Source organism: Danio rerio, chromosome 2, assembly GCF_049306965.1.
Source record: "Danio rerio strain Tuebingen ecotype United States chromosome 2, GRCz12tu, whole genome shotgun sequence".
NCBI classification, from domain to species: domain Eukaryota; kingdom Metazoa; phylum Chordata; class Actinopteri; order Cypriniformes; family Danionidae; genus Danio; species Danio rerio.
The window spans coordinates 11,978,419-12,050,507 of NC_133177.1; the positions used below are offsets into that span (position 1 = coordinate 11,978,419).

Consider the following 72,089-nt stretch of genomic DNA (forward strand, 5'->3'; position numbering starts at 1 on the left):
CATTAAACAGATCACAATGATTTGTATTTGTTTAATGTGTCAGCAGGTTTATTTGACCTGTCTTGCTTTGCATATTGTATTATATTTAAAAAAAACATGCATCTAATTTATAATTTATGAGATGTCGAAAGTGATTGATGATGAATTTCCAGTATCTGGCTGAGTTAAAAGTACACACACGTTTCAAAAGGCACATTTAACAGTTTGTCCTCCACATTTATTTTAGGCACCTTTTGTGTTCTTTATACAAACGCAACATCAATTAAAACGCTTAATTGAAATTAGCATTAAATACGTCCGCGTTCTCCATTAATCCATACAAAGATCAGTATTTACATAAAACATGCAGTGGTGCCGTCAGATCTTTTCTGGGTCAATTGTTCATTAGTAAACCCATGACAACATTTGTGAGTTCACAAATAACATCTGAATTAGAAATGTTTATTATATACAGTTAAAGTCAGAATTATTAGCCCCCCCCCCCCCCCTTTTAATTTTTTTTCTTTATAAAATATTTCATAAATGATGTTTAACAAAGCAAGGGAATTTTTACAGTATGTCTGATAATATTTTTTTCTTCTGGAGAAAGTCTTATTTGTTTTATTTCGGCTAGAATAAAAGCGTTTTTTAATTTTTTTAAACACCATTTTAAGGACAAAATTATTAGCCCCTTTAAGCATTTTTTTCCCGATAGTCTACAGAACAAACCATCATTACAATATCTTGCCTAATTACCCTAACCTGCCCAGTTAACCTAATTTAGCCTTTAAATGTCACTTTAAGCTGTATAGAAGTGTCATCAGTGTTATTTACTGTCATCATGGCAAAGATACTAATAATAATAAATCAGTTATTATAAATAAGTTAATAAAACTATTATGTTTAGAAATGTGTTGAAGAAATCTTCTCTCCATTGAACAGAAATTAGGAAAAAAATAAACAGGAGGTCTAATAATTCAGGGGGGCTAATAATTCTGACTTCAACTGTACATGCATGCTGATTGCTTTTACATGCTTTTAGTATACGTCAAATATAAATATAGTTTTTTTTTAATTGTAGATGTAATATTAATTTGATACAATTTTATTTGAAGATCTGAACTTAGGAAGTTGTCAGTATGATAAACTTGTTTGTTTCCTGTTGGTTTTAAGTACACTGTATACAAATTTTAGCATATAATACTCATTCGTTCATTTTCCTTAGGCTTAGCCCCATATTTATCAGGGTTCACCACAGTGGAATGAAGCACAAATTTTTCCAGAATTTCTTTTTTCACAGTGGATGCCCTTCCAGCTGCAACCCAGTTCTGGGAAACACCCATACTGTCGCACATTCACACACATCGGTTATGGCCAGTTTATTTTATTCAGTTCACCTGTACCACATATCTTCCCTGCAGCCACAGCACATCAACATGACATCATATTAACATTGTACCCCAATGTCAGGGTGACGTTGGATTTTATTGAAAATGAAAATCAGGTTCACTTCAGAACCCAATGTCCAATGTTGAAACTAAAATCAACCAAATTATCAATGTAATCATGTTACACTTTAACGTTGTGTGGATGTTACCATGATGACATCTATCAGACGTTGGATTTTAGTCATGTTGCATCACACCTTAAAATAAACCAAATATCAACGTAATTTGATGTCATTTTTGGACGTCAAATTAACGTTGTACTTAGATGCTGGATAGACGTTGAATTTTGGTCACCTGATGTCATGTTCTAATTCTAGTTTGGACTGTGGGTAAAACTGGATAACTGGAGCACGCGAAGGAAACCCACATGAGCACAGGGAGAACTTGCAAAGTCCATACAGAAATGCCAAATGACCTAGCCGAGACTCGAACCAGCGACCTTCTTGCTATAAGGCGGCAGTGCTAAACACTAAGCCACCGTGCTGCCCAAATAAACATTATTTACAACATAATTATTACTGTTAATTCATATCCTCAGCAAACAGTCCTGAACATGATTACTTTAAAATAGCTTGGAGTTCAAACTGTTGCATAATGTTAGGGATGATTTTAATATTTGTTGTTTCTTCCACTAATTATTTTGCTTCATGTAACCTCACATATCAACATGCACCACATGTTGCCTGTGTATGTTTCTCTTAGAGTGTTGGGAGCCATCCACTTACATTTCATGAATCACAGAACAATTAAAGGGCAACTATGATGAAAATCCTCTTTTGTAAGCTGTTTGTACAGGACTGTGTGTAGGTATAGTGTTTCCACAGTCATATTGGAGTGATAGAAACACAATAAGTCTCTTTTTAAAAATTTCCTGATGTTAAAATAGGATCCAGATCCCTCCCATTTTGAGGCTGACTCCAACTTAATGTAGGAATGCGGTTTCCTCGCCCACTTACATTTCTCAGTAGTAATGCGAATGAGGGCCATTCTTCAACTACGGGCACTTTTAGCCTTGTGAAGTTGAGTCAAGTTTTAACAATAAGTTTAAAAAATTTGATTAGTTTAAAGAGCTGTAAGAGGACAAACTTTTTCTCCATCGTGAACTGAACAAATGTCAATTCCACCACATCTCAATATACAGCTTATTTCAAAATGAAATAAATTTATGGCAGTCAAACATTGTCTAAGATCATTTTTGTATCTAGTTTAACCAATCTTTCCACAATATTTATAATAATTATACATTTGTCAATTAAATAAATTTGTTGTATGCTGAATTGCACACCTGTCACAATCTAAAATGTTATATTAATTTGGTTAAGAGCTTAGAAAATAAATAAACTGAATTTGTATATTAAATAGAACATGAACTTAAACATTGTGAATACACTTTTAAGGTGTGATAAACTTTTTAAATATTTTGGTCCCACTTTATATTAAGTGGCCTTAACTAATATGTACTTTCACAGGAATTAATAGTTTGTTACAATGTACTTATTGTGTAAATACATGTATTTATTGTGTACTTATGCTTGATTAAATACATGTATGTAATTACATCTGTAATTAACTTTTGTGATTACATTTGTAAATACACTGCTGACCATTCCCTACACCTTAACCCACCCTTAAACCTACCCATACCACCAAACCTGTCCATAACCCAACCTCTATCCCAACTCAAAAGCACCGCAAGTGTTCTCAAATACATTATAAACACAGTAAGTACATTGTATTTATTTTTTGATGTAAGTACATAGTAGTTAAGGACACTTAATATAAAGTGGGACCAATATTTTTTTTTAAATGTGTGTGATGATGGAAATGACAGTGGTGGAAATGACATTTCAACAGTTTATTGTGAAAAAATTTAAAATAGCTTCACCAATTAGCTTTGAATTGATGCTAGCCTTTCATGTATACAAAACACTCTTATTTACCTTTATTTGTTTGGTTTTTAAAAACATCTTTGAAGGTACAACAAGTTTGGAAATGACGTAGAATAAATGTTTTTTTAAGCAATATTTACCTTGATTTTTCTTCATGTGTTGTTGATAAAACTTTAAATTCCCTCCATCTTGAACATGTTCTCAGATGGCACTATTCATTTTTATAGAAACCACCTATAAATAATCTTTCACATAAAACTTTTTAAAGTGACATTACAGTGTTGTGGTGGAAGTGACACTGATACTGTGCGCGGCTATATTTTGTATAAAAAATAATATTGATAATAGTCTCACATTAATAACTATAAAATATTTAAATTATTTCACAAGTGCTTAAATAAAATACATTAATAGATAATAATTAATAATCTTTTAAAATGTTATTTTCATTGTTGAAGTTTAAAACTCTGGGTGCGACAAGGTGAAAACATCGATTTTGACACTTAAAAGAATAAAAAAAATGTAACATTTTCTAAAGTAGGTTTTATTGTTAGTTTGACAGAATGAAAAATTTGAACAAAATTATATAAATTTTTGGATATACGATCAAAGGACATAAAAGTGCCTGTAGTTGAAGAATTACCCCTAAACATATCAACAAAACAGGATGTGCACAAAGCAATTGGGATTAAAAGATCTGTATAGCTCACTGTGACCATCAACCTTCATCAAATTTGATCATGAATTAGTTTTACAAGTTTAAAATGTTTATAAAATTACAGCGATTTTACCATCTTTATCACCACAGCTGCATGTCTTTACTGTTGTAAAAGAAGACTATTTAATCCCGGTTTGCGGACATTAAATAAGGGTTTATTTTGTATATAATAACATAACGGATATCCATACAGTAGTGGATGTTAACGTATCCTGTCACGTTTGCCGTGCAAAAGCGGTGCTAAGTTAAATGTGCGTGCTGTGCATGTATCTGCTGTGTGTGTGTGTGTGTGTGTGTGTGTGTGTGTGTGTGTGTGTGTGTGTGTGTGTGTGAACTTTGTAATCACTTTGCAGAAAGGTTTGAACTAACTCCACAAAAATACATCAAATAATAATCATTGGAAAAGTTCTTGCAGTAGTATTTGTCACAATCATTATGTCAGATCTGCTTCCTTCATGTCTGTCACTGTGCTATTTATCTGACTCAGCAGCCAGAGATTGAGGCACACTCTGACAGGCACTTGGGAATGGTGGTCAGGGAGAATTAGCATTAAAGGCACAAGCCACAAAAACAGCTACATAGTGTTTAAAGCAGAAAATTCCAACATTCTGAAAGGTATAATGAAAAAATCTGATGACTGTTTTAAACTGAAACTTTACAGACACATTCTGGAAACAGAAAATAGTTGTTTTAAATCTTTAAAAATAGGTGCCATTTAATGTGTTAGTAAACAATTAAACACATTGTTAGTATTTTTTTGTATCATTTAGTTAGTATCATTTAGTTATTGTTTGTTATTATTATAGCTGTAGTGTGTTATTTCATATTACATTATGTTAAGTAAGTTAAATGAACCAACATATTGATAGTTAAATTGTTAAAATTGTTAAAATTGTTCCATATATATTAATTTTTTATGCAATGTAATAAATGCTGGGTTCCACAAAAATAGATTGGACAACATAAAGGAATTAGGTTAACTTATCCGTTTTTTTTTTTTTTTTTTTTTTTACAAGTGTAAGTGGATTTAATGCATTTAACTAGTACATTTTCATTCAGCATATAGGTCCAATCCCAATTCTACCCCTTCCCCTTCCCAATTTCTTTTTAGCTTGATGGTGTAGGGCTGGAAAGTGGAAAGTAGAAGCGCTAGATACCCCTTCGAACAGAGATTTTTCAGGACTCGAAACCAAAGGGTAAGAAAATTTCCCAGAATAAACCAGCCACAATGGCAGCATGGCTGCACACGGAAGTCAGAAGACACACAAATTAGTATTTTTTTGTCATTATTATGAATTTTTACGACAAACAAACACATGTTTTAATATATTCATAAGTGTTTGTATTTTACCATCATGCTTTAAAAAAACGGCAAAATAAAAAACTATAAATTTCTATAATCCCTAATAGTAAATTTTGTATAGCAGTCCCACAACATTCTGACACTTGATGACACGAACTCAGAAAAGTCTAGTGGCTGAGAATGAGTTTTTTTCAGTGTCCGCTATAATGTTAGTTGTTTTTGGTGTGTTTTCATATAATTATGGTCACTGTGTAAATGCACAGTTCTTATTGCCACATTATATCATTATGATAACATAATATATGCCTTCAGTGATTTCCTGATGATAAAGACCAAAAAGTAACACAACTGGAATCACTACAGCAGTCATGATCATCTGATTCCATATGAAGCAAGAGCTCACGATGGCATATGATGACGTGTGCAGGTGTTGTAATGGTGTCCCATTTTTGGGGCGGTAAATTTTGAAGCCCTTCCCCTTCACACTCTCTTTGAAGGGGAAAGGGAAGAGGTACAAAAATACAATTGGGGTTGGGGAATAGAGTCTAAAAACAGTGGGTGTAATTTTGTCAAGTACGGTGCAATCGGATTAACATCTATGTTGATCCTGAAAGACCATTTTTGTTCAAAAATGTAATCCCAACCTATTTCCCTACCCCTAATCCTAACATAACTGTAAATTATTCCTAAAATCAAAGGGAAATAAGGTAAATAACAAGCATGTAGAAGTATATAACCCTAAACAGAAGTCTAAACCTAGCATATACTGTAATCGTTCTCTAAATTCTGAATGCTGTTCTAGAATCAACATAGATGTTGATTCAGGAACATGTCTCACTTAGTGAAATCATACTAACCGTCTAAAAACATAATTTCACGTTGGACATAGGTGCATAATGTCCATAATAAATATGATTTTTAATAATAAGTACTGAATATACATTACATAAATATCTTCAACAGAGTCGCTGTTCATATTTTAAACTGTAAATGACAAGTTATGCGTCTTCCAAAACAGCTTTCTGACATTGAAGCTTTATGGACATTGAGGCTGAAGAATCTTCATGTCGAGTTTTCCGTTATATAAAGTTCACGACCCGAGAATGATAAATAATATGCATATATAAATGCAGGACAGAAAGAAAACAATAAAGAAAGCCTGACCACATGACTTATTTTCTTAGATGTCAAAAAAAGATCCGCATTTCTTTGTCTTTGACTCATTTTGGATTCCAACATTGTAAACAACATACTGACACGCGTCTCCATTTTTCCATTTTCTTCAGTGACAACAATTTCTTCACCTCATTCTTAAACACACCTCCGTGACCTTTTCCCTTTCTGTGAAAACATTTACTGACAGCATGGCTTTGATGAAACGCTGGCTGGTAATTTGAAAGCGGCCGTCCAATTTTCGTGCGGTCTCTGGAGCGCCGGTGGTGCGGCCCGTGGTGCGACTCAAAGCTGCGACTATTCCAGCAGGGACCCTAGGTGTCACAAAATACATTACCAGCCTTGTTTACCCTGGGAGAGAACACAATTGCTATAATTATTATCATTTTCATCAAAGCCATGAAAGCTGATGCGGTGTTAGTGTAATGTTGTCAAATTACAGGGGACACACTGAGAAGGGCCTATTAAAATGGCTCATTGGAGAGGGATGACGGATGGCCTACTTTTCACTCCATCATTTCTTTCACTTTATGTATGTCTACTTTATAGCACGGAGGCTGATAAATACATGGGTGTACTTACCCCATCAAATTGAGTAGATGATGAAAGCAGCGTATTAAATAATAAACATTTAGTTGTGGTCCTTGGAAATCTGAATGATCGAGCCACGTTTGAAGTGTGCTGAGACTTTTCAGTGTTTGTCACGAATCTGAATGGCAGTGTTTGTTCCACACACAGACTGTCACACCACAATCCATTCAGAAGCGCTCAGCCCTATGCCCTAATCTCTTCAAAAAGGGTTTACCCTCCAGATACAGCTTCGAAGGGTTTAGGATATAAGATTGAGTCCTTCTAAATGGAGTGCAGTGTGGCACACTAAACAGTTTCCCAGCACAAAGCATCTTGGTGGCCAACGGCTGTATTAGTCACCTTAAAATTAGATACATACCTCAGTTTTGGGGTCATGCTTCAATTCATGTTCGGTACAACAGGATTAAGCAACAAATTCCCCAGAGGTAGCGTTTTTTCTGTTTACTCTGAACAGACAGAAATGTTTTGTCACAATCAGCTACGGAACTGAATTTTGTGATACGAAATATAAAATAAATAAAAATAACAAAAATAAAAACAACAGAAAAACAATAATTGTGATTAAATGAAAGAATTACTGTACTTCAAAATTGACATTTCTTTTAATGTAAATCTTGGCACGGGTGGTCCGTCCATCTGTTGTTGGCTTTGGTGTGCATAAAATGGGACAGCATCTTATACTTTCAAAGTTTTTCTATGTAAAAATGTGCTTGATGGACGTATGTGACCATTAAATGTCTTCCGCAGCAGCTTGAATATGAGCAGTGGCGCCTGCAGCTGTACAGCAGGACGCACTGTGCGTACCTACCATGAGAGGGCGGGAATTAATACAGCTTTTTATTTATTTATTTGTGACATAATATAAATTGATTATTAAACAGTATACACTACAGCTGCCTGCTTTTCCACTATCGTGCCAAATCGTTCTAAGTACACTTCGGTCCGGTTACGGTTGTTTCTCCACTGAGCCTGGAACGGCGCTTCACGATTACAATCCGTTCTCGGCCTGGAATTCTCCACACAAAGACAACCATGCCAACCTGCTGTGCCAACAGATTCTGTTCTGTGTGTTGACTTTGACGTCGCGGCTCGGTAGCCAAGCTTCCACAGCTGCTTCAGCTACTTCGCCTGACTGAATATGAGTGTATTGCACGCGCTGTATTTGGTAGCACAAAAACTCGCTCTGATCCGGGAGAACTTTACCAACAGCTACATGCGCTGCTGAAAGACTTTTTTTCCTGCTGCGTATCGAATAAAGGCACGCTTAACATCATCGATATCAACAATCCTATCCTATATCCATGAAACACGAACTTGCAGACTCTTTGAACAACGAGGAAATAACTGCACTTCGGTCAAACCATTCAGTTAAATATAAGTTGGACATTTATGGGGCTGTGTAACATGTTTTTGTGTGGTTTTTTTTTTGTTTTTTTTCTGTGATCTTTAATATATACTGGGAATATAATTAATAATAATAATATAAAATATTTTCTAAAATGTCCACCAGGAATTTGTCTACAGCTTAATTATGAAGACAACAAAATATAAAAAATAACAACAATAAAATGCTAGATAACAAGAGCAGAATTTTGCGAAATTAGAAAAAAAAAATTGTTTTTAATTCACTTGATGCATTCGTTATTTAATGTTTGAATACTGAAATAACAGCCTTCGGAAGGGGGCGGTGCGGTGCTTGATTTGTGCGTACCTTGGAATAAAATCCTGCAGGCGCCCCTGAATATGAGCGCTATGTTTTTAGATGCAGTGTCAAGATATAAGATTTTTAAAGAGCTCCATTTATGCATTAAAAAAGTATTTTTTTGGTTTCTCCAACAACAGGCTAATATGCATGCAAAGACAAAAAAAATATTTTTATTGTCTTACAATATGCATTTATTTTGACCTAATTATCCCTACGATTCCCAAATAATTCGTTCAGCGATTCATTTGTTCCCAAACCCCTCCTTAGTGCGAAGCTAATCTGAGCTGATTAGTTCAGTGATGCAGTCTGTTTTAATTGGTCGACTGCATTCAGCGAGAGACAGAAAGAAATGCCCACCATGGCCAGAAGTGGGTAGAGTATCCAAAATCTATACTCAAGTAAAAGTACAAGGACTTGCAGAAATTTTTCTCAAGAAAAAGTAACAAGGGTAAAAAAGTACCTGATGAAAAAAATACTCAAGTACATAGTTACTAGTTACTTTTGATATATATATATATATATATATATATATATATATATATATATATATATATATATTTGTAGCATACAGTCCAAAGATAAAATTACTTGATTTTATCACAGAGTATTTCGCGTGGGTTTTACGACTCCTGGCTCCAAGAAGTCTGGATTTTCATGACAGCTTAAGTTATCCAGGGAGACTGGAGAGATAAGCCTGGAACTTCAAAGACATTCCTTTCTTACATGCACACACACACCTCCCCACACCCACAAGGACACTAGTCCAAAGAGAAATTGACTGAGAAATCAGGGACCAGCACAAAACTAAAGTGTTATGTTTTGTAAACTTTGTATCTCATTTCTGACTTTTCTTACCTGTGTAACCTCTCTTATAACCTGTATGCCTGCTCCCTTTAGGCCTTTTTAAAGCATAAATAATATGAGGATGTGAAAAATCATGTTGATGTACTTTTAAACCCCTCATGTTTGGTACCGATGGGTTTCTGCTGACATTTTACAACACATGATGCATAGAGCAAGACCATAACTCGCATTTGCTTTATTCTTTAAATCCCTGTATTAAATGCCTGTCCGCATGCTTTGGGTGGACACTCAAATTTGCATACGAGCAGCCTCGAGACAAAGGAAGGATTCGCACTCAAACCTTCCCCTGAAATCATTGGTCAGAATGCTGAATGGGTTGTCATGTGACCCGCAGGTATAACCAGACTTCTCCCCAAACATCCCGCAGAGAGCAGTCCGAACAAAGAACATCACCAAAAGATGGCCCTTTTGGAGGCCCTTTTGGTGGCCCTTTTGGAGGGCCATGCGGCTCTTCTACTCCGCATGGACTTTTCCCGCCACGCTTTCTTATTTTCCAACAAAGTAAACTCAGTTTAAAGTTTGCGGTCGCGTTCCTCAGAACTGTATTACAAACTCAACGCATCAAGAAGGACATCAAAGGAGTTTCATCAGGACGGAAGCATAAAGAGAGAGACCTCAGACATTAAGTCCAGGTATTTTTAGTTATGCGATTAAGCTGTGCCCCTTTTATCAAAAAGGTGTTTTTTATAATCTTGGTGATCTTTAATGGTTTGTGTGGAACTGAAAGTTTTGTCACTCTTTTATCTGAAATCTCTATTTCCTCGCTTTACTATTTCTCTTTGGTGTTACACAGTCTATAGACCCGATATCTCCAAGTGTTTTACATTTGTTCTATGTTTAAAGGGTCACGAAACACCAAAACACATTTTTTGAGCTGTTGACAGTTGTATATGTGTCCCACACTGCTAAAAACACTATTAGGACACCTATATTTCACTAAAAAGTGTAAATTGGTTGTTTTTGCGTTATTTCAAGCAAATTTGTACTTCCTGTTTGAAACGAATTTTTGAAGCTGCGTCACGGCCATGACATAATAGCGTTGTATTCCAGCGTGCAGACTGGGCGTCTGTACCAGAGTGAGTCTTATTACGTCTTACAGTGTGTTGCATTAATGCATGAGTAAGGCTTGGGTCAAACCAATCACTGCGCTCTATTGTGCAACTTCATTAATATTCATTATTGTCACCGTGTTTACACCACAAAGACGCCACGTTGTGTTGGCAAAACAAGCGTGAAGTGTTGCTTTTATAGTTTGCTGCTGTTAAGTTTCGTTTTCATTTTCTCTCTGTGAGAGCTCAGACTCACGTGTGGATTAACAGTGTACGCGACGCGCGACAACAATAACTTACGTGTCTAAGGAGGATTATTGTTTACCTGAGAGCTGTTCTCATCTGCAAACGCTGAAATCTGGATTTGCTTGTAGTATTCTCTTCATAAAGACGCGGCTCTAGTTGCTGGTGATTGTTCTGTCTCTACAGATTTGGTAAGTGAGCGACCAGTGCTCTTTGTTTATTCAGTTTGTTCGTATCGATCTAAGTTAACTATTGCACTGAGTGCAGAAATGTTAGCACCGCATTTTGTGACCGGAATAACACACGCGGCTTTCTGACACTACCTCCCGAGTGCATCTAAGTTTCCGGGAAATGCAGAGTTTTTTTTTTCTCTCATTCGCCGTGCGGTATCAAACATTGCATGAAAAATACATGCTTGCAGCAGTTCCTCGAATCAAATATCTCGTTTGTCGCGAGAGGCATGAATGAATTCCCTGAATGAAAGAGCCAAACTGCAATTAAAGTCCAACATTTAATAATTTGGCAAATAATTCGACTACAGATGTCCATGTAGGTTAAACACCATCACTTTCTCCTGTCTGTGTGGGTGTGTATTTTGACTCTGAAACTCGCGCGTGCACAAATAGACACTCCCACACCATCCCACTTTAGTTCCTCCGACACTCCCCCCTAAACAGAGCTGGACACGCCCACTTTTCTGACTTTTTCCAAAGTAGAGGTGTGAAAACACCCTGCTAAAACGAGGGGGTTTCATGGCCCTTTAATGTATGTTTGTGCGTTTGTTCGTTATCTGTCTGACTAGTCTATAAATCCTATTATAATCAAATGAATTGTATTGTTTGCCTCACGAGAAAATGTCACTGAAATACAGATTCCCCTGCCTAGCTATTATAAGTTGTTTAAAACTTATGAATGATTAATCTACTTCACAAGAAGTAGCAATTAAATTCCCTTTTTCTAAATGAATAGATCATTGCCGTGGCCGCTCGGCTTGTGTTTGTTTGGTCAAGTTAACAATAAATTGATCCAGAATACTAATGATTAATAATAATTCGTTATTATTGATAGTTAATATTCATAATCTGAGAGTCCGCTCGGTCGAGCGAGCATGATCAGATACTATCATATGTTTGTTTGACTAGATTGACTGAAGCTTAAGCCGGAATATTAATAATTAAGAATAAACCGTTATTGTTGATTATTAATATTTATAAAATGAGCTAATTTCTGTTACAATATTTATCATAGACTGTAAAATATATGGACGTAGTATCCGTGACGTCACTCTTTGGTTTCTGAATAGCGCAAAAGAAGCCACAAGTAGGCGCGGCCAACCATCGCCATTTTGTTTGTGTGTCATTGCACTCATGGAATACCAAACAAAGGCAAAGAGGCGGAGATTGAGCGGAGCTACAGACATCTGCTGGCATTTTGCTTGGACCTGGCTTAGACACACTTTACTTTGGGAAAACGCTTAATACTTTATCACCTGCAATTCGTTTGTGTACTGACCACATGTGATTGGCTGTACACTATATCAATAAAGTTTTTAGTCTTTTAAAAACACTGCTGTAATACATTGAGCCACTAAGTATTGTTCTAATGATTTATTCCTACAGAAGGAAAACGCAAATTACTTCCAAACACTTCAGATATAGTCTGTGTTAATAAATGGAAGACTATTGATGACATCTAGCATAACTTCAGATGACTGATCTACAGTCCACATCTAATCAATCTTTCAGATTCTGGAGTGCATTACAGCTCTAAAGAACATTATAAATGATAAATGATCTTAAATAAAACAAATGCATTTATAGAGATGGTATATAAGTATATAACTTCACTCGCATGGTAAACAGCATCCCCTATCATCTGATAACTGTAGGAATTAATCCCAAAAGAAAACTGACTGTGTAAAGCCACATAAAATAAAACAAAAATATGATGAATATGCCGAAATCAGTGGTTAATCTGCCGAAGTGTCGTGACGGCGACAGTTAGACCTAGCTGTCAATCAAGTGGCCACGCCCTTAATTATGCAAACTTAATATAACCTAATATAAAGGAATCTGATGAGTTATAAAAAAAATCACCCCCCTCACAGTTGTCATGAAGGGTAATATTAGATTGATGAACCAAAATCGTTCTTTGTACCAGGCTGTAAACACCTTTTTTTCTGCTAAAGTTGGCCATTCTAACAGTGGGCTCTTTTATGGAGCCAGGACTAGCGGATTTTCGATGAATTGCAGTTTTAGTTACTTCCGTATTGGCCTCCAGAGGGAGAGCGGGAGGTTGCCGCTTGATGTATATATATATATATATATATATATATATATATATATATATATATATATATATATATATATATATATATATATATATATATATAGTTGTCAAAATTATTCATCCTCCTGTGATTTTTTTTCTTTTGCAAATATTTTCTAAATTATGTTTAACAGATTCAGCAATTTTTCACAATATTTCCTATGATATTTTGTCTTCTGGAGAAAGTCTTATTTGTTTTATTTCGACTAAAATAAAAGCAGTTTTTATTCCTTTTAAACTAATTTTATGGTCAATATTACTAACTCTCTTAAAGCAACATTTTTTGATTGTCTACAGAACAAACCATCAATAATGACTTGCCTAATTACCCTAACTTAAACATAATTAACCTAGTTAATTATTTAAATGTCACTTTAAGCTGACTGCTAGTATCTTGAAAGATATACATAAAACATTATGTACTGTCATCATGGCAAGCATAAATGAAATTATTGAAGTTATTAAGTTATTGAAACTATTATGTTGACAAATGTGTTGAAAAATCTTTCTTTTATTTTATGATTTTATGTAAAAAATGTTTAAATGTTATATTTTTTAATGATTAACAGCATGAATGACTAATATGTACTGGGATAATCAGTTATTCCATTAAGCAGCTACTTGGTTATCCCATAGCAGGCCTGTAGCAAGCCTGGTATAAGGGGTGGTTCTTTTTTTCAAATTGTGGATCTTCTTGCGGTTTTTCACCTCATTTACAATGTAGGAGATTAAAATACTGTATTTTAGTGACATTTTAAGCACTATTTTAGCTGGATTAGCTTGAAAAGTCATCATAATGACACATTTAATGTACCAAAATATTTCCTAAAGATTTAGAATAATGAAAAATGAATAAATACTTATTTTTAAAATACAAATTTATTACATCATAAATTATTCGAAAAAAATAATAATCTGTTAAAGTTTTAAATTAAAAACTCTAGCCTATTGTAGCCTGTAGCCTACAAACTGGCCAGAACATTCAACTGTCCTCAGTCAGAATTTAGCTATTTGAATAATGAAAAAATGTAAATATAATAATAATAAAAGAGCTTCACAATTTTTCTAGCCTCTCTTGTAAAAAAAAGTACATTTGATTTGATTGAAAATTCATGGATAACAAAAATTGCCAAATTAATTTTAATATAGGATTTTGCTCGGTCTTAAAGCCTTTTCCAATGGATTAATTTCATTATTTATGGCGTAGCAGTCAAAATAAGACAAATGAGTTCATGATGGAACAAATTGTGGACCTTTGTCATTGAGGGGTGAAATTTTTCAGGTTGGAGCTGGATTTCTTGTATATGATGCAATGTCAGTTCAATGTACAGCATGCATGGCATTATCAATATATTCTTGGAGTAAATCTTGGAAGTGAAAACAGACTGAACTTGAGGCTGGGTGACCTGGTTCGATAAACACACTGCACAGACAGCATGACTGTCCTTCTCAGAAATGCAGATGGCCATGGCATGACCGCAGTATAAACTTGCAGGTCTTTCTCAACTTCAGCCATCATACCAACACAGGCGCGCACGCCATAACTGAAAGCGAGAGACTCTATGACTCTATAACAACCTCTCGCGACACAACCTCTCCAATGCAGTGTCTCGCAATATTTCTAAACAAAACATATTGCTCATATTTATTATCATTTGACAGTAACAGAGGAACACCGTAAAATGTAGGAAAGTAAGATGTGATTTTTATTGATTTTTCTCTAATAATTTATTTGAGTAAAAGTACACATATTTAAATGTACTCAAAAAGTACACTTAAACTCAAGTAAATTTAACAAAGTAAATGTAATTCGTTACTACCCACCCCTGACCATGGCTTATCAACATTGTCGAATGAGTCAGAGTGCAGAGCCCAATGCAGGAGTGCATTAAAGCAATGTAGTTAAACAGCAGCATATTTCTCTATTCTTAACCAAAAGTGAAAACAACGACACACATTCAGTATTAATCCACACAGCGGCAAAAGTTGTACTATTTTGAAATGTGACCACCGCACTTGTGTAGGAACAACTGATAGTGGCCATAGCAATGACAAAGTGAACAAGTAAACACATACAAACACATTTAAATCAATAAAGAAAGCAAAACGCATTGTGTTTTTAAAGTGTCTTTAGACGTGATATGAGAAAATAAAGAGTTAACCAGATAGAGCACAAGCCACGTGGAGTGATTACAAGTAACAAAACACAATTAGATACATAATTCCATTGTAAAGAAAACAAGCAAGCGCTCTTTCACCTTTTCTCTTGCACGCATGCATTTAAATGTGCATGTTTCATGCACAAACACACCATTTAAACGTAAAAAAACTCGCGACAACTGTTACTGGCTGCTGTGTCTTTAATACAGTGTAAAGATTATAATGCGTTATTGCACTTATTAAATTAAATTATTAAATTAGTCACTAATTAATCAATTAATTAATTGAGTGATTGATTGATTGATTATTGATCGATTGATCGATTGATTGATTGATTGATTGATTGATTGATTGATTGATAAGTGCACTTATTGCACTTATTAAATTAAAACTACTTTATTATTTTATGCAACAGACTTACAATTAAAAGGGAAACATACTGTAAGGGTGATCTTAAGCAAAAAGACCCCTAGCCTACAAGGTGTTTTATGGAATAGCCCATTTTAAACTGACCAGCTAAAGGTTTTTCTTTCTATTATTTGTAAATTGTTTGGCGCATATACTCGTGTGCGATCGGAAAACTAGTGTAATGGTGGCATGCCATCTTTACCAGACTCGGGCAAAGTCCGCCTCTCCTTTCACCCCACCCTAAAGCCTCACCTAGCCCTCTTTAGCCCAAGGTGATCAGCGGGCCGAAAAAGGCCGGCTGCTGTTCTGATGAAAGCCCCACTTTGGCCTGATCAGGCCCCGGAAGTGACAGTGGAAATGTGACCGGCCCTAGCCCTGGCTCACCATGGCATGCTAGCATAAGGCGCGATAGTGGAAACTCGGCTATTGAAAGACCAAGAGGTCTTGACAAATGAGTTGAGAGTGAGCCAATTGTTCATTTAACTGATTTAATAAAAAAAGTGATTATTTTAGGAACAGAGCCGGCATCAGCCGAACACTGAAGAGGGGGCATCTGAATTACAGATAGGGCATGATCACATGAATGCATATAGTACTCCCAGCTAGAAATATGGTTTCTTAACTTTTAATGTAACAAAGACTAACCATATTCCGTACACAACGATGATCCGTACAGATTACCTTTTAATGCTAATCTCTGAATAAATACCAACGGGTCGTAGGCAAGCTTTATATCTGTGTAATCTTTATTTCTCACTCTTTCAACCCCAAGCACAACAGAGACCTTCCTACTATATGTTTTCGAGTTAATTCAGTAATTTTGCTACGTCCACCTAATGCGCTTGCAAACAGACAGTGGGCAGGCTTAAAGTGCGAGTATCGCCTGGGAGGTGAGACATTTAAAGCCACGACAATATGCTTTTGAATTTAATTTATGCATCACACAGTTTTACAGTCTTTATGAAGTGAATATTATGTTATCACAATTTGTTAAATAAATTATCTTTTGTTGAATAAATGCTTTGAAATGGGGATATTTAAACGTCAGCAGTGGGTGATGACCGCATGGCGCAACTCTCTGCCAGAGAGAGCCTGAGAGACAGGTTTTAAACGCTTGTTTGGATCCTCTTTGTGCAGTGATGATGTTTATATTCATAAAAGGTCAGTCAAGTTAGCGTTAATGTGCATGAATTTAATGTTTTAATATTTTAAATTGTCATGCTGCAATAAAATAAACATGATACAAAAATGAAATGATTGTGAAGCTATTTCATTTCAAACTTTCATGTAAGAGTTATTAAATATATCATTAACTTCAAGTTAAACACAATAATGGTAAATTCTGACATAAGATTTTAATAGGGATTTAAACAATGCCCATTTTTACCAGTGAATTAAAGTTATGCGCCCTGTACGGAACACTATTTTAGTCGTGTACGGAACACCGTTAAAACCACACATGTGAAGGCGGTACTTTTCCCATCTTTCCTCTAAAACTACTGGTCCAAAATACATCAATCTAGATTTGGATTGTGCAATAGGTAATCCCCCAGAGAATGAACACACAAGAATGCTTATCTGGCTTTCAATAACGAAGGAGTGGCCGTTTAAGTGCGCTGAATAGCGTAAAGTGTACAGAACATGTTTAGTCCTCGTTACCATGTCATGAATATCTCCCAGAGACGACAACAAAACTTGCAGTTAGTGCAACACACAAATTACAGAGCTCTGAATGATTTAAAAACAAATAAGAAAGAAAATAACTTCTTTATCTAACATTAGATATTAGAAAACTCAAAATTACAGGCTTATAATTAGATCACTGAATGTGAACACCATTTCAGAACATTCACTGTTAATGCGAGCATGTTACCACAACAACCACACCAAAGGCAATTTATATTTTATAACCCACAAGTTCATTTTACAGAATAACAACCTCATGACACTGATAATTGTCTAATCATCAGACCTATTTCAACAGGAGCAAAATATTTAATCACACCTTTAGTACAATAGCAATATTTTAGATGAGTTAAATCTTCTCTGCAGTGCAGTTCTAGGAAGGCGATACCCATTCACTCACTTTCTTTCAGATTTTGAAAGGGGTCACCACAGTGGAATGAACCACCAATTACTCGGGCATATGTTTTACTGGCAAATGTTAAAAAAAGGTATTGGTTCCTTCCAAAAAAAAACTGATTCATTTAGAAATAAAACACTAAATTTGTCAAGCCCAATTTTCCATGTATGTGTTGTTTTCATCATGTGACCTTTTCCATGTGCTCCTTTGTTCCAGTTCCCGCCATGTGTTATGTTAATCATTTCCACCTGTGTCTCACCCCTGTGTCTAATCATTGTCATCATCCACTGTGCATTTATAGTCCTGTCCTTTGTTTCAGTCATTGTCTGGTATTCTCTCTACGTTGATGTCTGTTGTCACTCCATGTTCTTCCTGTGTTCATCTTTGTAAGTGTTGTACAAAAATATACGAGTTTTGATAATCCTGAGATCCTGTGCCTTCTTCAAGTGAACACAGGTGTTACAATATAGTGTTGCATGTTTTGGCTTTAGCTTTAAAACTATTTTTTCAATCAGGCCAAATTAAGTGCCAAAACGGTGTCTAATATAAAAAAAAATTACTCTGAAGCAACACTGACTATAAGGATGTTCAAGTAACATAATTTTCATCTAAAACTGAAATAAAATTAATCTAAAAATCCTTTGGTTACACTTATTTTTTCACCAAGTTCAGCTCAGGGGTCCGTTCTTCGTACGTGGATTACTCAGTTAGCTGGATTTGGATATTGACGATTTGACATGATCCAGGATCGTTTCGTTCTTCAAAGCTGATCCGAGAGTTGTTGTCATAGCAACAGTTCTGCTAGGTCAAACCTGATCGGGAGCAGGTTCAATTCATATAAACAGGATTAGATTGGCTTAGTTCAAGCAAAGATAATACATAAAGTATGTTCCGAATTCTGATATTTTCTTACAGTAGTAGTTATATAAAGTTAGGGAAATGGTACATATTTTTTAACTATATATATATAAAGTTATAATCATTAATAAAATAAATTAAGTTATACATTTTAATAAAAGTATGCAATCTGCACCCTCGAAATAAAAGTAGGCTACAAAGATTGCCACCTGGTGGTGCAAAGAGAAAGCTTATTGATATGAACTTTTTAGATCGCTTTAGTACAAATTGTGTATAATAGAAATGCACAATATGTGACTTTTTTAAAGCAATCATTTCAGCAGTCATAAACATGTTTTGATAGTTAATATGCCGGTGATTTGATGCTTCACAAAAGTTGCAGACGCCTTTACCAATATGAAAACACTTTTGTAAACAACCAGTTATTCTTTACACCGATTACAAAATGGCTACTATAATAAAGAAAATCTTTTCTAAATGTGGAACTAAATACACTGATTTGCTTCGAAATACATGAATAATACACTTGACACATGAAAGTGTAAAGCCTGCAGCTCACAACAAATGTGGAAGGTTATTGCGTGTCATATTAAACAAGCCGTTTACTGCTAATTTGACGTAATTTTGCTCACATGGATAATTGAATATTAATCAGATGATGTCATTACGCTGCTGTGCCGTCATCCAATCGTTGCATTGCTGATCATGATTTCGAGGATCGATACATCTGTCCTTTACAACACACGCAGCGATCTCAGATCAGTTTATCCAGACATTCTAATCTGATCCGCGAACTCGTTTGAAGAACCAAATTAGCGAGAGATCAGTTATCAAGATTAAAAGATCCGGGATCTGCCAAATAATCTTAGATCATTTAAGCAAGGTACGAAGAACGGACCCCAGATCTCCAGACTATAGTCAAAAACATGGATTTCATGTTTTGAGGTTAAGTGGTTTTTGTTTACCACAGACTTGACCTGTGTCTATTTTCATACCACATCATTTTGATAACATTGGCACCTATTAAATAATTATACTAGTTAAAATAGAAGTTTAATCATGTAATTTTTTTTAGGAATAGAAAGATCACACATGTACATCATAAACTGTAAAAGATGTTAATTCGAACAAGTTAATGCAAACCAATAATTATACAGACACCTTATATTGTCACAGCCAGGCCAGGTTTTCCCCACTCAGTGATTCACCTCGTTCTCTGCAATCAGCGAAATCCCCGCCATCTGAATTTTAATAAGCACACCTGCACGTCATTCCCCACTCATCACTCCATAAATACCTGCATGCTCCCTCAATCAGGACCTGGCCTTATCAAATTGAGAAGGATACACAGGCAGTCAATTCCAGTTTGTCAGACTGAAGCTGCGGTCACACTGGACTTTTTTTCCCCATAGGCTTCCATTCCAAAAAAGCTAAGTCTATTTTCATGTCTGTCACACAATCATGTTCCTTCACAGATTTCAAAACAGTTGGCTTCATTTGCAGAAGACTAGGACTAAGGAGATCATTAGTGTTTAGCAGTGGTGTAAAGTAACAAATTACAAACACTCAAATTACTGTTATTAAGTAGTTTTTCTCAGGAGCTGTAATTTACTTTTTTTAACAGGGTAATTTATGTGCCATATCAGTACTTTTACTCCACTACTGTCCTTCAACCTGCAGTCACTACTTTATTTCTTTCTTGTGTATGAAGATTGGCTAAAATAGAGAAATCAGTCCTGCAATTCCCGGCCAATCAAACCACACATAGAAAGTACCTTTCGAAAGCATTAGAAATGTCCAAGAAGATGTCCAAAGTCTTTACACGCAATGACCCTGAAACTTTTTAAAGACTGCATATCACTAATGAAAAAATGAAGGATGTCGACTGTGTGATGACTAAAATCACCAAACAGCTTTAAACAATTACTAAATGGAACGAAGGAAGGAACAGCCGAATGAAAGAAGCACCCAACAAGGATTAAAAGGAAGGACCAAACAAGAAATAGAAGGAAGAGCTGAATCAAGGAAGGACCCAACAAAGATTATAAGGAAGGGCTGAATTAAGGAAGAACTGAACAAGGGATGGAAGGAAGGGCGGAATAAAGGAAGGACTAAACAAGGAATAGAAGGAAGGGCCTAATGAAAGAAGGACCGAACAAAGAACGACTGAACAAGGATTAGAAGGAAGGTCTGAACAAGGAATAGAAGGAAGGGCCCAATGAAGAAAACACCGAACAAGGATTAGAAGGAAGGACCGAACAAGGAATTGTAGGAGGAGCCGAATGAAGGCAGGACTGAACACTGGCTGTTTCTTAATATGCGTTCTTCAGCAGTCTTGCGTCCTTGTGTTCTCGTGCAACGTCATCATCAGCTGCCTAAGTTCAGTTCCAATACTCAAGACGACAAGTACGGAGGACGCGTGAAACTACACAGCAAAATATGGGGACCCAAAACAACTCTATGGGTGTTAATTTCAACACTTTGAAAGTGTCTCATGGGGTCCACTCAAAACAGAGTTAAATCAACACTTTCAAAAGGGTTGGCACATTGACACCGAAGTAAGGGTTAATTTTAACTCTGGGCAGAGTTAAAAATTTAACTATATTTAACACCGCCTGGTAGTAATTTTTTTACTACAATATATTGTTATTTTATTCAACTCTCTTGAGTGTAAATATGGTAAAAAGGTCAAATAGACTGTAAATTACAAAAGAAAAAACATTTTATTTGAAAACATTCACCACTTCAACAATTCATTCAGTTTTTAAAATGCAACAATGTCAAATATGCTTTAAATGTTTTATTAGTACAGACAGAATCAACAAAATATGTATGACCAGTGCTCAAAAAGGCTGTTTCAGTCCTTTGGTCCAAACTTGATGTTTCATCAGAGCAATTTGAAAGTTCAATATAGCGTCACTCATAGTTTTCTTCTGAACGCATAGTTTTAACTTCTGAAATTACATTTTAAACAACTTGGCGTGCAAATCTTTCACTTCTGGTGTTTCCTTGGTCCTCCATATCAAACACAGCAGTTTAAATGAAGGTATAAGTGCTGTAAACTTGTGTGAAAACAAACTGGAGCTAGGAAATCTCATCAAGCATGTCCTGTGAATGAAGTGCTTCCCAGCCACAGGATGACCTTTTTATCCATGACGATGTAGCAGCTGCTGATCGATCGTCTGGTGGTTCCTGATGCACGGATATAATGTGATGCTCATCTAAGAACTCTTTAAGACTCCAGCATGACTAAGAAAAATGTTTGAAAACAAATTGCAATCAAATTCTATGATATATTTAAAAGAACATTTAAAGTAAATAAAACATTCAAGAAATCTAAACTCACCTTTTGAAAATCTTCATGATGATCCACAACTTGACTCTCCCAGCTGGTTGAGGTGACAGGATATGGAAAAGTAGAAAAAAACACATACATCACTGTTGGATCTCCAAAAACAATTAGGTTAACCACTATGACTAGAACTGGAAAAACAGGCAGCTGTCTGTCCAGAATCCTGAATTTAACACAACACTTGGAGCAAAATTTAGAGGATCTTAAAATCTTTTATATCATTTAGTGATGCTGACTTCCCCAAAATATTGGCCACAGTGTAAAAAATATTCATAAACTTACAGTTTTCTGTAAGCGTGTGTGTGCGTGTGTGTGTGTGTGTGCGCGTGCATGTTTCTTTACCAGATTCAACTTGCTAGGCCCTTTCAGGTCCAGTATTGACGCCACCTTTACTGGAGTCTAGCAGATGTTTCAGGTCCAAATATAATCTAAAATATTAGGATAAGCAGAAGAGGAAAAGTGCAAAGCAAAAAGCAAAACATTATTTAAGTAACAGTTCACCCACAATACAAAACTTATCACCTTCATGTCATTTGTTATTCTCTAATGCTCTAATACCCTCTCAGCTTATTGTGAAACAAATACAGAACTTTATCAAACATACCTTCATTATTATCACCACATATGACCAAGAAGGTGTGCTTGGTCATTTCACCAACTCTGGAAATACACCATCCGTCTCTAATCAGCCACCGTCACAGGGTCTTGTGTTATTGTATAGAGAACTGTGGCTGTTAAAAAACAACAACACATTAGTATCTAACACATATGCATAACCTTCAGATAAAAGAAGAGATGAACATCACAAAGTATGCCTCACACTTTTTCAGATATCTTTTGATTCAGATGTTGATTATTGATAATAAATCTACAAATCAAACCTGTATCATCATTAGGCTGCTCAAATATGAATCAGTTGATTAATTTTACAGACAGGTGGCTGTTTACAAAGCACTAAATTGTCTTTAATAAAAAGGAAATGTTGTGTACAGTACATGCTAAGTTTAGCCTATAGTTTTAAGCACAATATCATGCGGGAGAAAAAGCTTGACTAAGATGTTCCTGACTACAGAAATAGCCTAACTTACTAACGTCAGACATCCCGAGTTGGGAAAAGTAATTTTCGGGGGATACAGAGTTGATTTGCGGGAGGTAGCGGGAGAAATGAGTACCTAAAGAACAATGGGATGAGTTGCGCGCGACGTACCTAAAGAGCGGTGGGGGTGACTTGCGCGCGACGTACCTGAAGAGCTGGGAGGGATGCGGTGGAGAGGGGTGTGCAAAGTGTTTAATGACCGGGCGGGAGACGCGCGATTTCCGGGAGATTATCATTCATTTGCGGGCATCTACTTGGGCATCTGGGAGTCTCTGTGCATTTGCGGGATAACGTTAATGTTAGTCCCACAACTTCCGGGAGACTTCTGTAACCTTAAAAGTCTGAGAAAGTGCAAACGCGGTCATTTAAAGACATTAATGTTTACATTCCGACTTTAATGGTTGTCAACGCTTAATATAATTCAAGCGTACGTTATCACGCGAGTCTATCAACTAACGGTATATGGACGGCCACGAATGAACCAGTTTAAAAGGGCCGCGGTGTTTAAAACAACCAAATTAACGTACACGAATAACAAACAATCATATGTTTTAGTCAGGAAGCCTTTTACAAGTAAGCATTTACTCACCAGATATGTTTTAGAAACTCTCCAGAGCTTATGGAAACCGTCCTGTGTTGCCGTTAGCATCCGGACAGAGTAGGCTAAGGTTAGGCTGCTCCGGTGATTCCCTCGCTAGTTTGCTTCGAATTAAAGGAGAAGTGTCGATTTTATTTTACAGATGGGTAACAACGCACAAAATGGCATTAAGCGTGACAGAAATGTGTTGAACATGTACATTTGATGTTTATGCACTATGTATGCGTGAGCATATATAAAAACATTCTTGAAAAGAAGTGAATAGTAACAGTTAAGCTAGACACACAAACGACCATGAATGAACCGCAGAAGATTAAAATTGTCACTCCATTCTAACAAGTTATTAACTTAACAATATGTTTACAACCGTATTTCCTTAGAGAAAGTCAGTAAAATACCAACATTTAGGTAGTTTGACTCACCAGTTGCTGTTCTAAACCTCAGATGGAAAATGGCGTCTGGAAAATTCTTCAGTGACTGGGGCTGCATGAATTCCCGGATGTTGGAAATAACACCACCAAGTGTAGAAAAGATAACTCCTTGATTTCGCACTGAATAAAATCAATTCTAACTCTTATTATATTCATTTATCAAAATCTAACTCTTTAACGTCAACACTTTACTCTGAAATGCTTCAACACCGAGAATTTAACTCAGATGAATTTGCTGTGTACCCGGATGTGATCTTGATATCGAGGACGCACTGATGCAGACTTGAGCACCGAACTCGCTCTGGAAGTCCCAGAAGTCATTGCGACTGGAGGTGGGAAGCGCAGCCTTTTATTTAGATGTATTATTAAAGTTCAGAGATATCACTTATTTACCTCAGGAGTTTCCCTAAATGAAACGGTGAAAATAAACATTAACATGAATATCTTAATAAAGGAATAAACACATTAAGGGTGTTTGTTTGCTGAAAATCGTATTAAAATTTGTTTTATTTATATTGTGCAGAGTATATTTATAATGTTTTTATGCAAAGTATATATTTTGAAAAGGGGGACAACAATAAATGAGTGCTGTAATGTTGAAATAATTTCCATTTAAAACGTGTGAAGGTCATGTGACCATCAGGAAGAATGCAGCATCCCATTTCTCAAAGGACGCGTTCTCTGCCCTCGCGGTCTCCTGAGTTCGTTCTTCCGAGGACACCTGGCAAGACCAGTCTCCACAAGAACGCAAGTCTGTTCTCTGCGTTCTTGGAATTGAGAAACGGCCAAGGTTTAGAAGGAAGAGCTGAATGAAGGAAAGACCAAACAAGGGAGAATGGAAGGAAGGGCCGAATGAAGGAAGGACTAAACAAGGATTGGAAGAAAGGACCGAAGGAAGGAAGGATCGAACTAATGAAGGAAGGACCAAATAAATGAAGAAGAATTCAAGGAAGGACTGAACAAACTAAGGAAGGAACGAATGACTGAATGAACAAAAGACCTAATGAAGAATGGAACAAAAATATTAACGAACAAATGAATAAATGAGCAAATGAATGAAGGGAGGAACAAAGAAAGGAACAATTTAATGAAGGAAGGAACAAACAATCAAATGAACAAAAGAAAAGACTGAATGAACAAACAATGGAAGGAAGGTTGAAAGGAACGAACGAATAAGATCACTAAACGGACTAAAGTGAAAGAAAAATTAATGAATGCTGATGTAATAATACTTATATAAAAGTAAACATGTATTCATTATTCATTCATTTTCCTTCTGCTAAGTCTCTTATTTACCAGGGGTCACCACAGCGCAACAAACCGGCAAAACACACACACACACACACACACATCCACTATGGTCAATTTAGCATGTAAAAAATGTTACCTAGATCTAACTTATAAAAAGTGAGGCAAGTGGCTGCATCGGGACGTTTTAGGTTGATTCAACTTCCAGCCTTTTTTAAGTATTTTAAACACTAAAACATTGCTTAAAACAAATGCAATAAAATTAAGTTACGCCAAGTAATATTTCTAAAATTACTCAAATCAGATAAACTTACTTTTTTTGTTAAGCTTAACTTACTTATACATTGCTATATGTTGACTGTACTTATTTTAATTAAGTATTAAGAACTTTATGATCTAAATAAAATTAACCATGCATATGTCATTTAAAATTAATTCAATTGACTTCTGGCTGTAACCTCAGAAAATTAATCTTTATTTCTATATTGTAAGCACAATATACACTAGCAAAAACAGATAAACAGACTTTCCTGTCAATAACAATTAAATAAGAATGGGAAGATGGATTAAAGACCATAACATGTATTCAATGTCAATCTGTGTTCCTTTTAATAGTGACTACAAAACAGGCCATTAATGTGGCTACACATACACAATACATAAATAAAAACATTAATAATACCAGATCCTATTGAGAAATCATCTAAGGCAACTCAGTGAGGAGATTTGCATATTTTGATGAAGATTTAGGATGCATAATGTCCAGTTCCTCACAACTCTATTGGTGGAGACAAAAAAGAAACAGGAGTTTAGGTGGTTGATACCAAACAACATCAAATAGCTAAATACTAAATAGGAAATAACTACAAGTGAAGTTACAAAAATGCAGTGAGAATGATGCATGGATGACACACCTTAGTTTATCAGTTAAAAAATTACCCTAGTTAAACTTCTATTTAAAAAATAAAAAAGGTTATACAGGTTTTTGTGTACTTACATTATTCCAGGTGTTTTTAGTTATCAAATTTTAAAGAAGACTGTGATTTTACTCAGTGTAACAGTGTATGTCATTGTGGTTTCTTGTCAATCAAAGAATTATTAAAATTTAAGTATTACATTTTTTGTTTATTTTGGCAACTTATAAAGCATAAGAATGTGTATGTAATTTAGATATTAAAACTGTTTGAAAATGGCTATATGAAAATTATAGAATACAAATTCTATAATTTCATTGTCATCTTCATTTTGCACCAAACTTTGCACATGTCATAATACAAATTTTATTAAATAAATAAATACATTGCCATTTTACATATTAAATTAAGGTTTACATTAAATTTTTGCTAAAGCTACATTTAATTGACTTTTTCTTCAAATTTAATGTGACTGGCAAATGACAGTTCAGTGATTCACTGTTATCAGTTTGCTTTAGTGAAAGACTGACAGATAATAAGAAACTGCATTAGGATATTTTTTACTGTTTGTACTGTTGCACACATAAAAAAAAAAATCTTCAGTTATCAAATGTAATTCTATGGAGCCCACTATTGTTTGCAATTTTACCAATGTTTTACTTACCTGCAAATAATTATAGCTGTAATTGTATCTAATGTTTTTCTTACCTGGATGTGAAGTTTGAAGATCCACAGGTAACAAAATCACTTTGGTATCTAAAAACCAAGAACATGCATTTTAGAATGAGGTGCATACAATTTAAATGGTTCTGTAAACATCAGTAGTAAATGTAAAATTAAGTTAAAATAAATTGTAAATCTGTAATTTATTCACTATGCAGCATTAAAAAAAACTTATGGACTAAATCTCTAAAACACAAACTTTAAGTTATACTTTCTCTTACGTTAAACACAAACTACTAAACTTTTCCATACGTTTCTGCATTTAATATCCATCTTTAATGTGCTGCTATAACTTAGGTGAGCTAACTTTAGCTAAGTTAGCGCTAACAAACTGAACCCCCACACCCCGACCGCCCACCAGTGACCTTGTTAATCGGTTCTGTAAAGTTAGTTATACCTACTAAGTGTTTTAAAACTACTTTCACTATTTTTTCTCAATAATATCACTTTTAATCGTTAGCATAAACTAGCATAAACTAGCGTTTAATCGCTAGCCAACTTAGCTTTCCATGTGAGAGCAGTCTAACTGTTAACATACCTGAGGCTACAGTACAATTTACAAAGTTAAAACCTCACCTGCCTAGCGAAGTCAGCAGTTTTGCATGACTTTACAATTATCATTCGGCTACATTTGCAACTTACCATGTTAATCAGATCCGCTGCTGGGAGCAGTTAATGTCGACCATTGCAGAAGCTGCGTCTACCTGCTAATTCCCGGGCAATGAAAAAGGAGTCACGCCAAACTATTAAAATCACGTTTTATGAACACCTGCCCACATTGACAGCTGCTCTAATAAATTGTCTGTGTCAACTAGGGTTGTAACAATATACCGGTATGACGGTCTACCACGATTTGAACGTGCACGATTATCATACCATGAACAATTGCATATCAACGGTTTTAACCCTTAAAGACCGAGACAGCCGCCCGCGGCTAAAAATAAGTATTGCTCTTAAATGTTTTTTTAATAACTTTTGATCCGCTGATCCGATTCATACAATTCAAAGATTGGCATAAAGAAGAGAATCTCAGCTTTCCAGTGCTGTATCACATAACATTCGCGGCTCCGGAGGCTCCGGAATCAGTGCGGTTACGTCATCAAACTTTGACAACGCTGATTTGACAAAGAAACGCTCGTCACTGTGTCTCCGGACAAACCAGACACTATACATTGATGCATTGTCCCTCCTCCATGCCCAGATTGGTTCAAACTCGCTATATCACAACCAATAAGCATAGGTTTTGCTTTTGTTTGTAGACCAACAATGAGCTTTTTGAACAACACGGAATGAGAGATAGGCATACATTTATGCGCGGCTAAATAAAATGCAAAAAAAAAGTTTTGCATGAAATAATTCTCATATTAAGAACTTTTGCATGCACAGCAGCGCAGAAACATGACAAAACAGTGACACAGCAAAGACGAACTGCTGCTCTTGCTGTTTTCAAAAGACACAAATGAAGGTGCAGCTGTTTGTCTGCATTGCATACAACCAAATCCAAATCCATATCCACAGACAACCATATCCATGCTGGCACATAAAACCTAAGGATGTTCCATATTGAATCTAGTTTCGTTATGTAACTATTTATAGTATAGTAAATATTTATATCTATTTTTTTACTGAGGATTTGCACCATGTTTATTTGGACTTTATTTGGACTTTGACACATTATTTATTATTTTCTTATTTTTATTTGTTCATTGTAAGTGGTGTTGTTTATAGTAACTGAAAATATATTATTTGGAAAAAGTCAAATTTGCTTCACTGTTCTATTATTTTGTAACATTTGTAACATACCGTATACCGCAAAACCGTCAAACCGTGGTATTGTTTTAGACGATTATCATACCGTAAAAAATTCATACCGTTACAACCCTAGTGTCAACTCACTTTTATAACATTTATTCTACACAATAACCACGTACAAAAATCTACTCAAATAAATTGCATTAGTTTCATTCAAAATATACAGTTTTTTAAAAACTGATATATTTTAAGTAAATAGGAAGCAAATTTTATTTTTTTGGTATAAAACAAATAAAATTAACTAGATTGCAATTATTTAAAGTAGACAGAACCAACTTTGTGAGTGTAGCACTTTTTACAGTGTATCCAATTCATTTATACCACACGTTTTTGGACTGTAGGGAAAACCTGAGCACCCGAAGGAAACCCCAGTAAACATGATGAGAACATGCAAACTTCACACAGAAATGGCAACTAGCCCAGCCGGGACTCAAACCAGTAACCTTCTTGCTGTGAGGTGACAATGCTAACCACTCAGCCACTGTGGCACACCTCATAAAATATCATCCCATAATTTTTCCCCCCTTAATTCTGCTGTACAAGTTTCTGCTATACAATCACCTAGGTATCTATCTTAAATTTCTTTAACATCAAAACAAACCATGCATGACATTTCAGATACAAATTGAATTAAATCATAAAACCTTTAAATGCCTGCAAGACACCTTGATCAACACTGACATTTCAGAAGGCGGACTGACCAAATGCTTATTAATTATTGCTTTTTAAAAACAAGCTGAACAGGAACCGGCTATTAACACTGTTTATGTAATACTGTTATATTTTAGGACCACTGAGTCATCAGGTTACACCTGGTGTATCATTTTTGAAACCAAAAATATAATTATTTGACTGACTTTGCTCCAAGAGAAAAGAGTTTGAACGAGCATTATCTTGAAAAATGTGTAATAAAGGGAAATGTCAAATAGAATCATTTGCATATTCTCCTATTAGGAATGATTGCTCTGAATATCGTCTGTGAGAATGGCTCTATTCATGTTAAAATGTGTAATTGCAAGGCTTGCTAGATGACTAAACCCTTTCTCTCCATTTTCCCCCTTTCTAAATGAATATGTATGAGGAGTGCTGTAAAATCTCTTCTTGGCTCCCTCACTGAAGAGGTGTCATTGCAGAGCTTCGGATGATGAAGGATAGACAAATGACAGTCTTTAAATTACCTATCAGTTTTCAACTGGAGACAAATCTTTGGAGTCAAATTTTCCACTTCAGCTTCTTTGATATCAAAAAGCAATTAATTTCCTCATAACATTTGCACTTAGAATGTTAAGCTGTTTTTTGCTGTCTGATATTGCTTACTGAAGTTACATAAATTCTTGTATCTGTCCAGCATTTATGCAAAGGTGATTTAATAAACTAAGGTGTATGATACATTTCCATGACAGCCATGAACCTAAAATTGGAAACTTTTTTTCAGAATTTTATCATCTACAGAAAAGTTACATTGTTTTAAAAATATACCCAGTAGCCACTGCCATATAGATTGTATGGCTTGTTTCATATACAAACACGTATCTGTATCTGAAAAGGTGTGAAACAAATGGCCTACAGGAACTTAAAAGTTGTGACCCCACTAAACCATTAGGGTAATCGTGGTGGGGGGGTGGGGGGGGGATGGTCATTGCTGAGAAACTGCACTATAGATTGTCTTGCTTATGTCTCAGCTTATTTAATTTATGTATTAGAGTCATCAAATACATTGGCGAGCCACCCACGAATGGTTTAGCCAAATACAAATACAAAATACAAATACTTTGGAATAAAAACACATACATTTTGCCAATATATATCATATTACAATCTTGGAAATGTAAAAAGATTCAGCAACTCGATTATAAAATGTTGATGGACAGGTTGGCTGAGGTCATTTGTACAAATCACTGACTGCCAGACAGACACGAACATTTTGAAAAGCCCCAGTTCTTGCCTCTCATATATACTTATGATTATTATCACTTTTTAGATTGCACTTGTGAGATGTGAGTCGGCTCTGTTGAATGGCTGTTGAATAAAGGTTATAATGTATTGTCTACTATGGCAGCTTTGAAGTTGCATTCTTGAGAATAATGAGACATGACTCACCTTTTCTGCTCCTCTCCGCTTTAGTGTGTCAATGCAGGAGACATGAAGAAACACCTATTCATGCTGGAGGGAGGAATCGGTTGATGTGGGTTAATAAGGTACATGCACATAAGCCCACACTTTTGAAACTTTAAACGTCAAGATAAAACAAAGAATATACGAAGTAACTCGGATGAACACTTTGTAACTGTTCTCTAAATGAATTAACCCCTTCAGACCTGAACCAGTTTCCAAGTTTAAAAAAAAATTTAAGTACATATTTTTTGTTCTTATAAGGCTTCAATAAATGCAACATAGGCTAATTCTGAAAACGTACTCCTATGTAAAGTTTCACAAACTATTTTTGAGAGGAGCATGTGATATTATTAATTATGGCTGGTCCCTCATCCGCAATCATTAACAAGCCAAACGGATCATTCCAAACTCAACATAAATATCTAGTCCACCCCATGTCCCTCCTCCTCTTTTTAGATTAATCCAGGATTGGGCAACATGGTGGCTGAGTGGCTAGCATTGTTGCCTCACAGATAGAAGGTCACTGGTTCGAGTTCCGACTGGGCCAGTTGGCATTTCTGTGAGTTTACATGTTCTCCGCATGCTCACATTGGGTTCCCTCGGGTACTCTGCTTTCCTCTCACAGTCCAAAGACATGTGACTTAAGTGAATTAAATAAACCAACAGGAACAGTATATGACTACTTTAGTACTGAGCTTTTATCCTGTGGGTATGCGCTGGTGTGGTTGGTGGTCTATTCCTCTAGGGCTGTCCCTGATAATCAAGGAATAGGCCGAATGAATTCGAGAAGCTTTGAGAACAACTGTACCTGATCTCTTATTCCCTTACATCAGGGGTGTCCACACTCAGGCCCCGTTTACACTAGTGCATTTTAGTTTTAAAACAACGTTTTAGAATGAAAACAATTCGTGTCCACACTAGCGTTTCACCCAGCGTTTCTGAACAGCTCTCCGTCTATACCAACCACTGAAAATGCACATCACGAGACCACAAACACATACTGGCGTGCGCTGCAGCCTATCTAGCCAGATGAGAGCTGATCTAATCTCACTATATTTGCTAAACGTAATTCTTTTGAATTTATTACTTGTTCTCAGGTAACATGTTTTGGCTGAGCGCAAAGATGAGTTAATAATTAATGCAACCAGCCTCCACCGCTGAGACTGCAGCTCTGCACAAGACTTTTGGCCAGCAGAGAAATTAAAATGGTCATGCCAAACTGAGTCTGGTTTCTCTCAGGGTTTTTTTTTTTTTCTTCATTCTCCTATCGGTGAAGTTTTTTTCCCTCCCCGCTGTCGCCATTGGCTTGCATGGTTCAGGATCGGTAGAGCTACGCATCGATGAATTTGCTCTTCAGTGTTTGGACTCTCGGTAATGATTTTAAACCACACTGAACTGAGCTAAACTGAACTGAACTTAAACACTAAAAACTGAACTACTTTGATCCAGTTACTATGACCATTTATGTGAAGCTGCTTTGACACAATTGAGATTGTAAAAGGGCTATTGACCTTATTCTAAAATGCGGAAGTGCGCCTGTTTTCGCGATTGTCTTAGAACTTCCGTTTCAGTCGCCTATGGGAGAAATGACAAGGAATAATAAACGGCAAAAAACGGTCAAACTACTTGCTCTACAAACAAATGTTTGCATGATTATACAGACCAAGTAGAATAATATAACAAGGAAATATCAGTTTGCAACATCAAACAGCGAAACGAGCCGTTTTTAATGTCTAAAAATGAATTGAAGTGAATGAGACCGGAAGTCTCGTGCCAAAAAGATTCCAATGGCAGCGCCCACTCGTCTGCGGAGAATAAGGTCAATACAAATAAAGCTGAATTGAATTGAATACATTCTGTATATTGATTGATTGCTTGCCTTTATTTCCTATAATATATAAACTTATTGTACGTTATGCTTTTATAATGGCCATTATTGATTTTTAAAACTGATATTCAGCAAAAGAGAGGGTATGTTTCCTATTTTCAATGAAAATGAAAGGAGGCAGTAATGTTATAGGCTCCAATTGGTTATAAATATGCACACAGTGAAGATGAGGCTCATATGCAGCACGGTGTCCAGGAGAGTTTAGCTCCAACCCTAATCAAACACATCCGTTCCAACTTATCAAGCAGGACACCAGCCCTCCAGGACCGAGTTTGGACACCCATGCCTTACATGCTTATTGACCGGGCAGGAGCCTTGGGCTCAATTATTTCCAAGCACTGGGTTCTCTTCCGGGACAGCATGTCAAACCAAATATCTAAGTGAACTCTTGAAATACATTTCTGGAGATAACAAATCATATAGAGGTATGTATGGCTGCATTTCGTTTTAAAATGAACGCTATGGGTCAGTATGATTATTCGTTGGACTTGTGGCATGGACCAGAGTTGACTGCGATGATGGAGTTCGAATCCGACAAAGAGCAATTTCAGAAAGCAGGTAAAACAAAAACAAAAAAATAAGATAGACAAGTAAATAACAGGGTGAGAATGTGGTAAAATCTAAAAACGTAGTAGAAATCAAAGTGCTTTTGAAAACATCGGTTGGGTTTAAGGGAGGAGGAGAGTGGGTCAGTCAATCAGTTGAAAGTGGCCTCTGGAGGATTTACGCGAGAAGAGTAAGCGCAATTGGCACTTGCGTGAGAAATGTGAGATTTCAAAAAGGGAACATAGTACGGCCTCTGGTTGATTCACAAAAAAACTGCAAATAATTTACCTCCTGGGATGTATTTGGCACTATTCAGAAATGTATATTGGGGTACGTATTTAGAATGAGCCTAGGTTGTGTACTGCAAAAATAATATACCATTCATTCATTCATTTTCTTTTCGGCTTAGTCCCTTGAACCGCCAACTTATCCAGCACGTTTTTACTCATTTTTAAATTTAGGGAAGTGGGTGGGCACTGGTCATTCGTTGCTTTTTAAAACATTGTGGGTTGGGTTTAGTGAAAGGGGAAGGTGGGGAGTCAGTCAGTCAGTCGACAGCAGCCTCTGGTGGATTTACACGAGAAGAGCAGGTGTGAATGGCACTCAAGAGAGAAATTTAAGATCTCAAAAAGCACACAGTGGCCCCTGGTAGATTACCTGTTGGGACGTATTTCGTGCTCTCCAGAAAATGTATATAGGGGTACATTTTCAGAATTTTCAGAATGCAAACTCCTCACAGAAATGCCATCTGAGCCGAGGTTTAAACCAGCGACCCAGTGACCTTCTTGCTGTGAGGCGACAGCACTACCTACTGCGCCACTACGTCGCCCACAATATACTAATATTAATAAGAAATAAAAATTCATAAATTGTTAGTCTATACTTGAAGTTTCTTCTGAATGTTACTAACTTAAAAAATTACAATGTTTAACTTCAATTTTGAGGTTTTTGTTTTATAGACTGCACATTATTAGAATCCAGTGTCTCTTATAATGAGCAGACTTATGCATTGCATTGTATTGCACTTCTCCCTTTATTCTATACAATCTATTAATTAGTCAAACATCAATAAGTGCAACATAGGCTCATTCTGAATACCTACCCCTATATAAATTATGTACTAAATAAATGATGTATTTTAAATAAAATGAACATTATGGAGTGGTATGACGCTGTTCTTTTTTGCGGTAGCAGCTGAACGATTATCTCCATATGGGCAGCTTTTCTGCTATTACCAGTTTGTCCAGTGGCTCGCATCATATGTTGACCTGAAATGCAGAGAGGAGTTGACTGCGACAACTGGGTTCGAGTACAGCGAAGAACAGTTCCAGAAAGCAGGTAAAGCAAAAAGCCAAAAAAATTAAAATAATCAAGTAAATAATAGGGTGAGAATGTTTTAAAGAGCCCATATTATGGGTTTTTGAAAATTCCCCTCCATGTAGTGTGTAACACAGCTCTAAGTGAAGCGAAGTATCCAGCTAAGGCTTAAATCTGTAAGAATACAGTGTTTAAAACGGTTGATTCATCTATAAAAGAGTCGACTCATAGTGCTTCAAACGAGTCGCCTTGATACCGACTCATTAGGTGTTTCGCCATGACGTACGAACGAAACCAAGTTATTCACGTGCACGCGCAAACCCGGGAGATTTCAAACCTGAGGCCCCGCCCTCTGACGCAGAAACCCAGACACACACCCACAAACACACGCACACCCACAAACACACGCACACAAACATGCCGGTCGATTGAAGTCACACTGCAGATGGACATTATATTGAGTCTCTACCCAAAGATGAAACCTCAGCATTATAACCAAGCAGTTGGAAACTTCTGGAAGCTACATGCTACAAAGAATACTTCATCTGAGTTTGTTAAAGGAAGGATCAGTAATGAGTAACTGATGGACGTCAGGATGGGTTTCTTCCATTTCTCAAGTGTAAGTACGTGCGGTTAAAGTTGTTGCCTCGTTTACTCTTGCTTGCAAATGTATTTAGTTGTGATTTGTTACTTGTAACCGCGTGTACTGTATCAGGTTAACTGGATATTTTATCTTATCGCGTGCAAAGTCACGTTAAAAACGCGACGCGTGCTGTTTGTTTATGGAGCTCCGTGCTAGAGTTCTGCTCCCGCGATTTATTCGGAAATTTATTCCCGCGCCGCAGAAATCTGGCGCGGGGACAGCCGCGGGAATAAATTTCCGAATAAATCGCGGGAGCGGTCGGTAACGGGTTTAATTTGGGACGGGAGCGGGCTGTCTAGCAATATCACGGATATTGCTATGCGAATTAGAAAGAGAGAGTCTGCGTGGTGCTTGTGTGTGTGTTAGTGCGCACGCGCGCGTATGAGAGAGAGAGAGAGAGAGAGAGAGCGAACGAACGAACGACAGCTTGGCTGTCTGGACTGTATACTGGGTGATTTTTGGTTGTGTTCTCCGCTCTAGCGGGACCGGGCGCGGCGGGCAGAAAACGGAGCGGGTTCTCAGGCTAAAACCTGGCGGGTGCGGGCGGAAGCGGGAGCGTTGTCATCCGGAGGTGTGTGTGTGTTTTTGTGTGTGTGTGGTATGGCGAGTACACGACTGTCTCCTTCGTTCGGTTATCCGTGGCACTATCCACTCGCCATAGTGTGGCAGCTAAAATCCACGTCTATACTATCGAGCGTGTATGAACTGTGATTACTTTTTAAATTGCTGATTAGCTATTGGCCATTTCCCTCTCTGACTGAAGGCAGTCGACCAATCGCGACAGACTGTCATCGGTCCAATCAGCGCAGATTAGCTCCGCGCTAAGGAGGGGTTTGGGAACAAATGAATCACTGGACGATTCATGCAGGAGTCGCTGGGATAATTAGGTAAAAATAAATGCAGATTATAAGACCATGAAAGTGTTTTTTGACCTTGCATGCATATTAGACTGTTGTTGGAGACCCTTACAACCAGGATATGACCCTATTTCATGTATAATATGGGCTCTTTAAAATCTGAAATCAAGGTAAAAATCAATCTTTTCTTTTTCTGGATTGCTTTTCAAAACACTGCCATTTGAATTTAGGGTAGTGGGTGGGCACTGGTCATTTGGTCGGTTGGGTTTAGGGAAAGGGAAAGGTGGGGAGTCAGTCAATCAGTAGACAGCAGCCTCTGGTGGATTTGCGCGAGAAGAGCAGGTGTGAATGACACTCACAAGAGAAATTTGAGATTTTAAAAAAGCATACACAGTGGCCTCTGGTGGATTACCTTTTGGGACGTATTTGGTGCTCTCCAGAAATGTATATAGGGGTACATTTTCAGAATAAATCTTGGTTGAATAAATGTGAATAAAACCCTTGAAAATGTTGTTTAATTCTGTATATCTGTAAGGCAAAAGCTTTACTGCCGTTGATAGGATGACACAAGTTAAATATAATAGACATTTAAATGTATTTAAATTGGGAAAATGCTTGAGAAGCCAAAAAAAAAAAAACATGATATGATGGGTTGATGCAGGGCCGGAGTGGGACTCTTTTATAGCCCTGGAGTTTCAAGCCTTAGACCGGCCCACCTTAGTCGACGACTGACTATATTAAAATAACGTCATTTCCAATTCAGTTTCTAATGACACTAACATGTCTTTTTCAAGGACACAGCTGCTTTAGAACTTATAAATATGAGAACATTAATTCTTTATAGATATCCAGTCCTTCGTAACGGTCGTCACACAAAAAAAATTAAATATGTACCCCTACATAAGTAACCCAAACAGTATTTTACTGTCTTAACACTGAAAATGAAAAAAAAAGTTATTCTCTGGTGAGGTTCGAAGACGGACCGGTGGCGTAGTGACATAATGTGCTAACCAATAGACCACGATGGCACTGCTAAACACTGCATTGTTATCTGCTGCTATTGATGTCTACTCATTCTTTACCCGACTCTTTTTCTCCCCTTTTTAGATTTCTGATCTTTATGTCAGATTTATTAATGTAGTGAATCATCTGATTTCATTGAGCAGGTGTAATATTCATTAATATTAATTAATATTCACTAAGGTGCCGCTGTTTGGGGTTGAAGGGGGAGCAGCTCGCAGGTTAATGATGATCATCAATAACCTGCAGGCTGCATTTTGCTCACGGGGCTGCGAGAAAATAAATAAAAAGAGCAGAGCAGTGGCAAAATAATGAATAAAAAGAGTGAGGTTATGGTCAAATAAACAAATAAACGAAAAAAGTGCGAATGCTAAGAGTGCAAGCAGCTAGGGACGCCATCCCTCGCGTCCAAAAAACAGACCGGTCCACTGGGAATTCTCCTGGTTCTCCCGATTAGCCAATCCGGGCCCAGGTTGATTGGTTAATCCATCAATTTCATTTTGACGTTGACTCTGAAAATACATAAACCTGCATGCAAGGTTTCTCATTCAATCAGCTCACAATACTTGTAAGTCAATTTTGCACATTAGCAATTTTAAATATCTTTAAGATGCTTTGCATGAACACTGAATGCTTTGATCGTGGCTTAGTTTCCATTACTAGTCAGTTCTCGCTGTTTCAGAAGTCACTCACTCGGTTTTCTGTGCTTCACTGGTTTGCTGTTGTAGACATAGCCTCAGGAAAGGGAGACTGACACCTGTGTTTTCTGTGGAAGACCACGCTTTTCTAAGGAAACAGCACTCTTTCTCTCTGCTTAGAGGGGTAAACATTTATAAAGCTCTTTATTGAGTGCAAACACTTCAATCACAATAGAGAACCACATAATAGCCCACAGCTTAGAGACCATTTCTGTTGGGTTTGCAGTACTTATGTTTTGTAGGCCAAGTGGATTTTACACAAAAACGCAATGTCTTTTCTGGCGTACATTCACGGTGGACTGTGCGGTTGTGAATAATTATTGTGGTTTTATTAAACTATAATGTTTCCATGATGTATCTGTCCGAGAGAAATTATTCAGAAGTTTCAATAATTAATCACTTTAATGTGATGATATCATTATTTAAGGTAAAAATGGGGTAACCGTACCTGAGAGGCAAATATGAAATCCCCGTTTAAATTAATCACAATTGATTTTGATGGAGGTGCACACCATCTATCAATTTAGGACAGCGCTGGAACATTTTTTTAACAACATATGTCCATTGTAGTCAAACTATGGCTAAAGTCCTCCCACTTGCACTCATAAAGGTCTTTTTTATGCTCCAGTGCTTCCTTTTACATTATGTAAACCACTCGTATAGCTAAATGCTTATCATAACACAATAAAAATGAATTAGTCATGCATTCAGGTTGGTGTTTTAGGGACCGTTTATGCAATAGGCTGAGGTGTAGAGAGGAGGCGATGAAGAGAAGTGGATGACTTTACAAAAACAGACCATTGCTAATTTAGTATCACATATTAAACTTTTTGTTAATATTGTTTTCTATTTAAATTTTACTCGTAGTTGATTTTGTCTTGGCTTTCATTAAAGTTTTTACTTTATATTATTAAAATTAATTTAATATTCCATTCTCTCTTTCTCTATCTCTGTGCGTACATGAGTGAGTGAGTGACTTCAGTTTTAGTTAATAACAGCCATGACAGGATTGATTGAAATTGAATTTAGTTGCAGGTTAATGCATTACTGCGATTGTTTTCAGAAAACCTGATCCGTTTTATGAGTTTATAGATCTTTTATTGAGACATTCGGAAACTAAAAAGGAATAATGTTAGTTAATAGTCTTTTAATGTCCCGTTTAGCAGAGCCCACAAAAAAAACAAAAGAGAATAAAGTAACGCATGTTATGCAGACATTTAATACGTAATGATATTATGAGAAGCTAAGTGCATTTGATAGGCTATATTTTCAATTTAATGCTTGCAATATGTTTGAATAATGCCCTTTAATCCATATTTTGCTTGAATGTTTGTTGCATTGAAATCGTTTTGTCCATAGCAGTGGTGGCAAAGCTTAATTTCTTCCATCTCTACGGTCAAGATAAACAGGCAATGGGGTCATAAATGTGGCAAAGTCTATGATAGGTCACGTTTACACTGTTAGGTCTTGATGCCCAATTCCATTTTGTTGCCTATATCTGATTTTTTTGCCTGTCCGTTTACATGTTCTTTTATTTGTGACCCATATCCGATTCATGTGTTTAAACTTGCCATACAATTTATGATGCTGCGCATGCAAAAAGGTGGGTTTTAGCATCTGTGCCACACTAGCCGCGATGGAGGAAATAGTCTTGCTATTTAGCTTTTAGCAAAATATGTAAATTTCACCCAATAAAATGACCTTGAGGCAGAGTCTGAGGAGGAGAAAAAAGTCATCGCAGCTTGTGCCTATGGTTTATATATGGTGTCCTCCACTATTCACAGGAATTTGTGAGTTTATCTTAAACAGACTCATCTTCCCACAGGGCAAGAAAGAAGGTAACTTCTGCGTCAACCACTGACCACTTCCCTCCTCCATGTTTCATCTGTTGTTGTTTACCGTGTTGGCATCACCACACACGCTCTTCATTAAACCATGGAAAAGTAAAAGTTGTTGCAAGTTTAATGACGTACAAAACGAAACAACTCAATAAATTCGATCTGCCTGTTGACATGATAGTTGCTTTGTCACATATCTGGTTTATATCAGATCTTTTTCCACATATAGGGAGGCCTGAAACTGATCTCTGAATATCCAGATTGTGTTTACATGGTTATAGAACAGATCCGATCTGTCACATACGAGCAAAAAATCGAAATTGGGTCACATTTAACTGGCAGTATAAAAATATAGAAAATATTTGGTAAGGCCGATGTGGAGGTGTGTTTGACATGGCTAGGGCAATATGGGCATAGAGCCGAGAAATTCAAGATGAAACACCCAAAATTACACGAGACTCTGCAGGAAACGTGAATAGCCTGTGAACGCAACATTTAAAAAGCACTTCACGTAATTATATTATTGTCTTTTTCAGATTATGGCAAATAACTATTACTGATGTCCATGTAAATGTAGTCAGTAGTCCTCAAAGTAGTGAAAGATCCAGATGGGCACCCTGCTGATTTGATTCAGAAGGGCACTTTTTTGTCAGACAGCTTACCGGTTTGACTTTCATTCATTCACCGTCATTCATTTTAAAAAGCACCCGGTCCATTTTATTTGTATATTTTTTACGGGAATGCATTAACTCTATAAGTGCATGAAATTTAGCTGTGGAGCTAACGTTAATCATAGTATTCCCTCTAGTGAATGCATAAAAATCTCATCATAATTTACTCACGTGTAAGCCTCAATGTCTCCACAATGTCTACAACTACCAGAATGCTTTCCACCAATCACTCCTGCCACAGCTGACAGTCATTTGGGCACACACAGCTGCTGTTCATTCCCCGTTTTCATGGGCTGTATATACATCTCACTCATACACATTGCTGAGTCTTATCATCCTGTAGCAGTGCGAATCTTTCTATTGTCTAGCCTTGCCTTGTTTCCTGACCCTTACCTTGTTTCTTGTTCATGTTGTTTCACTACTTGTATCGACCTCTTTGCCTGTGACTAGTGGTAGGCAAATCAAGGCTTTATGAACCACTGAAATAGTTTAAGCAAATGTGTCAAAGCTTCAAAACATTTCGAAACCCGTGTCTACAGTAACATCTAGTAGTCATTCTTTATGTATTGCTCTGAAACAGCTTCAGCATAAGAACAGTTAACCAAATTGCGGTATGAAACCCCACGTTGTAGATTTGAGGTTTCGAGTGGTTTGAAGTGGTAAGAGTTCCAGACTAGCATGCAGAGATTATGGGTTCGAATCCAAGGAGATGCAGCTATATAGACGTTAGTTTTTAAATGCTCTGTTCTTGTACCATGTTTTGTTTTGGTATTGGTCTGACATCTGAATGAACACTTTGTGAATGTAAATGTCTTGTTTAAGTCATAATTTCAGAATTCCAGAATCAGGATTCAGACTAGGATCATTTGCAGCACAGTTACTCTGGGCACAGGCACAGTCCACTAGGGTTATATGAGATAAAAGTTTTTTCATGTTATCTGGGGCCTCATGTACGAAGACTTGCGTTGAATTAATACTAAGTGAAGTTTATTTATTAACTAATTTCGAGAGGATCACATGCTTATGATTGCTAGCGGCTGAATCCGCATTATCCAATTCTCAATGCACCAATCAGATGACTCCTAACCTACCACAAATACTATAGGTTACATTCCACCTCTATCTTCGTTTTGAAGACAGCTCTGCTCCGCATCAGCTGCTACTGCTCAAGGTTATTATAATTAACGAAAATGAATGAAAAAACAAAAACTAAAATGTTAAATAATTGTCGTTAACTAAAATAAAAATAAAAACGAGAGTTTTAAAAAAAAATTATTCCCACTTGTCTTCCTTGTGATGAAGAGTAGGCAAAATATAAGTGTGGACGGGCCCCTGGGCCTGTGCCCATAATGCCCATTGGTTAATCTGGCCCTGCCCATCACTACTGTGTCTAACCTCAGAAGCAGCTTTGCACACATATTGTACTTAGAGCTGCTATCTTGTAGGCTGCTGTATTTATATTTGAGGATGGGTAGATGGTTGTGGTAGATGATAGTGTTCATGTGTTCTCTGAATACATGTTTAAAAAAATGTATGACTGAGTTTTTATTAAACAATATTTATTGTTGATTTTGAATCTTGAACCTAACACATATCCTCATTAGGAAAAAAAACTAATACTGAAACTAATAAAAACTAATAACTAATAACTAATAAAAACTAATAAAAACTTAGACATTTTAAAATATAGAAACTAATAAAAACTAGTAAATCTGCCTCTAAAACTAATTAAAACTAACTGAATTTAAAAACAAAGTCAAAACAAAATAGAAACTAAAACTAATGAAAAATCCAAAATTATTATAACCTTGCTACTGCTACAACAACAACAACAACTACTACTACTACTACTAATTCAAAACAACATCTCCATCCCCAACTATACTCTAACAACAATTTCATCAACAGCAACATCAAAACCTTCCACTTTAAAGTGCCTCACACAACACATCCACTGTTTTCAACTCGATTCTCCAGCAAGATCACAGTCGAAACTCGATCACCGTCCACGAACTCTGCCTAAACTCTCAAGACGCCAGCAATAATGCAATGAAGCTGAACTCTCACCGTTCTCCTAGCAGTGCACCCATATTTATGTACAGTACATATCATGCTTAAAACTGAAACCTAACATAAAACAACCACTCTCCAACAAAGATTAAACATTTTAAAAATCTTTGAAAGACGAGACTAGCGCAAATAGAACGATTTCTATCAAGGAACTCACCTTTTAAACTTCCCACCTGTCCACAGATCCATATCATTCTGATAGCATGTAGTAATTTGACTGCAAAGGTCCAGGCAATCCAGTCCACAAAACATTAGTCCACGGCATATTAATACATTGATAAACATTTATGGAATGAATTTTTATCATTCAAACTTCTCACTGTAGTGCGTTCAGTGGCATCTGCAGTCATAACACTAGTGATTCTGGTCAACAAAATGGCCGCCTGCCCTTTGCACTTTTGATTGACACTCCTTTGAGCTAATAGCTAAAAAAAGAAGCGTCACCATCCAATGAGCTCTAAAAAACTTGAGATGGTCCCGCCCTTTCTCGGAACAGGTTAAGAATGGACTCTAACTTTGTGAATGAACTGGGCCAGATCTGCTTGTGATTTAATCACATTAAGATTCCAAACGCAATGTTATTTATTCATGGATTAAAGTAAAGCCCATAACTAACATACACACTAAGTGGTGGCATCGTTTTAAGTTCAGGGTTTGATGTTGGCAGTTGATGGATTTAAAATAAATAAATAAATAAATAAATAATATATAAATAGAATTAAATAATAAAAAAAACTTTTGCAACATCTGATAGCCATTTAACTTCTGAAAAGATTATTACCCAGCTATTGAAAAACATTATACACATCAAGCACAGAAGTCCAATCGTAAGATGTTAGTGACTCATATGTTCATACATAAAGTGTCATATGTGAATCTATAATGGCAAGTAAGTTGGACGTGAAAACGGCAATGAAACAAACTTCCCACTTGACTGCATGAATAGGAGGACATTTCTGACAAATGGATCTTCAATTGGTACTTCCAGGACCAGCAGACAAGCTACACCCCAAATCCACAACTCTCCATTCATCTGCCATCCTGTGGGAGGACGAATGCCCACCTCTACCATCCTTGCACATTGTGACAACAAAGCTATTGGACCTTGCATTAACAAAGGTGCTTCCATTCCAGTTGTCCATGCCCTCATTAAGATGCCTCACATGGATATCAGCTAAAACAATTTATTATGTCTGTCGTACATGTACCATGTTGTAAAAAAATTCAGATTCTCTCTTGTTTCTCATTTCAGAGACCATGACAGCCGGCTGCAGAAACTGACCCTCATCCAACCTATTGCACTCCGCATCCTTTCCAAATACAATCACACTCTACACAAAGGATACATTTCCACTCACATAGCCCACAATTTCGATGCCTTATTCGCACTAGCCGTTTTACTTTTTGAGATATTCAACTAATAACTAATGTTAGCGTTACTATTGGATGTGCCCTCAGACTGTCATGTCATGTGTTACCTGCTTCCCATATTTGGACATATGCAAATAAATGTATTCCGGTTCAGCAGAAAACCGAGGAGAGACGTGAGTTATTTTACCTCCGTGTAATTAAGATTATATACCGGTTACCATACACGAAAATGGCTGCGCCAACAGGTTATGGGCCCAGAAGAGATGTGAGTAACCGATGGAATAGATTGTGTTTCGACGGAGATGAGAAAAACTATGAACTTTGGGAAACAAAGTTTTTAGGACACATGCGGTTGCTAGGATTGAAAGAGACGGTGCTATCAGAGGCCTCCGCACATGCTGATGATGATGAAGGACCTGATAAAAATGAAGAAGCGTATGCAGAATTAATCCAGTACCTGGATGACAAAAGTTTGTCACTTTTCATGAGAGATGCCGCGGATGACGGTAGGAAAGCTCTGCGGATTTTACGGGCCTACTATGCTGGCAAAGGGAAGCCGCGAATCATTTCTCTGTATACCGAGTTAACTTCTTTACAAAAGAAACCAAGTGAGAGTGTCACAGACTATATTATAAGAGCTGAAACCGCAATCACAGCACTAAGAAATGCAGAAGAAACCCTTAGTGATGGACTTCTAATTGCGATGATTTTGAAAGGTTTGCCGGACTCGTTTAAACCGTTTGCAATACATATCACACAGAGTGATACAGAAATAACGTTTGCTGAGTTTAAAACGAAGCTGAGAAATTTTGAGAGTACTAAAAACTTCCACAGTGTCGCCAGTGAAGATAACGTGATGAAAGCAAATGCCTCCCCCTCGGGACGCAAGGGGAGAGAAGGGCTCGCATACTCGGACATTACGTGTTACAACTGCCAACAGAAAGGGCACAAAATGCGTACATGCCCAGCCTTAAACTGCAAACGACAGTGGTGTAATTACTGCAAAAGCTCAACACACAAAGACGAGAACTGTAGACGAAAAAGGAGAGATGATATTAAACTGGCTAGCGACAAGAACGATGATGAGGAACACACGTTTATCTTCAAAGCCAGTGACTACAGATCATACGAAATACAGCGAAAAGGGCTGATGGTCGACACTGGCGCGACCTCGCATATCATTACTGATCTTAAGAAATTCAAACAGTTTGATGACAAATTCCAACCGGAGAAACACTACATTGAGTTGGCGGACGGAACAAAGGCGAGTGGAGTTGCGCAGAGAAGAGGTGACGCAGAGGTGCACTTGATTGACAGCGCGGGACATAAAGTGAAAACGATACTAAAGAACGCCTTGTATATACCATCGTATCCACAAAACATTTTTTCTGTTAAAGCAGCAACAACAAACGGAGCTTCGATCAGCTTTCAACAAGGACAAGACAAACTGACTCATAAGGACGGTACAAAATTTAGCATACATGAGTACAATAGACTGTATTATCTGAACACTGCTAATGGAGATGGTGATACTGATAGTTGTAACTCATGTTATGATATCCAAACCTGGCACGAAATTCTTGGGCACTGCAATTATGAAGACATTTCCAAATTGCAAAATGTAGTGAAGGGGATGAAAATAACAGGGAAGATTGATAAATCTAATTTAAATTGTAAGATTTGTACACAGGGTAAATTTGTACAGAGCCGAAACAGGGAGCCTGATACAAGAGCTAAAGCTGCACTCGAACTAGTGCACACAGATCTAGCTGGTCCAATTGACCCAGAAGCTAAAGACGGCTTCAAGTATGCTTTAGCATTCACTGATGATTACTCTGGTGCAGTATTTGTTTACTTTTTAAAAGCTAAAAGTGACACTGCAAGAGCAACTGAAAAGTTCATTGCTGACACAGCACCTTATGGGCGCATAAAGTGTGTTAGGTCAGATAATGGAACAGAGTTCACAGCAAAAGAGTTTCAGTCTCTTTTAAGTAAGAATGGTATACGCCATGAGACTTCAGCGCCATATTCGCCCCATCAAAATGGGACTGCCGAGAGAAATTGGCGAACACTTTTTGAGATGGCAAGATGCATGATCTTAGAGAGCGGCCTGCCCAAGATGTTGTGGACCTACGCGGTAATGACTGCTGCAGTAATTCGCAACAGGTGCTACAATAGCCGTATACACCAAACCCCATACTATGCATTGACTGGGAAGGAGCCTGATCTCTCTAAAATGAGAATATTTGGTTCAGTATGCTACGCATACAAGCACGACAAAAAGAAGCTGGATGCTAGATGTGAAAAAGGGATTTTTGTAGGATATGATAAAAATAGCCCTGCATATTTGATTTATTATCCAGACACAGGAAAAGTTCTGAAGCACAGACTTGTGAAATTCATAACAAGATGTGTGGCTGATCATCAGACACAGACAGAAATCACAATGTCAGATGATGATTCTCATAGAGAGAGATATGTATCTCCCCAGTCAACACATAACATTACTAATGAGACGCCAGAAAAGACAACTGAGACAGAGAGTCAGAGTAGTGCTCAAACTGAGAGTGGTGAACAATGCGCACGTTATCCTAAGAGAAATAGGAGAGCCCCACAGTATTTGACAGATTATGTATCTGATGTGGAGAGTGATGATCAGATTCTTACTAATGTTGATTACTGTTACAGAATGTGCGATTTACCACAGACTTTTGAGGAAGCTATGAATTCCAATGAGTCTAAGATGTGGGTTAAGGCCATGGAAGATGAAATTAGCTCACTACAAGAAAACAATACATTTACCCTAACTACACTACCAGAAGGTAAACATGCAGTGGGGGGTAGATGGGTCTACTCTATTAAGAGTAATATAGATGAGACAGAGACATACAAGGCCAGATATGTTGCTAAGGGCTATAGTCAAGTGTTGGGTGTAGATTACATAGAGACTTTCTCACCAACAGCAAATATCACATCAATTCGAGCCTTAATGCAAATGGCAGCACAATATGATCTTGAACTTCACCAAATGGATGTGAAAACAGCTTACTTACACGCTCCAATAGATTGTAAGATTTACATGGAGCAGCCGAAAGGATTTGAAGTCAAATCAAACAGAGGTGATAAACTAGTCTGTAAATTGAACAAATCACTGTATGGTTTAAAACAATTAGGACGAAATTGGAACAAAATATTACATGTGTATCTCACTGAAAATGATTTAATACAGAATCTGGCTGATTACTGCGTGTACAGTAAGCGAAGTGGTAAAGACAGGGTGATCATAATAATCTGGGTAGATGATCTCATCATAGCTGCTAGTGACAACAGTTTACTGAAGGATGTGAAAGAAATGCTGACATCAAAATTCAAAATGAAAGATCTGGGAAAGCTCAAACATTTTCTGGGAATTGATTTCGATCAAAGTAAGGGAACTGTAAGGGTAAACCAGAAAAGATACATATTGCGAATACTGGAGAGATTCAATATGTTAGACTGTAAACCCAGATCAACACCATGTGAGCTGAAATTGGATTACGACAGTGATAGTGATCCTATTGATCCTAAAAGGTATCGTGAGGCAGTAGGTAGTTTGATCTACCTAATGACATGTACTAGACCTGATATAAGTTGGGTTCTTAGTAAACTATCACAGTATTTGTCCAAACCAAACGAACAGCTCTGGTCTACGGTTAAACATGTTATGAGGTACTTGAGGGGTACAATTGATCAGGAGCTATGTTACAAGAAAAGTGATGAAAAACTTAAACTTGTGGCATATTGTGATGCTGATTTTGCCTCAGATCTAAATGACAGAAGAAGCACAACAGGGTACTGTTTCAGCCTTTCTGCAAATGGTCCTTTGATCTCATGGAAGTCAAAGAAACAGTCCACAGTAGCTCTATCGACATGCGAGGCAGAGTATATGGCACTGACTGTAACCACACAAGAAAGCATGTACCTTGTACAGTTATTGGACAGTATGGAAAATGACTGCATGTATATGCCTGTACAGATTTTTGAGGACAATCAAGGTGCCATTGCACTATCAAAGAATCCAGTGTGCCGTCAAAGATGCAAACATGTGGATGTACGGTATCATTTCATTCGATCGGCACTGAGCGATGGAAAAGTGACTGTTGAGTACTGTCCCACAGAAGACATGGTAGCCGATGTCATGACTAAACCAGTGACAAAGTTTAAGCTGGAAAAATTCAAAGGTTTTTTGTTTGGTATGTAAATCGAACATTTGTGTTACCATATACAGTTTGTATACTGTACAGTATGAGTGCAAGTGGGGGTGTTAGCGTTACTATTGGATGTGCCCTCAGACTGTCATGTCATGTGTTACCTGCTTCCCATATTTGGACATATGCAAATAAATGTATTCCGGTTCAGCAGAAAACCGAGGAGAGACGTGAGTTATTTTACCTCCGTGTATTTAAGATTATATACCGGTTACCATACACGAAAATGGCTGCGCCAACAACTAACACTGCCCTGCTCTCGGTCGTGGAGGATCTCAGACTGGCTAAAGCAGACTCTAAATCATCAGTCCTCATTTTGCTGGACTTGTCAGCTGCTTTTGACACTGTCAACCACCAGATCCTGCTATCTACGCTTGAGTCACTCGGCGTTGCGGGCACTGTTATACAATGGTTCAGATCTTACCTCTCTGACAGGTCATTCAGGGTGTCTTGGAGGGGAGAGGTGTCCAACCTACAGCATCTAAACACTGGGGTACCTCAAGGCTCTGTTCTTGGGCCACTTCTCTTCTCCATCTACACATCATCTCTAGGACCAGTCATCCAGAGACATGGATTCTCCTACCACTGCTATGCTGATGATACCCAGCTATACCTCTCTTTTCATCCTGATGATCCCTCGGTTCCAGCTCGTATCTCAGCCTGCCTGTTGGATATTTCACACTGGATGAAAGATCATCATCTTCAGCTGAACCTCGCAAAAACGGAAATGCTTGTAGTTTCTGCCAACCCGACTCTACACCATAACTTTTCAATCCAGATGGATGGGGCAACCATTACTGCATCCAAAATGGTGAAAAGCCTTGGAGTAACGATTGATGACCAACTAAACTTCTCTGACCACATTTCTAGAACTGCTCGATCGTGCAGATTTGCACTCTATAACATCAGAAAGATCCGACCCTTCTTATCTGAACATGCAGCTCAACTCCTTGTTCAAGCTCTTGTTCTCTCCAAACTGGATTACTGCAACTCTCTACTAGCTGGGCTTCCAGCTAACTCTATCAAGCCTCTTCAACTGCTCCAGAATGCAGCAGCACGAGTTGTCTTCAATGAACCTAAACGAGCACATGTCACTCCGCTGCTAGTCCGTTTGCACTGGCTGCCAGTTGCTGCTCGCATCAAATTCAAAACTCTGATGTTTGCCTACAAAGTGACTTCTGGCCTAGCACCTTCTTATCTGCACTCACTTCTGCAGATCTATGTGCCCTCCAGAAACTTGCGTTCTGTGAATGAACGTCGCCTCGTGGTTCCATCCCAAAGAGGAAAAAAATCACTTTCGCGAACGCTCACGCTCAATCTGCCCAGTTGGTGGAATGAACTCCCTAACTGCATCAGAACAGCAGAGTCACTCGCTATTTTCAAGAAACGACTAAAAACTCAACTATTTAGTCTCCACTTCACTTCCTAATCTGCAATTGCCTATTTGAATATCACACTAACTGTACAAAAAAAAAAAAAAAAAAAAAAAAAAAAAAAAAATTACTAACACTTCCCTTCTTAGACTTTACAGACCTGAAACTTGCCTTTAGTACTTATTCATTGTTGCTCTTAGTTGTGTAAATTGCTTCCTTGTCCTCATTTGTAAGTCGCTTTGGATAAAAGCGTCTGCTAAATGACTAAATGTAAATGTAAATGTAACATAAAATTTCAATCCCACAATCACCTCACCATATCTGAACTAACTTTGCAGGATGAAGAAACTCTCTTTATTAAGCAAAGCAAAATAGATGAATTTTGCTAGGGATATTCTATATGCAGTTTTAATATCCTTTCCCCCACACACCTATTCTAAACCCTCTTAGTATTCTTACACCACAAGAGAGCAATACCACCTCAGGATACCATAGGACCATAGAGGCTCCTTACCATAGGAGCTCCTTCACTACCCTTCCGCCTTTTTTTCTTCCTTTAACTTTTCCCTCCAAACTTGAATATCCCATACTTCTATTCACTTCATTCACCACTGCGCTGACCCATTTAGGGGTCGCCCTGAGCTTGTTGCTGCAGCAGCGATGCATTTACATTTCTAAATACCACTATCGTCACACTCTCCTGCACTCATACAGCAGTAAATGCTGCGGGAGCACACATTGCCTCCATACGGACCTACTGCACCTCTGCAGCAGCAGAGACACTCCGCTGAGCAACACTCACCCATAGCACCACTGAAACTGCAGTGACGTTCTAGCTGAACCCTTATTCACTTTCATCTCTACATGGTGCAGGTTAAGAGAAGAACAGCGGCGCACCGTCAAAGTGTGGACCGAACAGGCGGGGGAACAGGGGATGCTGAACTTACTAATAAGGCCAACACTGCCTGATACACTGGTGCTTCGGGTTCTCGACACTGTGTTGAAACGTCAATTTCACGTGAGCCATCCCTATCTGTGACCACAACACGATTTTGAATCTTCATCATGATACTGTTTGTTTCTGTTTTGACCATTGCCTGCATGACTCATTTGTCATTAATAAACGTCATTTGGACCCTCAACTCCGTTGTCACCCCAACTTCCTATGTTATAAAATGTAAGCAGTGGAAAGGATGTAATTTTCATATATTCAACTACCTTGCAGGTGCTCAAAAAATTTGGCGCTACCATTAGCCATGTGTCCTTCCAAAAATGTAAATTAACTTTATGCACAAAACAGAAATATCACATAAAAGACATGCTAATAAAACAACGTTTCCATCCAACGAGTCAAACAAAACAAAATCGTCTCTTCCTGATCAACTGGTGCCAAATTTCAACAGTAAAAATTTGCTACTGTAGGAGAAGCTGTGTGAATCTTTTCTTTATTTAAAAAATGACTTACGCCTCCGAAGACAAATGCTGAAACGCAACATGTTGTGGCGTTTGAAGACATGAGACACGAAGCACAGATGCTCCTGACAGTCCTGGAAGTAATTAATAATATAATACTGAAACTAAATAATACAGTTGAGACATTTTAAAATGACCAAAACAAAATTTTAGATGTTTTACAAAGTGCTCAGCCTGCTGGTTTGTCCATTCACACACATTTTTGTTATCACATGATCTCTTATAACAAAATCAACTGATCTTTTTTAATGTGCATATTGGAATTTGTTCTGTAAAAGTGTTTCCATCATAGTTTGTGCGCATCTATTCTTATTGAATAAAAATCGATTGTTTATTGTTCTCAGTTATGTGCAAAGGACTATATTTGCACTACAGTGTATTAAACTAACCAGCAACGTTCTTGCACATTGTCAATAAACCCTTTATTTATGCAACACAGGCTCATTGTGAAATGTACCCTCGTATAGATTTCTGGAGAGTGCGAATTATGTAGCCAAAGCTATCTATGACAAAACCCTATGGGTCGATAAGACGCCACCGATGTCTTCTGTTTTGCACTACCAGCTAACTGCTTCCCTTCATGTGGACGGCTTTTTCACTGTTACCAGTTTGCCCAATAACTCGCCATGTACATCGCCAGACTTGAGACAAAGAGAGGAGTTGACCGCAACGACTGGGTTCAAGTCCACCAATGTATGGTTCTACAAAGAAGGTAACACAAAAGGGAAAAAATAAAAGAATCAAATAAATAATAGGGTAAGAACATGGTAAGATCTAAAGATGTGGTGAAAATCAGACCAGAGCTTTTCTTTTCCTGGATTGCTTTTGAAAACACTGTCGGTTGGGTTTAGGGAAGGGGTAATTGGGTAAATCGTTGCTTTTGAATACATTATCGGTTGGGTTTAGGAAAGAGCGTGGGTGGGGTTATCGGTCAGTTGGTCTGTCAGTCAGTCAGTCAGTCAGTCAGACAGTCAGTCAGTCAGTATACAGCGGCCTCTGGTGGATTTACACAAGAACAGGAGGCACGAATGGCACTCGCGAAAGAAATTTGAGGTCGGAAAAACCATACACAGTGGCCTCGTTTGGATTTGCAAGAAGAAAAAAAAACAGCAAAAGACTTACCTCATGGGATGTATTTAGCAATCTCCAGAAATGTATATAGGGATACATATCAACAATGAGCCTGGGTTGAATTTAGACTGTCATTCGGTTTTTGGTGATGACCTTGTGAGTAACTCTAGTAATAACTTCAAAGCAGCATACAAAGTATTGTGTCCCCAGGGCTTGAAGACGTTCTCCAAGGCAGAACACGGGGGTGTCAAGGTCCCCCCTATCTGTGGCAGAGATGCAGGCAGATGGTTGGGATAATTACTTAAAGCCTGAGGAAGATAGTCATGCAGTCCGCCGCGTGAAGAAACATTATAATAGATTGAAAATGTCTTCAGGCGGGCCACAGGGGCGGCACACGAACAGGAAATGCACAAAAGTATGACTGTCACAACATAAAGGACAAAGCATTTCTCTGACATTAGTGAACGTTTAATACCAACAGACTGAGGTAAGAAAATAACACACACTTAACGACTTATGCCAGCTGTACTCAAATTATCCTCAGTTTTTATCAGCTTAACTGATGTGCTTCATGAATATTATCAACCAGCAAATTATATCAAGGGTATTGTGAAGAATTAATGCAATTTCTTAGAGAAAATGAAGAGCCATCATGGAGTGAGCTGTGCTTATGGTATAGAGTCTCTTCTTGCGATAGAGGTGAGAGGTCATAAGCACATGATGGAGCTTCTTCAATTTGCTTAGAGAACTCTAATACATCCACATTGGACACAATGAGTCATTAAACATCCAACTTCTTCAAAACACTTCATCAACAGAGATTTACAGCACTCTTTCAGGAAAAAAAATTTGAAATTGATATCCTTTTTTGTGCGATACATTACAATCAGTGGTGTCCAGTGTCTCATAGCCAGCCCTGTATAAACTCTGGCCACCCCAATATGATTTTGCTGTTGATAATATTAATTTAATTGTACTTACGTAAAGTCAAAATATTTCAATAAAAAAATAAATAAATAAATAGCAGTCACTAAATTACTGTAGATTAAATGGTGCCACTGATGTAGCTGATTCAAAGCACGCACACACCTTCAATAGACAGCGATGGCAGTTTAATATTTACCTTAAGGTATATCAATAAAAGAATCTGTATTAATGATATTGTGGCTCAAAAAAAGAATATGGATGAATAATATTATTAGGGTCTGTATAGTGAGTGTGTATATAGTAATGCCCTTTGTTCAGTTTGTTAATTTGCTTATTTTAAAAACGGGAGTGCTTGCATTTACCGCAAGGGAATGATATCCGATGTTTGTTGTTGTTTTAGGAATAAGTTATATTGATTACATATTATAAATATATTATTCACATAATGCTTTTAGCGTACTATAACAGCTTGTCACCCAGTGAAAAGCACAGTTATTCTGCAAAATTAACGTTAAAGTGAGCGGCTTTCGTCTGACAGGTCCATTTGCGATAACGTCTTCCCAATGGATATTGGATAAGACGAAATGGCCAAGTATCCAGCCCCAAATATACAACTCGCATGAAATTTCAAGTGTTTTTACAAGAGAGAAGTTAAGGGCCTACAAGTCTTTGGATGCCAACAGTTTTGTTCAGTTTTGTTTTCAAGTTAGAGACATGAAACTCACTGCAACTTGCACACAGTCTGCTCCAGTCTACAGACACAATAACACAGAGCGGATTATATACACAAATCAGCATATATGACAAAACCTTCTGTAAAGTGATATATGGAGAAGATTAAGAGGAAAAACTCAGCATTACTATTAGACTAAATCAATGCCTCTGGCCAAGCTGTGCTATAAACAAAATGACATTGGCTAATTGAAAAAAGGGGAGCGGCTGCTTGGTATGCCCCATCCTGTCTTCATGTTTTTGTAGAATTTACATAAAAAATTCAATAACATTGTGTAATTCAAGGGCCTTCGAGGATATTTATGACTGATGTGCAGATGAATGCAGTTAATAAAGATAGACAGACCATTCGTGTAAAGATGTTTGAAACTGAGCTTACCTGCTTTAGGAACAGCTATCAGTCCTATGATGGATCTAACAGCATGGGCGAAAGATAATGCGTGTAAGCCTTTTTAGCACATGTGAAAAGAAATATTTTCATTTGTCATTAATTTTAATTGGTTTCCAACTCCGAAATTAATTTGACTACAATTTATAATAGTTTAAACTTAATTCATCCAGTTCAAGCTGATCACTTTATAGGTTGTAATTTGGTCTAATTTAGATCGATTAACCTACTAAATGATTGGCTAAGACGTGCTTCATATGACCAAGTTAGCATTACAAGTTTTCCAGTTGTAGGTAATACAGACAATTTAATTTCCTCCACAGTAAGAAAATCTCTTGTAGGGCATTTAAGAACTGTGATTCAGCAGCCTGAGAATATCTGCACATTCAAATATTATATAATTATTTACCACCTTCCAGTTAATCAGAATTGAGAATTTAAATATGCACATTATTTGAATCCCCGAACAAGCACAGTTATAGAATGAAAACATCATCTACATATTGATTGGCAAGAACATCTTTAAAAACTAAGTTTGAGATTATAATTTTTTTTTTTAAATATGAATTTTGGCCGGACAACACAGTGGTTCAGTGATTAGCATCTGCTGTGTAAAACATATACTGGATAAGTTGGTGGTTCATTCCACTGTGGTGACCCCTGATAAATAAAGAGACTAAACCAAGGGAATTTAAATGAATGAATTTTGGCAGCTTTTTAAGTTAATCTTTTGTTGGTGTCATTTGAAGTATTTGCAAGTGTTACTATTAAGTGACTATGCAGCATCAGGTGAAAAATAGTTTCCTCTGTTGTCTTGATGAACGGCCGCAAAGCCAAGAAGAACAAAATCTATTGTGTCCTATTTTTGTTTTACGAGGCTGTCTAAAAGTGTGAGTGATTTAAATGATTTCTCCAGGAAGCTTGTGATTGCTCGAACTTCTTGAGTGGATGATAATAATGTGCTTGTGATTAAAGTGGTTTTGACATCCAATCCTTTCATAAACAAACAAACGCAAGAGTTAAGCACGAAAAAACAAAGGAACAAATGATTCATTCAACAACCTAAAACATGAACAAATTACCATGTATAACGTCCTGGTTACATCCATAACCCACGTTCCCCGAATAAGGAATGGAGACATGTGTCTGTATATAAACAGACTTTGGGAGTGTGTCAGATGACTAATCACTTCTGAAGAAAACGGGCCAATGAAATGCCAATTGAATTGGCAGAGCTTAGCTCCACAGCTGAACCTGATGAGTTCATCAACGCTATATCAGTCAACTGTTGGAGTCAGCTCCTCAGAAATTGCCTGCTGAAGAGCCGATCACTCAGCTCCCAGCTGGAGACTCAGGTGCTGTGGCATTGAAGACACACGTCTCCGTTTCCTATTCGGGGAACGTGGGCTACGGACGTAACCAGGATGTTCCCCTTCATAAGGGAACTCCAACGTGTGTCTATATAAACAGACTTAGGGAGACAGTATGGAAAGCGCCACAGCAGCCAAGCCTGTCACGCTTCTGATGTGCAGTTTTTCAAGTAAAGAGTGAGCGCACTGACATCACTAAGAACGCAACCTTCCAACGTACCCTAGGCCCAAAATATTACCATTACATGGGAATAATAAGAATTTAGATCAGGGTTCATAACGTGTTTTTAACCTAGCTAATATAGACTAGGGATTTTCGGAAATACAGCAGTATTTTGGAAAAGTGTGCCAGTCCCCGAAGGGGGAGGACACTGCAGAGACCACCTGCTACCCAAGAGGGGGATGCACATAGCTGGCACCAATCCTCAGCATGCGGATAGACCAAACGGGCATACCAGACCACACACTGAGCCATGCACTCGACGCCTCCACTGAGTCAGATGCTGGGGGCCTCGGAAAAAGGAAACTTAAAAGTAGAATAGAAAAGAATCTTCCCCCAATTGATTGGGATTATCCAATAATCGGCAACAGGCTCCACTTAAAGGTTATAAAACCTCGCAAAGATGGTGTTAACTATTGAAGGTGGTAAGTCATTTAAGTCTTCCACGCTTTGTCTATAGAGGTTCACACATGGGGGTTCCAGAGATCTGGGCGCGGGTGCCAGAGGGTGCCCCGTCTCTGAGAGAGGAGGTTCTCCCTCAGAGGAATGTGCGGAGAGTGTGAGCTCGGAAACCCAGGTCCGGTGGGCCAGAGAGGCACAACAAACAAGACATGCTCCTCGTCCTCCCTGTCTTTGCAAGAAGTCTGTGCAACTAGGCTCACTGGGGGAAACGCATATTTGCGCATGCCCTATGGCCAACGGTGAGCCAGTGCATCCGTGCCGAGGGGGACCTCAGTCAGGGAATAAAACAGCTGGCAATGTGAGTTCTCGCGGGAAGCAAACAGGTTAACCAGGGCCTCCCCGAAGCGCGCCCATATCAGCTAAACTGAATCGGGGGGAGTCTCCATTCTCCTCGGGACACAAGCTGCCTTGAGAGCGCATTGGCTGCATGGTTGAGCTCGCCCGGAATATAAATGGCATGCAGCAATTTCAGACGTGGAGGACTCCAGGCGAGCGAGCTGAGACATGCGGCGAGAGCGTATACCCCCATACGGATGATTTAAAATACCGTTGCCATGCTGTCCGTCCTGACCAGCACCTGTTTCTGCTCCAGTACCAGAAAAAAAGTGCCAGAGAGCGAAATACACTGCCAACAGCTCTAGGCAGTGTATTAGTGGGCAGTGGCGGAGTCTGGACCACGAACCCCCGGCTGCATGCTTGTTGCTCGTTGCAAATGGCTCTTTCCTCAGTTCACCCGAAATCCCAAATGGTCGAGAAGCTGAAGCACCCTGTCTCTGTGCATAATTAACTGATCGCAAGAGGAGGCTTAAATCAGCCAGTCGTCAAGAAAGTTGAGTATGCAAGATGCCCATGTGCCAAAGTGGCACTAGCACACCCTCCGCGAGCTTGGTGAAAACCCTCGGAGACAGAGAGAACCCGAAGGGGAAGGCTTTGTATTGCCACACTCTTCCTTCGAAGGTGAACCGAAGAAATGGCGGAGACGTGAAAATACACGTCCTTCAGGTCTATAGCTGCAAACCAATCCCGAGGACAGATGCTCTGGGGTAAGCTTTTCTGCGTGAGCATTCTGAATGGCATCTAGTGTAAATGACAGTTCAGTCTGCACAGATCTAGGATTGATCTTAACCCCCCGCTCTTTTTGGGTACAATGAAACACAGGCTGTAAAACCCAGACTTCATCTCGGCTAAAGGGACCTGCTCGATTGCATCCTTCGCCAGTTGAACAGCAATCTCCTCTCGCAAGACAGGAGCAGTCTCGGGGATAACCCTCATGAAATAAACACCTGTGAACTAGGGCAAATAGTGAACTGAATCGCATAGCCGAGCCTGACCGTCCATATGAGCCACCGCGACATGCTGGGCAACGCTAACCAGGCTGTCAAAACGTGTGCTAATGGCACCATTGGAGCGATCGCTGACGTGCCTGCACTCCGAGGGCCTGAGGCAAAGGGTCCCAGTGCTGCAAGCTGGATGGCGGAGTGTCCCAGACTGGCAGTGCTCAGGTTTGCGCATTCAGAGAGAAAGGAAACTGCTCTTTTATTGAAAATTTGGTTGTGGCTAGCCCGGAGGCCAGCAGTGGTGTATTTTAGAGTGTAGTTTAGTTGTTGACTGTGATGATCCTCTGTCCCCCACCGAGGTATGAGCAGGTCCCCTCTTCTCCAGATGACCCATCTCAGGGATGCTTCCCGGTCCATTTACTGGACTTAACAGATCCCTGGGGCTGAGGCGTCGCAGTCCCGCAAGAGCCTTGGCATTGCCACTTGGCCCCAGAAGTGGACCAAGCCATGGTTGGATGCCCTCAGTGAGGAGCAGCCACAGTGGATGGGGCAGTGGGAGGAGCAGTTTTCCGAGCCCCCTGGTAGATGACTTCTCCCATCGCTTTGGACTGCTTTTTCACTGTGGAGAATTCCTGAGTGATCTCCTCAACGTATCACCGAACAAGCCAGCCTGGGATATGGGAACGTTAAGAAAGCGAGCTTTGTCAACGTTTCTCATATCAGCCAGGTTCAGCCAGAGGCAGCGCTCCTGGACAACTAATGTGGCCATCATCTTCCCCAGGGCACGAGCAGCCAATTTGGTGGTCATGAAAGCATAATCTAATGCTGTGCTGAGCTCATGCATACTTTTATCATTGATCTGCAGTTATAATCAAATCATATTCATAGAAAGATTAGTCATGAACATCTATACACAAGTATTTATGTGTATAAAGCATCTGTTTTGTGCGAAGTGCTTCTCATATGGTATGTGAACGATTCGTACATTCGAATCGTACATTCGCTTTACTTTAACATTTCTTCGAGCGAGAATGACGTCAACTAAAACTTTCTATCGTACAGCATGTTCACCATAAGGGTACCCTTGGTACACTTAGGTATTGGAAATGTAGGCCTGATAAATGTGACCCGTACCGAAGCATCCTGTACCACTCAGTGGAAACGAGCCTTTAATGTCAGAGATTTTACTTTTTAGTTACCTTAAGGATGGTGTTGAGTCAAATTGTTTCTTAAAAACTGAATTTCAACTCTTACCTTTTAATCTTTAAATGCGTTTTCAGGATGTTACTGAGCAATATAAGTGCTTTCAAGATGAATTGTCCATTTTAAAGATCTAGCCTATCTGCATCATTGTGGCATATTTTTCTTCGTAGGCATTTTGATTAAAGTGGTCAATGTCCCCAAAAAACTTGATGACCTTGCACCTGCAAAACTCAAGCACATTGAATATACACTGAAGGTCTTCCAACAACTTTTATGCACTGAAACACATTGCAAAGTTTAACAGACTTTAAAAATGTACTTAGTTGCATTGATTAATTTAGTTGTAGTAGATCATTGCAGAAGTTTTTACAGTATAGGGTGACACTATCTGTTAAAAAAACTAAAAGAGATAAAGGACATGACTTAAGAAATCAGTAAAATGACCGACCCTTTTAAGAAGGCTATTAATGTGTATGTTGACCAACCCAGCAGGCACACAATGTCATAAGACATTAATATTAGGTTAGATTTAGCTTGTGATGTCAAGTGACCAAAATTCAATGACTTGCCAGCGTCTAAGTACAATGTTATTTTGACGTCCAAAAGTAAAATAAAAAATAAAAAATTGAGCCAACACTTTATACTGATATTTATTCATCAGTTATGCCAACCAAAATCCAACGTCATAGTGGTAACGTCTACACAACATCAAGCTGTAACATCATTAGACGTTGATATTAGGCTGATTTTAGGCTGGATGTTGGACATTGAATTCAGCCTGATGTTGGGTTTTGACGGCAAACCAATTTTCTTTTACAAATGAAATGCTGCGTTCCCATAACATTGAGGTACAACATCAATCTAACGTCATGTTGACATCTTGTGCCTGCTGGGAATTGTGGTAAAGTGAAGATTGAGCTCTAAGAAGAAGTCATTAATGAAGTATCTATAAAATTATTATTTTACAGTTACAGGTTTTAAAAATTTAGAAACCAACAATTTAATGCAAAGAACCGTTTTTGGATAAAATTGTTTTTCATGATGAAATGATTTCTGTTATTATGAGCAAAGCACCTTAAAATAGCCTTTTTTTCTAGAGCGCAGCATGAGATATTGCATGATGTCAGCTATAATTCCCAGATTACTTTGAGAATTAATTACAGAGGCTTAAGAGTGATTATATTAGAGACTTTATGATTGACTTTTTTCAGCCATAGCACAGACCCGCAATTATCCTTCCACATTTATTAAAAACACCAGAGTGACAGCTCTGTATCTGATAAAATAAGCAAATTTAATTAAATGTTCAGAACTTTCTTGTGGTGATTCATATACCCATGTCCACTCTTTCAATTAACACCACTGTAATCTCTGACTAATAGCCTGAGTGGAAACCTCAACAAAGGTGACAAAGCAGACATTTTAATTTGCCACCTTACTCGTTTGAGGCTAATTACCCACGCAGGTGTTAACTTAAAGAGTCTGTCGTTTATTGCCCTCAATATGCAGGCAATATAATTGCTTCAAAACTCACAGATTGTTTACATTTAATAGCAGCAAGCTGGAAAGCATGTCATCCATGCGAAAGAAAATCCAGCTTTTTGCTTATCTTTTAAGATAAAAGCTGGCTCAAATACAAGCTTGTGAATTACAACAGCTGTTTTTACCCCATTGAAAACTTGCAAACACCTTTATATTGCTCTCCTACATTATATCTGTCATCTGGATGGATGGATGGATGGATGGATGGATGGATGGATAGATAAAAATTAGTTCAAGGGCTTATAAAGGTATTAAAGGGGTTGAAGGGCATTAAAAGCTTTCAAAAGGTACACAATTCCTTCTTCCAAATATTCTTTAAACCGATTGAAATAGTCTATGGAATCATATAGACAAATAATGAAACAAATCATTTTGGATCTATGTTTTGTTGATTCTCTTTTAATGCATTACATTTCAACTGTTCTCAAAATGGCCTTAGTAAAAATATCATACTAATAAAAATACTTAAATATAATAGGCTAGTCTTGGAGGCAAAATAAAATCCGTTTATCCTTGAAGCCTTGTCCACACAAATCTAAGTTATTTTCTCTCCGTTCTGGCCGTTTGTAGATAGCATGTATATATATATATATATATATATATATATATATATATATATATATATATATATATATATATGCTATGAAAACAAGGTCCAAAACACTCTCGACCGTAGCAACCGTAGCTACTTGCAGGAGGTCTGTCAAGCTTTCGAGCGAGGGAAACAGGCCAAAGCGTTTTATATGGATTGTGCAATTCTGATACCCGGTATTCTTAAAGTTTGGACAGGGTGGTGGAATTTTTTCCCTTTCAAAACCTAAAACTCAAGAGGAGAAATGGCAGCATGGATCAAGCTCTGTGAGGGGCGCTAAAGGAGCAGAGTTAAGTTGGTTTTCTTTCAATATTCCTGACACATAGTGACAGACGGCAATAACTCACACACTTCTTACCCTAAAAATATCTAAACTGTGTAAACGCTAAAATCAGTATGCGGGCCGAGTAGTATGTCCGAATTCAAAGAATTCAAAAAACAGTATGCGAGAAGTATCCAGATGACTTACTACTTCCGGCGAGATTCTGGAGTGCGCATCCCATGCACACTGCGCTATCCCATGATACCCCGCGAGCAAATTCATGAATGGGAGTAAAGTGACGCAAATGACGCAGGTACGTCACATGACTATGCCAAAATGGCGGATGTAGTACGTCCGAATTCCATTAATACTTTTCACATTCATACTGTATAGACCGTACTTTTCTAACGGCCGAGTAGTACAATTAAATTCAAATGCAGTACCTAACCTACTGAGTAGTAGGCGGTTATGGACGCAGCCTATATTTCAATGCACAACAATAATCTATCAGGCTTTTTAGCTAAAAAAAAAAAAAGGGAAATCACGGTTTCATTTGTTATTAGATCATTTTTAAATTTCACCTCTCCTGCTGTGCATGAATTAAGCTATTGAATGGTAAGCGTATGAGGCGCCTAGGCTAACCTTGCTTCTATTTTGATTCAATTATTTTCTAATCGGTTGCCTATTATGTCGTGAATATACCCCTGTAATGCATACTGCTGTCCTTTTTTTTCTGGCTTTCTCAGATATCTCATCTGTTTGCAAAAAAAATGACTAATTATATCCCTGGCAATGTCAGACACTAGTGCATACATATTGTAATTGACGTGCCAGGCATGAAAGCTTGACAGACGTAGCAACAGTAACTAAGGAGGGCGGGGCTTAGCGAACTGTCAATTTGACAGTGTGGGCGTGAAGCAGATGACAGGACCCTTTTAAATTTATTCAAATTGGTGTTGACGTAGCCTGATGCTGCATAAGTGTGTTTTAATTTTGAAACAGGGTTTTAGAACGAAAATGCTTCTCCTCTATATCTGCTTTATATGCGAAGCGGCTTTCGAGTCCAATCGCTATATCAAACTGTATGGGGAGACTCAACAAATGGTAATAATAAATGGTTACAAAGCCATGTAATACTTTCAAAAATCACAATCACAATACATACATATATATATATATATATATATATATATATATATATATATATATATATATATATATACACACACACATATACACACACACATATATATATATATATATATATATATATATATATACACACACACACACACACACACACACACATATATATATGTCTCCATGCCTAATATCCGATAAATGTTTTTTTTAAATTTGTAAAATAATGGTGTCTGTGAGTACAGAGTGGTGTTGTGTACAGCAAGATTTTATTTGAAATTCACTTCAATGTATGATATGACTAAAAGTGTTCATAAACGAATATTTTCTCAATTCAAATCTGTAATGGCTTGGACCCGGAAACATTATTCTATACATCACATCTTAGCAAGCGGGTAGCTGTTAAAACAATGTTTCAGAAAAATGATATCTGTCCACATTGTAAAGTGTAATTCGCATGATACATTAGCATTCACGTTTATTGGACAGAGGTATAGTTTGCCATCATCAGTACTTGCAACTAACCTCTTGTGTAATGGTCATGAGAGGGGATTGATGAACCAGGAAACAATACATAATACTCTACAAGAGCAGTCAGAGAGTAATGGTAGATACGATGCATGCGGAAAGTATTCATGGCGCTTCACTTTTTCGAAAAAAAAATTTATATTACAGCCTTATTCCAAAATACATTAAATTCATTTATTTCCTCAACATTCTACACACAATACCCCATAACGACAATGTAAAAAAAGATTTTTCGAAATTGTTGCAAATTTATTAAAAATAAAAAAACCTGAAAAATAACATGTACATAAGTATTTACAGCCTTTGCCGTGAATTGAGCTCAGGTACATTCTGTTTCCACTGATCATTCTTGAGATGTTTCAGCAGCTTCATTGGAGTTCACCTGTGGTCAATTCAGTTGATGGGAAATGATTTGAAAAGGCATACACCTGCCTATATAAGATCCCAGGGTTGACAGTGCATATCAAAGCACAAACCAAGCATAAAGACAAAGGAATTTTTAGACCTCCGAGATAGGATTACAAAAGGCTACAGAAAAATTTTGCTGCTCTGAAAGAGCCAATGAGCACAGTGGCCTCAATCATCCACAAGTGGAGAATGTTTGGAGGACTCTTCCTTGATTAATAACCCTGTGGTCACTCTGTCTGAGCACCAGAGTTCTTCTGTGGAGAGTGGAGAACCTTACAGAAGGACAACCATCTGTGCAGCATTCCATCAATCAGGCCTGTATGGTAGATTGGCCAGAAGGAAGCCAATCCCCGCATGGAATTTTCCAAAAGGCATCTGAAGGACTCTCAGACCATAAGAAACTAAATTCTTTTGTCTGATGAGACTAAAATTGAACACTTTAGAGTGAATGCCAGGCACCGCTCATCACCAGGCTAATACCATCCCTACAGTGAAGCATGGTGGCGGCAGCATCATGCTGTGTGGATGTTTTCCAGCACCAGAATCTGGAGGACTAGTCTAGAGGAAGAGATGAATGTAGCAATGTACAGAGACATACAGAATGAAAACCTGCTTCAGAGTGCTCTTGATGTCAGACTGGGGCGTTGGTTTATCTTCCAGCAGGACAATGACCAAAAGCACACCGCCAAAATATCAATGGAGTGGCTTCACAACAACTCGGTTAATGTCTTTGAGTGGCCCAGCCAAAGCCCAGACTAAAATCCTATTAAACATCTCTGACGACAACTCAAAATGCCTGTACACCGTTGCTTCCCATCCAACTTGATAGAGCTTGAGAGGTATACTGCAAAAAGGAATGGGCAAGAATTCCCAGGTAGATGTGCCAAGCTTGTGGCATCATATTCAAAAAAGCTGTAATTGCTGCCAAAGGTGCATCAACAAAGTATTGAGTTAAGGCTGTGAATATTTCTGTACATGTGATTTTTCAGCTTTTTTATTTTTAGTAAATTTGCAACAATTAAATTTTTTTCACATTGTCATTATGGGGTATTGTGTGTAGAATGTTAAGGAAATAAATTTATTTAATTAGTTTTTGATTAAGGCTGTAACATAAAAAAGGAGATGTAGAAGGATATAAAAAAAAACATTAATAGCTGTTGAGTTATAGACTATTTTGATGGATGTAAAAAAAAAAAAAAAACAATGGTCCCAACCCATTTCCTGAGCCACATATTGATAAATAATGTTATGATAGCTGTTTTAACATTAAGTTATGATTGAATCACCCCTTGTTACAGTTTTGAAATAGTTTGATGACAAGCAGGAAATGCTCATGTACCAAAGACATGACCACATTGAAATGCTCTAAGCAAATTTTGAAAAGAGAAAATTACAGATTTCAGACTAATTTACTAATTAAAATAGCACTTTATCCACAAACAATCTGGTTTTAAATTTCTTTTCATAAATTTTTTTTATTACTCTTAGTTTAGTTTATTACTTTATTAAATACACATTTAAATACTATTTAATGTTTTTTTTTTCTTATTATCACTATTTATCTTCGTCTTTCTTTTTGTTTTTATTTTGTTTTTATTTTTTTATTGTACATAAATGTCTGCCAATGTTAGATTTGCTCTGAACTAAATAGGTTCTGGAATCTGGTATGAATAAAATCCAGTAATTAATATTTTATTTTTAGTCCATGTAGTCTGTTTTCTTCTACCACCACCATTACTTTGATGCAAAAGTGGTATTAAAAAAAGGTGAATGTGCTGAAACAGACTGAATTGTGGGATTTTTGCTGCTGTCTAATCTATTTTTACTATTTTGCTTTTCTATATCTATAGTCATTTTATATTTATTCTGATTGCATGTCGTCTTAGATCAACAAAAGAATTTTACTGCACATGATTGTGCTTTTGCACACAGGACAGTAAAGCTGTAACTTTCTTGAAGCTTTAGCTTTCTTTGGAAGCATTAGTATAGTTATAGTGTTGGTGCATAGGTTGCAAATGCTCCATTAATTCTGTTTATAGCACAACAACGTGTCGCACATGACACATCACAACAAATCAAGTGGTTATTTCTGCTATATATAAAGCCATCCACTTAAACAGCTGTTGCAGACTGAGCCTCTTGCAAAATCACTACATATTGACGCTCATAACTCTTATTGAGAGTTGCTACTGTTGAGGGACTAAGCTGTTTTTATTATGGCTTTAAGGGGATTTCGATGATCACGACAGACTGCTCTGAGTTTCGCACAACTGCATGTCTCACAAAGTTTTCTGTTCATAAGCAATGTGCTGTGGCTCATTGTGCCCCCCACAATGTACCATACTGTTGGTGCCAAATGCCTGGGCTCCGTTAATCCATTATCCTCTATGCGTAAATAACCAAGCAAGAAATGGCCTAGAGAGAGGTGTATGTTCCGTCACACGCTCTGAATCACCAAACCCAGTGTTTTCCTCAAGCACAAGCAAATGTGCAGGTGAAGAAATAAAGGATTATGGAGCCTGCAACACCTCATATGGTGGATAATGAAGTTCAAGTTGGAATCCAGATTCATGCAAGTATCTGTTAATGGCATATTCAGTCAGGTCTATAAATATTGGGACATCAACACAATTCCAACATTTTTGGCTCTATACACCAACAGAATGGATTTAAAACAAAGAAGATGTGTTTTAACTGCAGACTGGCAGCTTTGATTTAAGGGTAATAACATCCAAATCAGGTAAACAGTGTAGGAATTACAAAAAATAATCGTACAATTGGCTTCTAAGCTGTTCCATGGCCAGTTGTGCTATTCCACATGTGTTAATTACAAAGCCCGCAGGCCAAATGCGGCCCGTCAAAACATTTTATCAGGCCCGACAACAAGTTTTGGTAATTAAGTTCAAGTGACCTGTGCTCGCTTTAAATATTAGGTCTGTGACAACTACAATATTGAGACGCAGGTGGTGCTGTTGCGCTTTACCCTACTCACTAATTTAGACGTTAGCGTAATGTTATACTAAACGTAAACAAGGTACAATATTTCTGGGACTAGCACAATGTCAAAAAAAACGCAAAGGGGAACAGCGAATATCGACAATTTCAACCAAGGTGAAATACTCATGTGAATAAATGTTCTCTATAATAAAGCTAACTAAAACATCCCACAGATCTCGCCTCACAGACCACCATATTAATCTGTAAGGAAAGTAGTCATGGCAAGGGACATTACACCTAGAATAGATTAGATTGTTTATGAAAAGATGCAGGGTGTCTGGTAAAAGTTTAAAAGATCCCTAATTTTCTTAGGTTTGGCATGCAAGCCAAAGGGTCGTTTGGAGCAAAATAATCTAAATAATAAAATTATCCTACTAATAAATATATTGCTTTCTTTTTCCTCTGAAATCCACAAGTTCAGTTGTAGGCATGTATCATTTCATGATTAGGTTGTCTTTTTAAAGCTTAAAGAACAAGTTCAGTAATACAATATTAGAAACCATCTGTTGCTTGTTACAATTTGGTATATTGGTTGTTGGCTTTTTGTTTTGTCATCAGTTTTTTCTGAATATAAAATTGTTTTTAAAGTAGACTACTGTTCTATGCTAGCCTACTGTACTGTTTTATGTTAATATTGGTTAGAGACCTTATTTTATGGTTTGATAGAGATAAAACCTGCTGTGACACAAACTAAATGTATTTAGTAAATGTCAAATCACTATTTTGATAAATGTGGTTTAATAAAGTGTAAGAGATGTTATACAGTTGTTAATACACTTTTGTTTTCTCGAATAAATAATAAAACAAAATGTGTATGTATGGCCCCTGACTTTACTCACAGCACTCAGTGTGGCCCTTACCAAGTTTGGATTTGACACCCCTGTGCTATTCCCTCATTATCCCAATTCAAGTGAGCAGATAAAAGGTCATTTCAAGTGTCCTATTTGCATTTGGAATCTGTTGATGTAAACTCTTAAGATGAGATCCAAAGAGCTCTCACTATCAATCAGCAAGCCATCGTTAGGCTGAAAAAACAACACAAATCCATCAGAGAGATAGCAAAAACATTTAGGCACGGCCAAAACAACAGCTTGGAACATTCTTAAAAAGAAGAAACACACCAGTGAGCTCAGCAACACCAAAAGACTCAGATGACTACCGAAAAAAAAACTGTGGTGGATGACTAAAGAATTCTTTCCCTGGTGAAGAAAACACCCTTCACAACTGATGGCCAGATCAAGAACACTCAACAGGAGGTAGGTGTGTGTCAAAATCAACAATCGAGAGATTTCACCAGAGTGAATAAGGAGGGTTCACCACAAGATGTAAACCATTGGACAATGGCAGATGGACAACAGATCACAAATGGACAATGACCCAAAGCATATTGCAAAAGCAAAGAGTTTTGAAGGGAAGGAAGTGGAATGTTAGGCAATGGCCAAGTCAATCCTCTAACCTGAATCTGATTGATGTCTATCCATTCCAGACTTCAGGCTGTAATTGACAGCAAAGGATTTGCAACCAAGTATTAAAGAGTGAAAGTTTCTGTCCCTTTACTTTTGGTCCCTTAACAAGTGGGAGGCACACATATACAATCTGTTGTAATTCCTGCTCCGTTCAACTGATTCTGATGTAAATATCCTCAAATTAAAGCTGACAGTCTGCAGTTAAACCACACATTTTTTCATTTCAAATCTAATTTGTTGGTGTATAGAGTCAAAAATGTTAAAATTGTGTCGATATGCAAATATTTATGGACCTGACTGTATGCTGTAAATTACTAAAGACCTCATGACATGCACCAATTAACTATTTTACCAATTTGCTTTAATGCTCTTAAAATTTCTATTAACATGGATAACTTTTGGTGGTGCAGTAGGCATTGCTGTCGCCTCACCACAAGAAGATCACTAGTTTGAGCCTAGGCTGGGTCAGGTCTGTGTGGAGATTGCATGTTCTCCCAGCATTCACAGGGGGTTTCCTTGCTCCGGGTGCAACGGTTTCCCCCACAGTCCAAAGACATGCGGTACAGGTGAATTGGGTAGGCTAAATTGTCCGTAGTGTATAAGTGTAAATGAGTGTGTGTGGATCTTTCTTAGAGATGGGTTGCGGCTGGAAGGGAATCCGCTGCATTAAAAACATGCTGGATAAGTTGGCGTTCAATTCTGTTGTGGTGACCCCGGATTAATAAAGGGACTAAGCCGAAAAGAAAATGAATGAATGAATGGATAACTTTCATTAATATAAATATGGCCATAGAACACTAGGCCCAGTCATTGAAAAAATATGGCAGTGGCCCAAAGCACAAGATTCATGAACAGTAAGAATACCAGTTTTATATTTATTATTTATTCTATGGTTTGTTGAAATTCTTGATCTGATTGGCTGGAAGGTGTGCACAGTTCAATCACAGTTCAAAACATGTGCTTTTCTCAAGTAGTAACAAAAGTAACCACTTAAAGTTGACTATGGAATATTGGTAGTGAGTAAATTTCACCAATGGTCTTACACATGTGGCAGCCTACTACAGTAACACACTAAGATTTACTGAGTATGAGAGCAAACCACACTCAAAAAATCTATATTTTTTTTGTTGTTCAAACTACTTACTCAAAATGAGCTGAAACAACACAATTCTTAAAATTTCATTGGGACAACTACATTTTTTATGTTAAATATAAAAAATTGTTAAAAGTGTTAAAGTTAACTCAATCGATTTGTGTTAAGACAACATGAATGAATTGTGTGGAACCCAGCATTTTTAACAGTGCCTTGTTTACCAGTCTGCATGCATAGGTGCTTGATTTTAAGTCTCAGAGGGGTGTCCCAACATTTTGGTGTCCCAGCAAGAACCAAGAAATGTGATTAGATTACCTTTAAGCAAGTTTTTAATGGCAATTAGTTCTAATTTGGCTAGTTGGCTAGTTGTTTCAAACTCTTAAAACTAAATTTAATTTAGGGTTGAATAAATTTTTCTTTCATAATGATTGTTTGGTTATTGATAATTTATTGATAATATTGATTGATTACTCTTAATAATTGTGTTTCTATTGCAAATTTGTGCAAAACATTTGCATTGATTTCTAAATGTAGATTCAAAATAAATAAATGATGATAATTGTCAGAGCCAGGTCAGGTTCTCCCCCCTCACAATCACTTGAAACACCCTGCTCACATTCACTGCAATCAGCAAGATCCCCATCATCGCGTTCTGATCTCCTACGTACCTACACGTCATCCCCGCTCATCCCTCCAGCTCCATAAATTCCCTCACCATCTCTCACTCAGGGACCAGTCTTATCGCAACTGAGAGGGAAAAATAAGATTGGTTAATAAATCCTATTAGGCTACCCACATTGCAAAATTTCTCTGACCCAGTTCTAGACCACACAATCAGCTTTTTCTTGGCCCACATGCCGCAGTGAATTACAGTACATGACTGGACCAAATCTGGATCATGGCCAAACATGGACCATATCTGGGCCAAGTCTCAGCCAAGTTAACAACTCATAACTGGGTCTAAACTGGGCCAGATTTGTTGGTGCGTCACAACTGCAATGAAATTAATTGACCCATGAAGCATTGCGCTATTTTTCTCGAAGCAATCTAATTGGTAGAATTTGTTTTCTTTAGTCAAAAAATAATAAAAATGTATTTTAAACTTACATGGCCCACATATTAATTATTAAAATCTAGGCTAAATACTACACTTTGCATTTGGCTCAAGTATTGTGTGCCACCTTAAAGACTGTGCAACTTTTGCCAAACCCGAGCCATCGAGCCATGTTTATTTCACATGCTGTATGCCTGTGCCGGATGCATGCCTGCTGTGCCAGCTTTATGCCAAATCTGGGCCAGAATTCTTTGCTGACTGGGATAGTTATACTTACCTTGTCTGTTTCTAGTTGTGATTCCCTCCTGGTTTTGTGTTCCCCATTTCCTCCAATTTCAGTATCAACCATCTATCTCCGGTCATCATCCATTTTCTGGTCCACTACTCATTTACGCAAGATAGATAAATTACCTCTTTACATCATTCCTGTTCATAAACTCTAATAAACTGTCATTCATGCTCATAGCTTTGATCTTCGTCCTCCTTCTGTGATTCTGCACTACAGAGTGGGCCATTTATATGGATACACCTTAATAAAATGGGAATGGTTAATGATATTAATATCCTGTTTGTGGCACATTAGTATACATGAGGGGCAAACTTTTCAAGATGGGTGGTGACCATGGTGGCCATTTTGAAGTCGGCCATCTTGGATCCAACTTTTGTTTTTCCAGCAGGAAGAGGGTCATTTGACACATCAGACTTATTGGGGATTTCACAAGAAAAACAATGGTGGTTTTAATGTAACTTTATTCTTTCATGAGTTATTTACAAGTTTCTGTCTAATTTACCCATGGGAATGTTTATCCCCATCATGTGCTTCATCGCTAGCTCTTATAGTTTTTATATTGTCGAGTCATTTCCCTGTGACCTGTTTTTACACCCACTGAAAGATCCTTCTCCTATTTTTCTTTCACATCTCATCAAATATTTTTCGTATCTGGATTATACAGGCATGTATACCTGCTTAACTTTGCATACGTCTAGTCTGATTTGCCACAGGTAAGAAATAAAAGATGTAGCAGCATGGCAGCCGTGCTATGGAGTAGAAACAGGTTCAAGACTTTGCTTGAAGGCACAACATCAGCAGTCAGAAAAGCTGTGACGAGAAAGATCTGAACTGGCAGCTGCATATATGGAGCGCAACACTGGAATCGTTTTCATCTAAATGCTAAAATAGCGCAGCGCTTCCATCTTGTATCTGCAAAATAAATCTGATTTATTTGAGGTTTAGAACTCTGTGCTCTGTTGTCTTGTAGCAGATGTTTGTTTCCTTGCCTTACAGTAAATTGACTAAAGTAACAGTTGCTGTTGCTAGAAGGCATGATGATTATAGGATAAAGGGGTTTCTGGGTAACTCATCTAGTTCATGAATCACACCTATTACACCCACACTAACAACATCCAGTGGATTTGTGACAAATTTACATGCATCACAGAAAATGTCTGTCATTAACATTTGTCTTTTTTTCAACTAACAATATATATATTATTATTTTTTAATCATGTGTTGCTTAAAGGCATCCAATTTTTTGAACTGTGTTACATTGTCTGACTTGGAAAAATAAAATAATAAAGAAATTCAAGTTTAAAATCATTTCTCATCTCATTTTCGCCCTCTTTTCCAGGGCGACTCGTAGGGGCAGCAGTCTAAAGAGAGATCCCCAGACACTTCCTTTAGCTCCTCCAGAGGGATCCTGAGGAGTTCCCAGGCCAGCTGAGAGACATAATCCCTCCAGCATGTCCTGGATCTTCCCCAAGGCCTCCTTCCGGTGGGACATGCCTGAAACACTTTCCTAGGTATGTATCCTGAAGGCATCCGAAACAGATGCTCGAGCCACCTCAGCTGACTTCTCGCGATGTGGAGGAGCAGCGGCTCTACTCCGAACTCCTCCTGGGTGACAGAGCTCCTCACCCTATCCATAAGAGCCACCCTGTGAAGGAAACTCATTTTGGCCACTTGTATCTGAGATCTTTGTCTTGACCCAAAGCTCATGACTCTAGGTAAGAGTAGGAGCCTAGATTGACCGGTAAATCAAGAGATTTGCCTTTCGGCTCAGCTACTTCTTTACCACAATGAGTCGATACATCGACCATATTACTGCTGACACTTCATTAATCCACCTGTCAATCTCACATTCCAACCACCCCTTACTCGTAAACAAAACCCCAAGATACTTGAACTCCTTCACCTCGGGTAAAGACTTTCCTTCTAAAACAGGGGTGTCAAACTCAATTCCTGGAGGGCCGAAGCCCT

General features: G+C 37.7%; 1 long non-coding RNA gene across 1 annotated transcript; it reads right to left on the minus strand.

The window, feature by feature from the left end:
* Positions 1 to 21,586: 21,586 nt before the first annotated feature.
* LOC137487671 (uncharacterized) lies at positions 21,587 to 24,526 on the minus strand. The gene is made up of 6 exons (XR_011006355.2): positions 24,268 to 24,526; positions 23,837 to 23,949; positions 22,756 to 22,882; positions 22,494 to 22,579; positions 22,146 to 22,188; positions 21,587 to 22,048 (listed from the first exon to the last, which is right to left on the minus strand). It is a non-coding gene; the product is annotated as an uncharacterized lncRNA (long non-coding RNA).
* Between the last annotated feature and the right edge of the window lie 47,563 nt (positions 24,527 to 72,089).